Genomic DNA, 69,491 nt, shown 5'->3' with positions numbered 1-69,491 from the left:
AAAGAATGTACCATGAATCCACCAGATCTCAATTTTAAGTAAGAACTCTGAAGTTATAAGAATATGATCAAGAATATGATCTTGAGGGTTTCAAGTTTTGGCGGTTTTCTCTAAATAAATATTTTAAAAAATGTATATGGGCTGTTGGAGATTAATTGTTGGTTTGATACTAGCATTTGAGTTTTACATCGCTAAGCAAGCAGCAAAGTCGTATTCGAATTTTACACCACCAGGTGAGCAACAAAGTAGCAGACAAAAAATTTAAGTAAAAAGTAAGAACACTGAGATGACTTTTAACTAACATTTTTAGTAGAAAACAAAGAACACCAAGATTACTTCTGCTGCTATTTTCTAGGAGATTCAATATTTTCCTTTCACATTATTTCGTTAAAACAAATCTGAAAGGCTCTAGACCTATATCTGGATCTGAATCGGACAACTATATAAGCCAACAGTCCTGTCTGTCTAACCCTAGATGTAAGGATGTCCAACGAGCGACCTGAGCTCGAACTTGACTTGACTCACATATAGCTCGACTCGAGCTTTATGACGTGTGACGTGCTTAACTGAGATCGAGCTAGAGTTTGATTCGTTTAAACTTGTGTCCTTTAATATATATTTTATGCTTAAAAAAATTACTTTTTTTATTCAAGTCATTTTAAGTTTTTGAAATTACAAAAATAAGAATTAGTGTTAAACGAGTTTAACCGAGTTAATTCATCCAACTCAAACTCGATTGGTTTACAAAAATTAAGTTGTAACTAGACTCGTTTAACTTGGAAGTCAAGCTTGAATCAAGCTTAACCGATGTAGGTCGACTCGAGCCATGTCCAACATGCCCACCTGGACTGCTATTTCCAGCTTCGGGTATGAAATGGGGAGCTGAGCCATATCCAGTTGTCGACCAAATCTCGTGTTAAAAGTGCTCTACTCGAGGAGTACTACTTCCGGTGTCAATGGCCGAGAAAATTTAATTATTGCTCTCATTCTTGAAAGCCAAGCTTCTCTCTTTTGGCTGACATTTCCAATGGAACAGGCGTGCCTAACTGAATCTTTTCTGATCCTAAACCCTTTTCCATCTTTAAATAAGAAAGCAGGAAAAAGAAATCCCGTCTATCTAAGCCTGAAAGTCACGCTCTTTTAGATGAAAGCCAGACGACAAAGCCGCTTTTAAAGCAGTCGCAGTCCAACAAATCAAACACTACTGCACTGCTCACCTGGTCAAAAATGGAGAGAATGGTTCTAATCCTGGACTGGACCAGTTATGGCTAATTCGATTCAATTTCCAATTTCCACGACACTGCTACATTAACATTACATGACAGCAAGCGACTGCAGATTCAATACAGTTAGATACCGATTCGACTTCTCTGCAATCTTAGTGCAAAGAAACGGAGTTCTTTGGGTTGATGAAACCAGAGGAGCAGACATTTGTGAGGTTAAATGAAGGAAAATGCTTTCAGACAGAACGTGTTGGTCTGAAACCTGAATTATGTCCACTCAGACTGCATAGTACATGCCAACCGGCATTGTTCTCCTTTTTTCCCCCAAAAGTCGACCTTATGAATGCATTGTCATGATTCATTTGCTACAAGTAGATACTTGAAAAGATAAGTTTTTTCTTTCTCAAATGTTTTTGAAAATTCTGGTGTGACGAATATGGGGGTGTTTTCACTTTTATACATGGGAATAAGTATATAAAATAATGGAACTCATTCTCATGTTCAAAATTTAGAAAGAGAAACTGAAATAAGGTTTCAAAAGTTCCTTACAGAAGCATTCTTACAGGCACTACAGGATCACTAGTGTCACTGGTTTTTCCAGCTTCCATATTTTTAACCTGCAGAGTGGTGAAATGATCCAGTGGAGATCAAGCAAATTAACGGACCCAGCCAAGATGGGACTCATCGAATCAAGTCACCCCCAAGTTTCTTAAGAATCTAACGCAAGCCACATGACTCCGCTTGAAACCCCAGCACCAACCTCAGCACCACAGAGTCAGACACAGCATCCAAAGCTCGGAGAAAAGAGGACTAAAAGGGATCAATGGTCAAGATGGCTATCAAGTTTAGTTTAGGATCCTTCCTGTCTTTCACTAACAAACATCTTAGTTTGAATAAATTAATTGTGCACAGACGCCTTCTTTATATCACAGAGTTTCCCTTCTCTTCTTTCCTCAACTCTCTCTCTCTCTCTCTCTCTCTCTCGCTCGCTGCTTCGGCAAGCAAAGCTATGGCGTCTTCCTTCCTCCCATCTCTGCTATTGTTATTATTCTTCTTCTTTTTTATGCCTTCTTCTTTGTTCTCACAGCCACTGTCGCCAGACGTGCTGCTCCTTATAGAGAAGGTTAAGCCTGCTCTCGGGGGCAACTCTGAGAATTTCCTCCTGGCCTCATGGAACACTACCGTTCCCCTCTGTCAATGGAGGGGACTCCAATGGGGCTTCCAGAATGGCACCATCCTTGACTGCGAGAGCCGCAGTCCTAATTACTCGACATCTACCAATCAAACCTCCTCCCTCCTTGGAGACCCCTCCCTGCAACTCCTCTCCCTCCAGCTCCCAGCCGCCGGCCTCGCGGGCGAACTGCCCCGCGAGCTCGGCAAGTTCTCCGCTCTCCGTTCGATTTTCCTCGACATTAATTCCCTCTCTGGCGGCATCCCTCTTGAGCTCGGCAACAGCCCCGCCCTCTCCGACGTCGACCTGCACGGTAACGCCCTTTCCGGCCCGCTGCCACCGTCAATTTGGAACCTCTGTGACCGGCTCGGCTCGCTCCATCTCGACGACAACCGGCTATCTGGTGAGCTGCCGCGCCCCGCTCTCCCCAACGTCTCGTGTCCGAGTCTCGTGTCTTTGAAGCTCGGAAGCAACCGGTTCGACGGCGAGTTTCCCGATTTCATCGCCGGATTCACCTCTCTAAAGGAGCTCGATCTGGGAAACAACCTTTTCTCAGGTCCGGTGCCGGAGACTCTACTGGGGATGCAGAGCCTCACCTCGTTGAACCTCTCCCACAATAACTTCAGCGGCAGGATTCCAGGCGGCCTACGTTCACGGTTCGGCGAGGCGGCGTTCGCGGGGAATCCCATTAGTTCAAATGCAAAGCCAGGCCTGTCACCAGGGGCGATAGCCGGAGTGGTCATTGCTTCAATGGCCGGGTTGGTGATCCTGAGTTCGGTCTCAATTGGATTGTTGCAGAAGAGGAAGAAGAAGAAGGGGGATGGAAGCGAAGAAGAGGCAGACGAAGAGTGGGGCGGTGGGGAGGGCAAGTTGGTGCTTTTCCAGGGCGGCGAGCACCTCAACTCCGAGGAGATCCTGAACGCCACCGGCCAGGTTATCGCGAAGACGAGCTACGGGACGGTGTACAAGGCGAAGCTTGGCGATGGTGGTGTCATCTCTCTGAGGCTGCTGAGGGAAGGGAGTTGCAGAGAGAGAGAGTGGTGCCTGCCGCTGGTGAGAGAGATGGGCCGCGTTCGCCACGACAATTTGGTGCCCCTGAGGGCCTTCTATGAAGGTGAGAGGGGCGAGAAGCTGCTTGTCTATGATTACCTGCCCAACAAGACGCTACATGATCTCCTTCATGGTATGTGAAAGATTTCATCTTTGATGCTCGATGTTTGTTTTTTCGTATCCTAAAGCTGGGGTTTTCTTCATAGTTTGGATGACAACAGGCGCTAGTCTAGTTAGTCACTAGATACCCATTTGATTATCTGCTAGTTGGGTAGCGATCGATGCAACACCATGTTTATCCGACTTTTTTTGTCTATCTGTTTGTAAAGTTCTATTACGAAAAATTTGCCGAACAGAAGGTCAGTTTCTTGAACTTTTAGTGGCTTCACCATTCCTTTGCCTAGTCTAAGAATCTGAATTCAGTTTGGAGATTTATCCTTTTATAGTTTTATAAATACGTTCAACCATTGAATCAGATCGTGGACTATGTGTTGTTAGTTACCATGAAGATATGTACTCATCATAGTCATTTCTTGGGAGCAGCAGATTAAAGCCCGAAATTTGGTTAACTTCTCTCTGCACAATTGAATTGATAACCTTTTTTAATGGATATGTTAGTGGGGTGCTGGTCTTTGGATGCATTCTCTCTCTCGTTCTCTCGTGCTTTTAGTTTAGTATCTGCTGCTACGAAACAAAATGGTCTTTTTTTCCATTGCCCCTAGTCCCTTGCGAAATTTTCAGTAAATTTCTGTATATATTTTTATAATTTGAAAGAGTATTGGAGTCCAGCATAGGTTTTTTTTCGTCAGCAGGATCGTCTTCCATCACCTTAGTTTCCATAATGTATAATCCGGTACCAGTTTTCCTTTATCATATTAATTTTTACGATTATCATCTACTACCCTTATCTTTCCAGGAATCCATTGGGAGACCAGGCAAGGGAAAATCCAGACGAGAATTTATATATATATGTATGTATATATATATATGTACATAATATTTTCTATAACCTTTAGCTGCTATCTCCATAGAAGGATTAAGTAGCATTTATATAGCTTTTCAGTCTGCTGGTGTATTCTTCTACCTAACTTTGGCTGCCTCTGCGATGGATGCCTTAACTTCAGTATGTAGATGCCACGACAAGGGCGTAATATGAGGTTGCCACTATTTTAGCAAAGATATCCTTCCATGTATTGAAGCAGGAACTGTAGTTTGTAAAGTGAATATTATCTTGTCTTTTTGCAGTAAAGGTTCAGATATCTTCCTGTACGTTACATGTTCATGCCTGTAGTTTTGATGAACAAATATTGTATTCTCGATTCCTGTGTGTTCCTTCTACTTGGGAATATATGTAGCCCACGTTATGCCACTGAAAAGCATCCGCTATGGACAGCCTTTTGTTTCCATGAACAAGAAAAGGGTTACTTTCTTGTTTGTAATGATAATGCAACTGAGATTTTAAAGATAATCATGCACAGTTACTTGCCCTCCAATTTTTATTTATAGCAAAACTTGCAATTGCAGAAACTAGAGCGGGGAAGCCGATGTTAAATTGGGTACGTCGGCACAAGATTGCTTTAGGGATAGCCAGAGGACTTGCTTATCTCCACACTGGCCTGGAAACACCACTCATTCATGGAAATCTGAAATCGAAGAACATCTTGGTTGACGAATTTTATGTTGCTCGGCTGACAGAATTCGGGCTGGATAAGTTAATGGTGCCTGCTGTGACAGAGGAGATGCTAACTGCCATCAAATCCGAAGGTTATAAAGCACCAGAGTTGCAGAAGATGAGTAAGTGCAATACAAGAACAGACATTTATAGTTTCGGGATACTTCTATTGGAAATTCTTTTGGGGAAGAAACCTGGTAAGGATGCCAGAACAGGAGACTTCATAGACCTGCCAGCAATAGTGAAAATTGCGGTTCTAGAAGAGAACACGATGGAAGTATTTGACGTAGAGGTATTGAGAGGGATAAGGAGTCCAATGGAAGACGGTCTGGTTCAGGCACTGAAGCTTGCAATGGGCTGCTGTGCTCCTGTTCCTTCTGTAAGGCCTGATATTGGCGAAGTAGTGAAACAATTGGAAGAGAACAGACCACGGAACAGGTCTGCTTTGTACAGCCCGACTGAGACAAGAAGTGGAATGGACACACCCTACTGATCGTCTCTACATTTTGTTGTGCGACCACCTATGGTATTTTTGCTGGGCTCCCTGACATGGACTTGGCACGATCATGGAAATAGAAACAACTTTAATTGCATTTCAAAGTGAGGCAGAAAAAAGGTGGGATTCTTCATCCTTTGAGTGTGTGGTGTGTTCTGTCGTGATTAGGACAAGACTGTCTTTTTCCAATCAAGAAGACTGCAATTCATGTTCATAGTGCAATACAAGCTTCATGTATTTTTCCTCCCCATCTTTCTCTTTTCTAAAGCAATATTGTAACAAAGAAGAATTATAACCAGTGATCTTGCTATTACTTTATGATACACCTTTTGCTTTGCATTTTTGTTATACCTTTCACATGCTGCACCAAAAAATTCAGCGTGGAGAAGGTGTTCGAGTGGGACCAGCTTCCTGTTGGGCCGGTGTGTCGGGTTGGTGTATGTGCCATAAAACATCCTTTGCCTCCTTTCTCTTTGCTTTCCTTTTTTGTAAAATATTATACAAGCCGCCTGTGGGATATTCCTCCTGTTTTCCCTTTAGCCTTTAGTAAAGTATAAAGTATGATCCAGAAAGCTCTCCAACCCTTTTCTAAGAACACAAAAGAGAGAGCAATCCCGTCAACCTGATGAAGCGGCAGTTCACAGTAAACTGGGAAGCTGCAGAAGTAGACCAACAGACAGCCTTTCCACTTTCTTCTTCCAAAGCAAATTCTGATGAACAATTTTATTTAGGAACAGGTCATCGAAGAAGATAACCATGGAAGTGTGGACGGATCGTGGAAAAAGATAGCCAATGTGGGCACTCGATCGGCAGGCTCATGCTGTTGTGCTTGAATGGCGGATGCCTCCATCTCTCTGCATCACCATGGCTTCTGGGTCCCATGGATAAGGTTGGCGAGAGTCGAGGACGATGGCCCACACCTGGAATATTTTAGTGGGTCCTACGAGGTTCCGGACCATTTATTCCCATCGTACGTTATAGAGAGGTTGCGTAATAGACCGTTTCGGCTGCCAAGGGTCCAAGAGTTTGAAGTTTGAACCAAAGTCCTCCTTCCCTTCATTGCTTGAATAGAAAATGGGATGTGGCCATCAATCATTTCAATTCCAGAATGTTTGAGGACCAAAAAATGCCTACCAATGAACTTACTGTTTGAAGATTTCATTTGTCATCTGGAAGTTTAAATCTAGCACCAAGAAAAACACGGAACCTCTAAGAGGGGGAAAAAAAGCCTTCTGTTCACAGCAAATGGACAGGAAAACAGGGAGTCTCCAAGAGAAAAACAATCTTCTGTTCACACTAATCGGAGAATTATTTTGACTTCTATAATTGGTGGTACAGATCGGAGGTGAAACTACACTAAGCTTTGAAGACAGTGACTCCCCATCCACTGGCTGAGACTTCCTTCCCAAGTTGCGTTACCGACGAACAACGTCCTTCTTGCCGCCTCAGCATCTTGAATTATCTGGCTAAGCCAGAGAAGCAAACTGAAGCAAGAAACCTGCAGTTCTTATGTCTGGACTAATTAATCGAGAGGATTGAGTTCTGCCATTGTTTGTTCACCTTGAACAGTTCCACTGGAGGATACCAACTTTGTGATCTAGATCCGGGGACCCGTGTCATCCTTCAAAGAGCAGGTCCTATTATTTGGATTTGTTTCTGATCCAGATCCACCGTATCGAATTTTATTGCGGTTCAGCTGGATAAAGAGATTAAGTTCAGTCTCCACTTGCGTTTGTCCCAAGGGATGAATCCATCTGTGAAGACCATTCTACACGGAAAATATACGGAATTATTGGCGTATTCTCCTGGAAAGCTGGTTCATGGCGCACGACAGATGGGCCTACGGCAGGCGACAGAGGGACATCGGATGAGGATAATATCTGGATCCAGATTCCCCCAAAATACTGATAATTATTGGACTTACTAGTCCTGCTTTGGATTCTACACTTGCAAAGTATAAAACGAGAAAAAAGACGGCTAATCCAAATGCAAAATAATGCACGGTAGAACAAAATGGTCATCAGTTCTATTTTTTTGGACTGTAAAAGGCTGCAAGCGCTACTCGAGCACCTAAGTTCCGATGCAACTCTGGAAGAAAAAAAGGGAGGGAGGTTTCCGCCTCTCACTCAAGCAGTAGTGTTTACTCCCCTTCACCCCGGGTCATGAAATGGTGGAAGAGAGAGAACCAATCAGAGGAATTGGGAAGATCTAGGAAAAATTCTCTGCAACTTCAAATTGGGAAACAGTGCAATGGCTAAGAGATGTGAAAGAAAACTGCTAGAGCGCGTCAATAATCACATCAAATACGCTAACTCACAACTTAAAAGTTATCAGAATGGCACCTTTTCCTGTGGTGAAAACAAAATCCCGATACGTTCAGAAAGGAAGAAATCACGAATCTTGCAGTGTGCATGTGAGTGTGGCTCAGTGGGGGACAGGATGCACAGCACACAGGCTCATGACCAGATTGCTGTTGTAGTGCTGTAAGAGTGTCCTTTGTGGTTGGCAGTCACTGGTACAGTGACACATCGAATTACATGTTCAGAGCGACGATCAGCTTTTTAATTCTAGACTCTACCAGAGACTGCCGGTGGCCAGTCCCTCAGATTTCAGAGCTTCTGCACAACTGTTGTCTCTCGTATTCCCCCCACTTTGGACCGACTGATCCTGCATCTTAAAAACTATATCCTCAGGAGTTCAAGAGATGAAAGAAGTTTGGTGATGCTGTTGATCAATGTCATACATCTCAGTTTCTGTTTCGCATTCGAGACCTTGAAAGCCGATGTTAATTTAAACTAATTATTAGTTTGTTTCTTTTTTTAATTAATTTATCGACCAATATGAGTTGCATCGGTCCTTATCGTCTGATTCGGCCTCATATCGACCAATTTCCGAAAATGGCTGTATCAGTTCCATGTTGCATTGACAACCTGCCCACACAATGCGTATCAGTTGATATGAGCCGATACCTGCTGATATTAAGAATAATACTGTTGATCAATGAAAATGGTTGTGGTGTTCGAATTGATTAGAAATGGCTTCTAGAGTTCTAGTGAACTTGTTTATAGTGCATCATCTGATATGACATCAGGGGCAATGGCAATGGCTACTGATAAGGTGGCAAAAAGTCAATACCGCATGAGGGTTTAATAAACTTTTACAGGTAAAGAAAGAAACGTTGAAAGGAAGAGCTTCAATCCTTTGAAAGATATGAGTCTGTTTTCTATTACCATACATATGAAACCCACTATTGCCATCTAGTGAAAAGGTGAAAAGTATTGCCCAAAAGGGCTGCCAGAATACGAGTGCTAAACAAAATGAGCACTCACTCTTTCTTGTTTGATACGGCAGTCACCAATGTTCTTAAACTAAAAGGAAAGTTGGTTGTGCCACTTCTAGCATCACACAGTGATGCAACGATGATTCATATTTTTCACCATTTATGTTCTAGAAACCCAAGCTCAGAAAATGTTGATTGCTCTACTGAGTCTGGAAAAACAGGAATTTTTAGTGACCTTTTTATAATAAAACGAGAAAACCTACACAGGCCAGCCCAACTTGCACAACCTAACAGCATTCCCTGATGCTTGCAAGTATCCCAAGTAAGAAACAATCTTTCTGGCCTTCTGAACAGATTAGTTGGACATCTGCTGTTTTCTTTTAAAATGAATAAATGTTGTGAGGTACTAAAAAAATTGGTCAACTAGCTTCTAAAGGTACTCCCAATATCTTCATTAATGTGACAAATCAAGGCAAGATTTGGGGTTGAACTGGAGAGTAAGATAGGTAAAGTAGTACCATCACAAAGGTCTCCAGATTCAAAAGAGACAGAGCCGATCCTCAACTTGCTTTAGAAAAAACACAGAGGATGAGCAATTGACTAGCATGCATTTGACTGCTCGTACTAGTGTCTCTAAAGCAGAGGAAGTAGTCGATATTAATCGTCGGCCTCGAGTGCTTGGTTATCTGAGACGAGAACAATTGGAAACAACAAAGGTGGGCAGTTTCCATATTGCATCAAAAGAGGTGAAGAAAATATTGCCCTGATGATCAGTCACGTCCACTTGCATCTTAACAGCCATCAGATCAGAGGAACTGTTCTTTGTACGAACAACAAACTCTATATCAAGAGGCACACTTGTGCCAACAGGGCACACGGAGAAGATTGATTACTAGCCATCTCATTCTTACGTTCTAAGAAAATATTTCAAGCTAAAAGTGTTAAGCGTCTCAAAAGACAGTTCCAACGAGACGGTGGCACGTACGAAACATTTGAGAGATAGAGAGAGAATGAAGGGCGACACAGCAAAATGTGTTTTCAGTACACGACAGTAAATGTACTTGCACCATGGAAAACATTACCAGAATAAATACAAGCATTCACTGTTAGAATCTCGAGAGCAACGGCACACTCAACCAAGGTTGCAGCCCCAGAAAAAATATTCCGGGAGAGGGAGACAAGAGTTGCCAGTACTGGAAATGGTTTAGTTATTGCTGCAATGACACGATTAATAGGCTTCAGAAGACAACCTCAAGAGACTACAATTTAGAGATATTTACATTAACCGACTGCAATGGCAACCTGTCTGAGGCGCACACATAAAAGATGATTCTTTTACGAAGAAAATAAATAAATGAACTTGTCATAGCGAGAAGAAACGATGGATGCATTCCATGAGGAAGCACAGACGGTAGAGCCACATAAGTTGGTATAGGGTGGTTCACTGCACCCCATTCCAGAAGGCGGCATAGTCTTAAATTCCAGAGCAAATTAATGGGGGAATTACATTCCTAAATATCAAGATAAATATTTGCAGCAATGATATATGCGATATCCATATGGCGGTGATTTAGGTTTTCTAAAATACAAAGTAAAAGAGAGAGATTTCTCAGCAATACAAATGGCTTACATGAATTAGAAAGCTTTCCAAATTTATTGCAAGCTACGACTCATGGACTGGTAAGTGCTCGTCAAAAATGTATCACGTTACATGAAATCTGGATGGTAGTTCCCGAGTTCCATAGGGCTGTCAAACAGAGTTGCCTATAGACGACCAAAAAGGGAAAGGATTCTAAAGAGGTACACATTGTATTTGACCTAAATCACATTCGCTGCTTGCTAGCATGCCATATGCTGCTCTACTGAGTAGTTGCAGGCATAATCAAAAGAACTAAGAAAACCATGGTCTACCTGCGCATGCGATTTTCCATCAGCAATCGGGCAGCAAGAGGTCTCACAGACTTTCAATGCAGAGAAGCTCCTTCAGTGTAGGGATTCCAAACACATGTATACATAATTTTCCTCATTTTTGCCAGACATTTGCTGTGCAGCCTAACATACACTATACATGAAACATGTGAAAAAAGTGCAATCAGAATGAAATTCTGAACATCAATAGTAGGGAGATAGTGAAGAGGCATGGCAGATACACAGAGTATGAAACCGCTTCACATTATGAATGCAAGTTCATTCACAAGAATGAACAAAAAATGGTTACTTGGAACAGAAGAAATTAATACATACTCATCATGGGATGAATTTTCTGTAGACTCCAGCCTTATCATACTTCCCAAACTTAGCAACTGGAGCAAGCAACATGAAGCCGATCTCTTACATCTAAGATTTATCCTTGGAATCAAGTTGTCTTCCAAGTAAGATGAGTCCAATAGATGCAAATGCCGACAAGAAAGCAGATGCGAAGCAAAGAGCCAGAAGTGACCCCCTTAAAGACTGCATGTACTTGTATGTATCAATAAAAGGCACATTGGAAAAGATTGAGGATAATAATCACAAAAAAGAGTACCTTTGCTAGCAATAAAGCATTGTCATTTGCATACTCTAACGAACTCTCTTGTATGCTTAAGACACCTTGACCCAACTCCCAAGAGAGAATCCTGAAGTTGAAACCTTGAAGCATCAGCACCATATTTAAAAGACATGTCTCAAGTAAATTGGAGCTTACCCAAATACAAGACCAATAACAGCACCAACATATGCTTTCTTAGGCGTTAACTCAACTTGCAACTCCCCAAACTGCAAATGTTAGTACTCCAGTTGAAGGACGTTGGTGAGTTGCAATGTGCACATTGAAGTTCAATAGCTAGAGTCCAGTTACTTACCTTCAGTACTCTGCTTTGAGCTTTGGGCATTTCATTAGCAGCAGTGACTGGACTAGCAGACAACGCTTTCCCTGTTGCAGACAATGCCTTGGCAATCTGCAAAAGAGTTCACGAATATTTAATGTGATGCCACAGATAGTCTACGCTAATACATATCTAGTTGACAACCTAGAATCCCATCAATGTTAAGAATGATTCCCTCGCACTGTCGATATCTTTGATACATTCATGACCATGCAAGCTGCCAATGTGGCAAGTGGTACATACATACCCTTTGTAGTTCGCCTTGTCCATATTGTCCCATTGACTCGTATCTCCTGCCTGCAGATACTAAGCGCCTTCCAAACGCTGAAAACCAAGGAAAACATAAGAAATAACAATTAAAAACAATTATGATATTAAGAATGACAATAATAGTAAAAGGAGACTGCTTTCAGTTACACAATTACTAATGAGAAATCCTACCTGATTTGACACTGTCTGTCAAGAGACGCTCTAAGGCAGGGAGCTTGCTCACTATATCGCTGGATGTAGCTGTATCTGCAAGCTCCCATGCTCGTGAGAGATTCAACAGCATCTCTCCAAGCTCTTGACCACACTGGGACCAACAAATGAATAAAATTCCTTTTAGTATAATGTTCCACAGAACTATGCAATTTTAGGATTAATTTTTTGAGGTATATAAGTACTTGCAAACAACAGATCTATATACTACAGTTGGTGACACTATAATATGATTGGCAAAGACACTCGTTAGTTGACCCAAATGCAACTTTAAATATGTAAAAGTTAACTGACCAACAAATAAAATTCTAGTTCAAGAGTATCCCAATGGATGCAGGAAGGATGCAAAAGGATATACCTCTTCGATGACAGGACCTTGTGAAAGATCAAATGCAGCATCATTCAGCTGTTTTGACAAGCACAAAAAAGCACATAAATTTCATGGCCTAAAATGCACAAATGAAATAACTGATCAACATAGGACACACACACACATATGTCCCATTTGATATAGCTATTAAGAATGGACCGTGCCAGTACTCAGAATTTGAGCCCTTGTATACACTATACAGTATAGTTAAAGAACATATTTCTTAGGAAAATTATTAACTATTGCAGAAGTTGTGGTTATCTGAAGCTTGCTCAATAAGAATGAAGAAACCACATGAAAACTTTCCAGTTCTTATACAAGAACTCTAAGCACACATGTAGACTCATGGTTAAATGCAACACATTTCTAGAGGAAAATATGCATCCTGTCGAATGCTTTATATGACCAAGTTAAATAAAGACATATTAGCAACTCTAGAATTATGATATGTAGCTCAATAAAGGTGGAGGTTATGTATAGTGTATTATGTCTACTATCCAAAGGCCTGGTTATCACAGTTTAAGGACTGTTCCATCATACATGTGCAAATTTTAAGCAATTTTGTCGACAGTATTTATGTAAGGGTATAGTACAGTTAGAAAATAAATGTAGGTTCTGACTACGGTGTGTTGATCTGGATTGCGCATTTTTATGCTGCCACGCTTATTTGAACTTTATGCATATAACTTGTTCCTTTTGTTACGATGTACTATGAGACATTTCTGATTTGGTTGTCATATGATCCTTAAATTCTTCGTATGGATGAAGCAATACTTTCTTCTTGCTTCTTTCCGCTTCAGCAATCCTGAGTCGTGTTTGCCGTTCCACTTCCAGCTTGTACGTGAGACAGGAGGAAAAGAAAGACAGGCACCAACTGGTGCACAGGTGCAGCAAATAGGATTGCCATCCATTTAGCTAGCAAAAATTTTCTTCTAAAATTTCACGTTAGCAAATAAATGCAATAACTTATCTATCTTTACATTAGTTAAGATTAACGATGCGATGCTAGTCACTGAGGACGAGAAGTAAAGCTCATTGAAAGCAGTTTCTCATGAGTAATTAGGCTTAAGATGTTACTGAGCTGGCTTAAAGTATTAGAGTGAGTCAGAAAAAAGGCAATTTCCAGCCCAGGTGGAACATGAGAAATCAACAGTAAACAAATTGCAAAAGATCAACATTGGGTTGGACGTTTTGCCAAGTGAAAAATACGAAAAAGATAAAACCAAATGCATCCGAAAATTTGTCTATCCATCCAAAAAAAAGGAAGGAAAAACCCAAGGACAGATAAACCAACCTTGTTGGGAACAGTAGATCACGGTGTTAAAGACATAGTGGAATAAGTTTCTGGATATTTTCATATAACTCGCGCAAATAAGAGACATCAAGTTTATATAAGAGTCTATGACTGCAAGTGTTGAATCGACTATGAAGCCGAGATTAAATGGGTGACGATTCCCCAACTAAGTGCTTAGCTCTTACGTCGAGCCGAAGATCTCGTGGCAGCTGTTGGAAGTAATCGTTAGGAAGAGCAAAACTGTCCTGCGAAAAAAAGGAAAAACATAAATGTGAGAGAGAGATATACGTATCAACGCCACAAGGATGAGTTGCGCCCACTGGAATCGAACAGGAGACGCAACTCATTTTGCGCCTCCTGCCCGACCAGCTACGCTAAGAGAGAGAGAGAGAAAACGAACAGCGAGTTCTTGGAGAAGGGGACGGAGAGCCTCCTGCTGTCGCTGTTCGAGCGAATTGGGCTGCTCGGATCCTGCAAGCGCGAATCGAACTAACGATGGCCGTTTCTTGGTATTCGAGTTCCTCCACGTCGCTGAAAATGAAGAAGAAAAGGAAAGGCGATGGTGGTGGTGGTGGTCAGGATGGAGAAGCGCCGGAAAAAAAGGAAGAGAAGCAGAAGGAGGAGAGGGGGAGCAGGCGGGGGTGGCGGTTGCTTGGAGAAGATGAGGGCGAGGGAGGAGGAACGACGCCATTCAAACCAATGACAAAGCGGTGGCTTTCATCCACCAAGAAAGGCAAGCACGCATCGATGGAGAAGGCGGAGCAATCGAGCAATTTAGCGAAGCCCAGCGAAGCCAGTACGAGATGCTGCATATCTTCACGCTGCTTTCTGATCCACTTGTTTCTCTTCCCCCCGGTTTTGCTGGGCCAGCCTGAGAAAGAAGTCAAGAACAGAACCAATGAGAGAGAGAGAGAGAAAGAGAGCTCTTAAAAATTAAAATATCTTCCCCCGCTGCCGTGGGAATGCCGTCGCGAGAACCATTGTCCTTTTCCTCACTGAACTTGAGTTTTTCCCAGCGCAGGAGGAACAATGGCGACATAAACTCCCGTCTAGCACTTGATAGCATTGTAAAAACTGTGAGGTCGTGTTAGCTCATAGCCAATGGTGTACTTCTAAAAGAATATCTCCTTGACACCCAAGTTAACTTTCATGGTTAAGACATGCCATCTATTGTAAAATATTAGACATTAAATTACTAGTTTGCAAAAAAGAAAACAAAAAAAAGAAGAAAGAAAGAAATAAAAGTTTACGCATCCTAAACTCTTCAAAAGTTTAACGAATGCCTCAGCAGGTCCCTTGATTTCTAAACAATTGAATCAAAGATCTATTGAGAAACATGGAACCTCTAAAAGTAATATAAACCAAAAATTTTGCCGCAAAGAAGCGATATAGAGTCTAGTTCCAACTCCCAACACCCGGCCAATCTCACAAATTCATCACGACCACAGAACCGTGGTTGTTGAATCTCTCAGCTTTTGCTAACCGTGGTGATCATTCACCCATCCTCCATTTCTGCAGCAGTCTGCATTTGTCTGGGGGGAAGAAACGTTCGACATGGTCTCGTTGCTGCTTCAGAAATACTCCATGCAGCATAGCCGAACACCCTTTTTTCTTGCTCAAAATTGACGAACCAGTGTCATGGAACTACCTCCTTGAAACACTCTGTACCTGCAATTGTCAGATAAGCGCTTCACATTGATGCCAAATTATCTTCGAGTTAGAAGTATCTTTGATGGCCAAAAATCACGGCTGAACTGGCTGGTTTTTTTTATACGTCGACATCTTTTCTGCAAATTATTCGATATTAATGTCAAATTATCTTGGAAATGTCACTAAATCCCGAGCAACGACCTTACTTTGTGAGTTCTTCTATACAACGTTTTTTCTACAAATTGTTGGGGGAAACACCAGAGAATAACATGAAGTTATATTAGAAGATGTGGTTTTCTTCACAGATTTCAACTTGGTTTTTAGCAAAAAAGTTATTTACTTGCCCACCTAAGGCAAGACAAAGACCTTATCGGTAGCTGGTTCAACTTAAATGAGTTCTGATTCCTTTTCTGTTCCACAGAATGCTCAAGGACTGCTGATTTGCTTGTTATGCCCCCGCTTGAAGACATATACTGTTTTATGACTTTTACTGCACTGCACGAAGCTACAGTTGCTTGGGAGCCCAGCAAGCCCTCAGCCATTGACTGCATTCGAGTTGCTCCACAGCAAGCCAGTGAGGTTCTGATCAAGATAGCCTACAATCCCATCTGTCAGACTGATGCATTCACATGGATTAGAAAGGTTTGTGCAACATTTTCTTGAAACGTAGCTTTGATCTTTGAAATTAAATATTTAGTGTTACATTAGAGGGTCTGACAATATATAATGGATAACTTGTTCTGTATCTGAATAATGATGTCCTATTGATTTGGTGACAGAATTGCAGAGCAACTTATATTACTAGCTAAGACGAAAGTTAAAACAAGGTTCTTTTGTTTAGTCCTGACATTGTGCTTCAGGCTTATTGGGAGCAAGCTAGCGTAGTTCTTAACTTCTTATCAGTCTCTATATCCAGAACAGGCAGAATAAGATATCATCTTCTTGAGCAACAAGCATAACTCAAGCAATAATGCCATGCTTCTTTGAGTTGCTTCATCTGTCCATTCTCCAGCATTCTACCCCTATTATGGAGTGCTGGATAACATCGAAGTCAGAACGCCCGAACGGATGTCTCTACATGTAGCTTTTGGTTTCTGTTTACATAGAGATAATCAAAATCTAACCTCAAGCAACAACCATGTTTTTACATGAAAAGGATTCAGAGTAAATTAATCAGATTCCAGCAAATTCGAAAAGAAACAAAACCTGAAATGATAAAATCATATTCCTAATGAAGCAATGAGTGTTTTAAGAGCTGATAGAGGCTTCACTCAATCGGTTGGGGCGACTCATTAATGTTACCAAACTACAAGTTCTCGAAATTCATGGAAGGCGCCCCTTGCAACAAAGGCACAACCTCAACCAGCACCTACCTGTCATTGTTGAAGAAGAGGGACTACGTGATTTGTCGATGCAAATCTTATTAATGTGAGATTCATGATGCAGAAGTTTCGTTTAGCAATAGACAGAAAAACCAGAATATGAAGCTATGTTGATTGTTTCAGAGTGTGCAATTCTGGGTTGATTCAAAATGTCGTCTCAACAAAAATAATAATAATATTATTTTCCGGTACACCTTGTTTGATCTGAAGTAATATTCACTTTAGTGTTCTATGCTGTTAGAAATGGGCTGGGTAATCTTCATCTCACCTCCCTCCAGAGCATTGCCCCTGGCCATCTAAGCCCATGAAGTCATTGAAAATCTAATGATTCCTCCTTAAGATTTTCATAAAAGAAGATTGACCGTTATTGTTCTTTTGATTTTACATTGAGACAGGTTAAAGTCCAGCTTTGATGTCAGATATCATGCTCACAATTGTCTGGGTAGACTGAACTTTTCCCATCCCTTGCTCAATTTCAAGCAGCTTTTGGAAATTCTCACAAAATATATGCACATATCGAGAAATTTATAAATAGGAGACCCATTTTTTGGATAAACATAAAAAAATAAGCAACAGAAGAGAAATGTCTCCGGAAGTTCCCCCTCCGCCGTTCCCTCCGTCTTCTCGAGTCAGGACACCCCGTTAGTCCTCTGCTGGTTCTGTCCACCGCCGCAAGAGCTGTGAAGATGGCGCTATGGATGGATGATCATGCTCATCCCAAGACGGAGAGTGAGCAGGCGGACCTAGACGCCATCGCCGCTCTCAAGGAGTCTGCTGCAATCGAGCTCAAAGTATGACTTCTGAAACTTTTACCTTTCCCTTTTTGGCTTCTTCTTTATTTCTATGCCATGACTGATCTCTACCACCATTTACTTGCAGTATCTGAGTGATATATGTCTTCCTCTTCGTCATTTCTGCCTACCCACTCTCTGTTTCTCGAGTTTTTAGAGGCTGTGCTTTCATTCGGATTGAAAGAATTCTAATATGTCGAGTCCGGCGGAAACTACTCGTCGGTGTTTTTCGTGTAGACGTTAATAGTATCTTTCTGTCCACTAGGTATTAATGGTTATTCGATTGAACTTGAGGAGAGGTATACGGATGTAATATTCTGCTACTATGAAATTAATGTGGAAAATGGCAAACTAGATCGAGAGCTTAGTTTCTGCCGGATTTTCTGTCGGATAATTCACAGAAGTATTTGATTGAAAGCTCCCTATGTCTCACTTGTGGCCCGTATTTATTTCAAGTCTTTGTTCTGTACTCATTTCCCCTGAGATGATATTCGTTTTTGTGATAAATTTGGACGGAAGGTTCGTCACTTATCCAGTGCTGATTTCTTTATTGTTGCATATGCAAGTTCAGTCTTCGACATTTGTATTGATTGGTGTGTGCTGAATACGGATTTCGTTCTTGATACTCGACTATAACAGAACTGTACTTGCTTTTCCCCTGTTTTGAGAACACGTTTCCTTACTCTTTCACGACGTGCCCAGTGGCTTTACGGCACATATCTAGAGAGCAGAATATGGCACTTTGTATGTAAAATGTAAATAACGATTTGAACAATTTATGGCGCCAAGTGAATATTGTTATATGAGCTTTTCTAAAGGCCAGTCTTTTTGAATCTTCAAAACTAGTGTGAATACCTATGGTTCAAGCTTGTCTCTTCTTCTCGCAGGAGCAGGGTAACCAATATGTAAAGATGGGAAAAAAGTATTATTCTGATGCTATTGATTGCTACACAAGAGCAATAAATCAGAAGATCTTGAGTGACTCTGACAGTTCAATTCTCTTTTCCAATCGAGCACATGTGAATTTTCTTCTTGGTAACTATAGACGTGCACTTACGGATGCTGAAGATGCAATAAGGCTATGTTCAACGAATGTCAAGGTAGCAACACCCCATACTTCTTGAGTTACTTGTATGACCAGTTTCCTCCTTGAATTTGACAAATAGAAGCCAGCTTGCCTTAGTTTTTTCAGGGTCCTTTCTTTTGCAATTTATGCATATGTATGAACTATTTTTTTAAGTTAAGGTTGATAAATGTGTATGCAACATATCTGAACCTATAAGGTCTTGGAATTTACATCTCTAGGCTTATTATCGAGCTGCAAAAGCTGCTTTTTCATTAGGTTTGTTACTGGAAGCTACGTCATTCTGTCGGAAAGGGCTTGAAGTGCTTCCGACTAATGAAGATATGAAGAAGTTGCTGAAGCAGATTGAGCTGAAAATAGAAGAAGATGAAAATCGTAAGGCTCAAGTTTCCAAGGCTTTGGGCGCTGCTAAGGTTAGCCATTAGAAAGTTTATCAACATCTTGTCATCTTCCACGATCTTAACAAGTTTCATCTTCAATTGTGTAGGATATTGTTTGTGCTTTGGAGATTAGGCATTTGAAGATGGGAAAGGCAGTGTATCAAGAACTTACGGGAGTAAGAAAACCAAAGCTAGAAAACAACATTCTCCACTGGCCCGTTCTTCTTCTTTATGCCGAAGTCATGTCCAGCGATTTTATCGAGGACTTCTGTGAAGTAGATACATTTTCAGCACATCTTGACATGATATCCATTTAGTTCTCCATCTATTTTATTTTTCTCTTTCTGGTTCTCGCTTCTCTATATTACTTCAGTTTGTTTCCTCCTTAATTTTCAAACATGTATTCAGAAGGCCCCCCTCTGCCCTGGGATAAGGAATGTTTTTACATACGTGCAGCAATTGAACTCTATTATGAGGTACGTTTGTTATTTGCTGCATTTTGATTATGGCTTCTTGTGAAAATGACCTCATCTGCTAATGGTACAACAGATTCCGAGTGAAATTGATGTAACTTCACTTATGGGGATATTGATGATCTCTTTCCCTGTTTGTTTCTCTTTTGTTGACTTTATCTAGTTTGGTCTACTGCAATGGGTTTTACTTTGTTCCTTCGGTGTTGGTTGCACAGGCTGAATCAGGATTTCTTTTATCAAATAAAGAGGTTCTTAGGCATATGTTAGAGGGAACTCCTGGTGCCCTTACTGAACCTTTTGAAGAAGAGCAAGATGGTGATTCGTCCCACAACTCCAGTAGTCCTTCAGGTATTTCTTCAAATGTTCATCATTGGTCTCTAATTTCTCTTAGGTTCTTATTCTCTTCCCTCTCAACTGCTTGATGGTTGAATTTTTTTAATAGAAATCAGTCCATGCTCATTGTTCTAAGGCTTCATTGGTTTTGTCTGTCAAGTTGCTTCCATGGTAATAATGATTCAAGAGGTGGTCAATGCATGAACTGTGCTCTTGATTTACCAAAGCTTGAATACACACTGTAGCTTGATGCTGTAAATAATCCAAACAATGTTGTTGTTCTTCTTAGAGATACTAATGTTTGTACAGTGTTTAGTGAAAGCAAGAAAAAAAGGTGAAAAATGGGTCAATAACTATGTCACATGGGTGCGGGTGCGGACCAAATTGAAAATCACTAGTATGCAGGTGCGGCTGGTCGTGCCTATATATATATATATATATGAAAACAGTTTCATTCATAAAGATTTTAAACAAACTAAAAATGTATCATTCATGAAAAAGCTGCAGCGCCTGTCGCTGGAGGAGGTAACGGTTTGGGTGAATAGAACAATGGAACATAAGGAGTAGGACAGGGGTAGAAGGCATTAAGGAGTTTGGGGGTTTACCTGTCGCCAGAAGAAGCTGCAGCACCAGATATTGGGATGGAGTACGACACAGTCGGTTGAATGGAACAGTGGAGTGTAAGGGGTAGGTAGGGGCGGAAGGCAGGAAGGAGTTTTGGAACGGGAGGGTCACCTGATGTCGGCGAGGAAGATCATTTGTGTCTGGTGAAGGAAGCTTCAGTGCAGCGGCAAACAGGAGGAATTCATAAGGTGCCGCCAGCGATGAAGATGTTATGTGTCTGGTGAAGGAAGCTTCAGTGCAGCGGCAAACAGGAGGAATTCATAAGGTGCCGCCAGCGACGAAGATGTTATGTGTCTGGTGAAGGAAGCTTCAGTGCAGCGCAAACAACAGGAAAGGAAGCAAACAACGAAGGGTAAACGGGCAAAAAGAGGAGAAGGGGGAAAAGGCGGAGGGAAATGAGAAAATTTTGAGGAAATATACCCGGTCAGCATTGACCTTGTCCAGCCAACGGCCCGACGTGGCGGACTAATGTGTTTGTGCCGTGTCATTTCTGTGTCGGGCCGAGTTGACACCAACACCCTAATCCGCCGCCGCACCAATGTTTCATAGGTCAATAAGGATCAAAATTGAAGAAGAAGAGACATAAGAGAATCATATTTCATTCTCCTTTTGTAGTTTGTGTATATTTATGGATAAACCAATTTCTGTATATTGACAAAAAATTTATGGATAGCTTCACCCGACTGTGTGAAACAACATAAGTAACCTAACAAGACATCCTCTTTCTTCAATAGTTCTATGGCGTTAAAATTGGGAACTTCAATGTGGTCATCCTTAACGGATTAAAGTCTAGAACCTAAAGCATTGCAAGTGAGGAGATTTGGCCAAATTGCTATAAGAAGGCTCATGAATCAAGTAATCGCACTGGTCTGCTTTTTCAGCTTTGTCAAATTAGTTGTAGGCATAGCCCGTGTGTGTGTGTTTTTTTTACATTGCAAATGGAGTTGTAACAAGCTCTTTGTCGCAGCTTTCTTTGGAGCTTTAGTCCTCAAAATTTGGTGATTTGGTTGATAGTGTTCTAAATAATGGATGTGTTGTTGGACTAACATGTATTAGAGCTGAACTATTTGGCCTTTTTCCAGTTTCCAGATTTTTCCCCCCCACCTATTGTTCCTAGGCGTCATAATTTTTTCTGGTTTCTCTTTCTTCTCTGTCTTTTAGGGTATCCCAATATGTTCCACTTGCCTAAGTCCTACTCCTGTGGTTTTGCAAATCCTGCCTGCTTTGTGATGATTCTGAAATCCTCTAACTTTTCGATTTTCATATTGTTTTCATATACCTTATTCTCTAATGAACTCCTTTTCGTTCCTCCTTTCAGTGTTAGTCATGTTAGTCAAAGTTGTACCTCGTGCTCGGGTGCTGACCCTCTGGAAGCCCTCCTTAGCACCTTGACATCACTAGGCATCATATTTTCATGTAGCTTAAGCTTCTTTTGTTCTTCTACAAATGTTTAGCATCACTTTTTGTGCAAAAATGTAAAAAACGAAGATTTAACTTTTGAAAATGCCCCTCTGAGATGTGTATGAGCTTGTATTCCTGCTCACGAATTTCACCTCCAAGGCAACAAAGCTTGTCTACTAATGGAGGTTTTGAATCTTAGCATTAGCAGATACCATGGTGTATGCCACTCCCAAAATTTTCTGAAAGAAAAGTTGCAGTGCATGTGACTATGAAGGCAGCAGGGGTTAGTCTGTTAAGTAAAACACCCGAAGGAAACACTTCTGTTAGCCCCTGATAGATCTTGACGTGTTCAAATTTCCTTCTTTACTAGTAATACTAGGGATTATTGGCATATTTTCCATCAATAAATGACTTTACCAACAACATCACTGTTCAACACAATGCTAGTCCATTATGAAATAATTCATGTTTTATTTCTCTCTCGCAAAGGTCCTCGTAAATGGGTCAAGGTGGATGAAAGGAAAACACTGCACGATGTTCTGAAGAAGGATAACTATATTATTCCTGGAATCCCAGGTACAGTTATTCTACATCCCCCACCTTCTCTTTGATGGTTGAATTTTGACATTCTTTGCCCCGTGTTGCAGTGTTTTATATCGTCTCTACACGATCACAGTTTTACAAAGAATTCCAGTCAGGGAAGTGGACTCCACCATGACGCTACTTAATGGCAGAATACTTACAGAGAGCTTTAGATCTTTTTGTGATGATCACTTGAAGATCCAGTTCTTTCATCAATGAAATGCTTATCTATTTTATATGCTGTTGTCTGCTGGCACAATATAAACATTTTATAGATTAATGAAACCCGTCTTTTCATAGGCCACCTTAGTTTCAATTGCAAAGTCATCTTTCTGACCACGAGGGAGTTGCCGTCACATATTACCATGTCACTGAAAGCGACGGCTGCGGAGGCAGACGTCTCTATGCTCGAGTTCAGATGAAGCAACGCCATTGTGTTCCTTATATGCATCATTGTATCATTGTGTTCTCTCTCTCTTTCTCTCCCTCTCTCCGTGTGTATTATATGTATATGTTTTGATGGTTGACTTTTAAATGGTGAGAAAAGAATACTGAGATTAGGTGTCATGACATGGTGGGGGAAACTTTGTTTGAAAATCTGAAATTTAATATGATGATGACCGTATGTTCCATTGATATATTAAGTTTGAATATTCGTTTGTCAACGATTCCATCTTGTCCCCGTTGGGGTATCTTTCGTGATTCACGTAAATATATAATATAAATTCTCCACCCGTGGTATTTGAATGAAACAGGATCAGGTTGAGATCTGATCGACGTAAGTTTTTGTTCCTGAGTAATACAAAATCGGCTTAGGTGTGGAATCTATGGCCGTCACCTGCAAATCCGCGTGCATGGCGCATATGGATATCCATTTCCAAGCCATTGATGGATGGGAACAAAGACTCTGTAGCATTCTAAACATTTCGGATTGAGGGACTAATCGTTGTTGAATTCAAATAACCAGATTTGGATGAAGTCTCAGTTCTGACTTTATTTTTAAGATTGTATTCACATGCATTTAGTATAAGTTCCAATGTTTCCATAATAATGAGTGTACTTTTCATCAGATCGTAGTTGGACAGTCTACTTGGATCCAAATTTATGAAACTGCATTTTGGATATGAATCTGATGAATAATTGGAACGAAATTTCTTTACCAAATTCAGCTGCACGGATTAAAATCACATTGGTAGTCAAACGCAAAGCTGTTGTAATGAAATAAAGCACTAAATGACACATACATGCGTACCTAAGGATGTTCTTGCAATGGTTGGGGCAATAGTTGGTAGGTGGTCAGTTTCTGTTTTGAATGTCAGTGCGTCAATTCCTTAAGAAGGCTACTGACAAGTAAGTAGAAACATGGCCGGCACATAAAGAAATCCCTCTACCGCCGTTGAAGATGTGGTTTGTTATGTCAAGCAATGAATGGTCATATGCAAAATATATGGATCCAATTGGTAACTGGATTTGGTACAGAGTTTCTATTGAATCTGATCTCATGAATAACGGGGTTGCCTGTAAAAGCTTCCATTCTACTTTCAAGTTAAAATGAAGTCCAATTATGCATCAATATAACCAGTTTTTTTTATTGAATATGCTAACTGTGGCATTTTATAGAGAGAGCTTAGGATTAGGATGGTATAGAGTGGGAGGCACGCAAGGTGAGGCTATCGGCAGTGGGGGCTGTTCAAACTTGTGTAAGGTCCAACTAATTTATTCTTGGACTTTTGACATGACCTTACTTACAAGGAAACCTCGAAACCTCTCTTTTTTGTACAAAAACATATGATCAAAGATCCTTTTCAGCTGAAATCATCCAGCCATTGGTGATTAAACACCCTTAACCGGGGGATTTTGTTCTCCCAAACACAGGTCACATATATATATATATATATATATATATATATATATATATATATATATATATATATATAGAGAGAGAGAGAGAGAGAGAGAGAGAGAGAGAGATCCCTCCGGCCAAGATGAATCATCAAGGTCACCTAATGTATTTCCTATGGCTAAACTTGGTGGAGCCACAAGCGCACACACACACACACATATATATATATATATATATATAGTGAAGACTATCTAAACTCACTCAACTTATTCATAAGAGTCTTTTGATATATCGGGATGAACTTGACAGACGAATAAGGAGAAATAAGTATAAACTAAAACTAAATGGTGAAATAGTCATCACCTTTTTAACTTTTTTTTTTTTTCTTAACCGTCACTAACCGTCATCAAGATGAATCAAACGACCCTGATGAGTAAGTTAGGTGACTCTGCACAGTTAAACTCATAATTCAGTTCATATATATATATATATATATATATATATATATATATATATATAAAAGAGTTGCTGGTTTTTTAAAGTAGAATATGAATATGCCGTGGTTTAAAGGGGTGGCTAATGAATCTTCTTAAACAATTGCAGCTAGTTCTTTTCATTGACATCAACCGGAAGTTTTTCTTTTACATAAATAAAATAACACGCACGCAACTACCTGACGTCAACCGCTGTAAGGGGAAGAGTACAAAAAAAATCTACGTCGACGGATGCCTTCAATTTGGTCCGACACCCAACATGGACGGACAATAATCAGATAAACCACACGTGAGAGCCAGATGCAGAATCTGTGCATTCTACTCCACCTATATATATATATATATATATATATATATATATATATATATATATATATATATATATATTTATGAGGTCAGATTCGGCAATTCCTGAATCTGGCCCAGACTCCCTAAACAACAACCGACCTGAGCCCACTTCTGATCTTGCGAGCATTTGCCTCGGTAAGAATACCAATTGGGCTCGATCGCAGCTCAATATGGTCTGAAGCAGGGAATATACTTGTCAACTTTCTCAAAAGCTTATTATTGATCCTCAAACAAAGTCTTCCACTGTATCATTGTTGCCATATTCTATTATTCTTATAAACTAATTGAGGAGATAGGATAGGATACCAATATTATCTTTAAATGGGTGCGACTAAGAAGATACGTCACCATGCTCTTTAAGTCATTGGCTAAATTTGTTGGTACACGCATTTGATCATTAATTTAAATACAATGGTGCTTTCCAAAGATCAGGTAAAGTTTCAGCAGTTTTCCTAATTCGCATCACTAATGATGCAAAAACATTAGGAAATGCCATGATGAAGGTGACAAGTTAATTTACTATTAAGTAATTGGCTTTATTCACATAGATGTAATTGTGCTAAATCTGCTTCAGTTGCTGCCATCAAAAGGCTAAGAACCAAGATATTCAATCACTTAACAACTCTTTTTATAAGTCTCTTAAGATTCATCACAATTGAACTAGTGAAAGACTAATGGATGGTTTGATTCTTATTGGCTTCAAATTTTTTGCACAAGCCTAAACAGGCATAGGCCCTAAGGGCGATGATCATGGATATCAATGTTGGAGTTTTTAGATTATTAACTCCGGAAACTTATATATATATATATATATATATATGCATGCACGTATTGACGACTCGAAGTGCTGGCAGTGGGCCAAAAAAGGGGACCTATAAGTGAGAACGACAGAATATATTCAAAACGTTTACTTTGTGCATCTTGTGGGTTCATCACCATGACAATAAGCCAACTCAAGATTCCCTAATTTTCTATTATATTTCTTTGGGTCAACATCTTAATCTTGCAATTTACCTTCTCTAGTAAATTGTTGTGTATGTACCAACTCAACAAAAAGGGACTCAATTTAACGAAGCTTAACCAAAAGGCCTACAAATCAAGGTTATAAAAATAAATAAAGGCGTAGTTTTCACCCAAGAATATGACTTTTATCTTAGAAAGATACAACTATTTACTTTCCCATGTTTTTGAGAAATCACAAATGCAGTCAAAGATTGAAGAGGGATTCTAACTTAAATGCTGTGTGAGGTTTTCTCTTAATTGATAATGAAAAAAAAAAATTCCAAAAATTGAGAGAGTCAGCAATCTGAGAAGAATATCCCCCATAGGTTGGAAAGGTCAAGATACAAAACTTTTTTGAATATTTGACTCCCATTACTAAAATCAAATTAACAAAACAACGATACGCGGCACATCTCTCATTCTCTTTCTAGAGAATCGTTGCTGGTCTCCGCCTTTTCCGTCCGGACTCCGTATCTTTGTTTATATATAGCCCCCAAGGATCGCCAAGATCAGATTATTAGTCCTACCTCCTCCTTCCTCTTCTTCTTCTTCTTCCTCCTTCTATCTCCGGCCGAATTCCGTCACTACCACCACCGGCAGCAGGGAGCGGCGGGGGACGATGGCGAACCTCACCTGTACCGTGGACTTCTTGGGACCGCTCTTAGGCGGAACAGCCAACGCGAACGCATCTGCGGAGTTCATCTGCAGCCGCTTCCAGAACACCGCCGACCAGTTCACGGCCACAACCTACGCCGTCAATAACACTTACCTCTTGTTCTCGGCCTACTTGGTGTTCGCCATGCAGCTTGGCTTCGCGATGCTCTGTGCCGGATCCGTCCGAGCCAAGAACTCCATGAACATCATGCTCACTAACGTCTTAGATGCGGCCACCGGTGGATTGTTTTATTATTTGTTCGGTTACGCCTTCGCCTTCGGTTCCCCCAGCAACGGCTTCATTGGGCGCCATTTCTTTGGACTCAAGGGCTTCCCGAACTCGACGTACGATTACAGCAACTTCCTTTATCAGTGGGCCTTCGCCATCGCCGCCGCCGGCATCACCAGCGGCTCCATCGCTGAGCGCACCCAATTCGTCGCCTACCTCATCTACTCTGCCTTCCTGACGGGCTTCGTTTACCCCGTGGGCGCTCACTGGATCTGGTCCACCGACGGGTGGGCTAGCGCCTTCAAGCCCACCAACCGCCTCTTCGGCTCCGGGGCCATCGACTTCGCCGGCTCCGGGGTTGTGCACGTCGTCGGCGGTGTCGCCGGCCTCTGGGGTGCGGTGATCGAGGGTCCCCGCATAGGCCGCTTCGACCACGAGGGCCGCTCCGTCGCGCTTCGCGGCCACAGCGCCTCCCTCGTCGTCCTGGGCACCTTCATCCTCTGGTTCGGTTGGTACGGCTTCAATCCCGGTTCCTACAACACCATCCTCGTCCCCTACACGGCGGGCGGCTACTTAGGCCAGTGGACGGCCGTCGGACGCGCGGCTCTCACCACAACCATCGCCGGCTGCACGGCCGCGCTGACCACCCTCTTCGGCAAGCGCCTGCTCTCCGGCCACTGGAACGTGATAGACGTCTGCAACGGCCTGCTCGGCGGGTTCGCCGCCATCACCGCCGGCTGCTCGGTCGTCGAGCCTTGGGCAGCCATCATCTGCGGCTTCGGCGCGTCGTGGGTGCTCATCGGCTGCAACTACCTGGCGGCACGACTGCACTACGACGACCCGCTTGAGGCGGCGCAGCTGCATGGCGGCTGCGGCGCGTGGGGACTCATTTTCACGGCCCTCTTCGCCACCAAGGACTACGTCACCAAGGTCTACGGCAGCGACCGGCCATACGGGCTGTTCATGGGAGGGGGAGGCAAGCTCCTGGCAGCGAACGTGATCGAGATAATTGTTCTCTTTGGGTGGGTCAGTGCCACCATGGGCACGCTCTTCATCGTTCTGAAGAAGCTGAACCTTCTCAGGATCTCCGCCGAGGATGAGCTCGAGGGGATGGACAAGACCCGCCATGGCGGGCTCGCCTACGCCTGGCACGACGATGACGACGTCAAGGTCAAGGGACCGATGCAGATGGAGCTACCCACCAAGGCCGACGCTGCCCCGGCAGCCTACGTCGACCTCCCCAGCATGGGTCCTACTCGTGCCGCCTGAGTCAACCATGGCAACTTCTTTTCACTTTTTTTTTTTTTTTTTTCTTTTCTTTCTTAGTTGCCGTCTTCCTTTCTAAAGACAACGATTAGGTGAAGGAGCTTCCTGTGTGATCTTTCCTTCTGCACCATTTGTCTTTGTCGTCTCTGTCTCTTCCTCTCTGCTTCTCTGCGAGGGAGCTGGGATAAGAGGTGGAGAGAGTCTGATTTGAATCCTGTCCACAGGTACGTGATCCTTTTTGTGTGAATAGATGAGGGTTGTGGGGTGTGGCTGTAAGTGGGTGTTGATTTCTGGCTCTGTTTTCTCTTCATTTGTGACAGTCATCAATCTCTTCTTTTCTTTTCTTTAGAACTGTAGAAAAAAAAAATAAAGGATTTTGTTGCTTGACTTTACTGTTGTATAGTACAAGATCTTCATCAAATGATAAATTTCCGTCCCCTCTTCTCGTTCTTCCGTGGGCGGTCAGTGGTTCATTGAATTCCACCGCCATTAATTAACCTGTTCCTTTTCTTTTCCTGTACGATGTGAAGCGGGGGAGGACCTACAGAACGTAGTAATTGAGCCCAAAGCACCATTATCAAAGAAATGTTAAACAAGCCATTTTAACTAGCTAAGATCTATGAGCAAAGACATGAATTAATCTAATTTGAACGGGTTTGATGCCTTTTCTACAGGATTGATAAACAGAAGCTTTCTCTTCAGACTTTCTCCTCTGCACTTAATTACCAGCCAGACTTCGTCGTTTTTACTCTCAGAATCTCGGCAGTATCTCCATGTTCTGTTGATGGTAGTTCAAGGAGCATGCAATCAGCTATTGACACGAGTTGATTCCGGATCTTCTAGAGATAATATAAGCGATCATTCGATTAACTGCAGAGACTTGACTGAGTCATTGCAATAAGAACATTCTTATAAAGGAAAGCAGATAAAAACAGAAAGGAAATCTCCTTGTTCACCGAGTCTTCAATGTCTCTTGGAGCGATCTGTCTGGACAAAAGATGCGTCCAGGGAGTAACGGCGACGTCGGTTACTTCCACGAACTAAGCCATGTGATTCATGTCGCCCGAGTGCGATTCCAGTCCCGTGTTTGACAATGCGGAAACAAGCCTTGAAAAAAATAGTCCTCTTACTTTTGGAATTCCATTTTTGTCTTTTTCAACAGTTTTTTTTTTCGGTGTGAACAGGATACTAACGCACGAAAATTTTGTTTGCTATTAACATATTTGACGGGTGTTAGAATGGCACATTCTAAAAAGTTTAAGTGGTGTGGTGGGGTGAAAATATTTTATTATTATTATTATTTTTTAATTTAATTATATATATAACAGAATAAATATATTATTACAATTTAGTTATCAATATATATAACATACTTGAATAATTGTATTGTATAAGAAAATATCAAAACAACATATATTATATAAGTAATTTAGTAATATAACATTCTAATTAGGCTCGAGTGTTAATCGGAGCCGCACCTATGTCCGGTGCGTACCCGACTCGATGAGAACATTGGTGCGGCAGTAAAATAAAAGAGTCTGGTAACTTAACATATATCTCCATGTTCACTTGCTCTGAAATCATATCTCAGTCTTGGTATTGTTCGTTTCAATTATCAGAACTTCCAATCACGACAAATTAGTCGAAACTTAACCACGGCATGATATTTGTGTGGTTGGCAATTTCGTGGTGGATGTTTGAGAGAATTCAAACAAGTTGACTGCTATCCTAGATTCGAAGTCTCTACATGTTGACCACGGCTCAATACGGACTTTGACCAAATTCTTGATATTAATTTGTTCACTTATGGTTTCATACAATTATGTCATAAATATGGTTCTTGGGTGATGTTTTCTTTGAAAAAAAAATCATAAAAGGCCTTTAAAAAACGACACACTAAAAGGCATTAAAATCTCTTGAAAAAGTCACAAAAAATCGTGAAATTTTTCAAAATCTCGTGACTTTTTTGCGGTTTTTTTCGTTGACATCTTTGACACTGGTTCCAAATTCTGTAGCATTTCTCTTTCGTATTCACATGTGAGATCAAAATCATGAAGAAAAAGCGGAGTTGGAAAGAAAGCCTTTATACTTTTCCATCAAACGAGAAAAGAAAATTAAAGAAGCTGGTCAAAAATGTCTGCACGAACAACTGGCCCACACGACAATTATTGAAGCAAATTTTGGGGTTGAAATCACACGCTGCCAAGTCGCCAGACCCAACAAACACAAAACCGGGTTGATCCCTTCCCACAAAAGGGGCCAAAAGTTTCCTTTCATTTGGTTTCACACAATTTCCCGTCAAAGCCGCCGGCATCTCTACCCCCAAAAAATAACAAATTTTCGGAGTAGAATGCAACAAAACGACACGAATAAGAAAATAGCTGAAGCCCAACATGAGTGAATCATGTTTTTCTTAGCAATTCTTATTTTCATAGCAATGTTCAGTCTTAACCTCTTTCGAGCAATGGAAAAGCTCTACAAACTAGAAAGAATTTCCTCACCCAAAATCCGTTGTTCTACAAATCTCCGTTTGGCTGACCGAGGGTTCGAGTGCAAGACCAAAAACTCTCATCCTTCACCCTCGGGTCCTGAACTGCATCGAAACCTCGGTAAACTTAGTGGTTAGTGCTAGTACCACCGAAGCGGGAAGCAACCCCATTGCTCGAATGCAACACCAAAAACTCCTCATCCTTCACCTTGCCGTGGGTCCAAAGCTTCATAGAAACCTTGGCAAACTTAGTGGCTAGTGCTAGTACCACTGAAGCGGGAGGCAAACCCACCGCTCCAATGCAACACCAAAAACTCCTCATCCTTCACCTTGCCCATGGGTCCAGAGCTTCATGGGAACCTCGGCAAACTTAGTGGCTAGTACTATTCTATAACAAGGGGAAGGGTCCTCAAGAATGTGAAAAAAAAAAATCCATTAGATTTCCTGTTTTAGTGAATTTTGCATGGCACATCGTTCTATAACAAGGGGAAGGGTCCTCAAGAATGTGAAAAAACAAATTCGATTAGATTTCCGGTTTTAGTGAATTTTGCATGGTGAAAAAAATAATCGATTAGATTTCCGGTTTTAGTGAATTTTGCATGGCACATCGTTCTATAACAAGGGGAAGGGTCCTCAAGAATGTGAAAAAAAAGTCGATTAGATTTCCGGTTTTAGTGAATTTTGCAGCCATGTGAAAGTTGCATCATGCACTGTGCATCTACATTACGTCAAGTTAACTTGTCAAAGAAACCATTGTAGGCATATCTATGTGGTGATAATGAATTCACAACTAGTATTACACATATAAATATCACGGAATGTAATTTGTGCTATAGAAGAAGGAAGAGGTAGTAGTTAATGAGTCACAAATGACTGCGGTTCATAAATGTATACTTCGACCGACATACTTTAGCTATATAAACATTTTTTAAAGATGCCCACCCAAGTTTTTGATGAATTAAAACCATGGAACTTATCGATCTGATTATATTAGTTCCATTAGGCATAACGGGGCTAAAGTTTCAATGTCAGATCAAGATCAGGCAGCTGTTCTTTAAACTATATCCCAATTTAACTAAATGCCAAGTTGAAAACCTTGGAAGGTTAGGTATGTTATTGCAGTGATCTCAATTGCTAGGTGATTATTTGTATGTTCTTCTGATTTTCCTCTCAACAATTAAAAGATAACTAGTGCTATCAATTAGCTGGATTCAGCCTAAGCAAATCTATGCCCTATTAAACCAATGGATTTCATATCCTTAAAATTTAAATGCAACTAATGGATTTCCGATGCAATCGGGTTGGGTTACCCCTTCCATTAAAACAAGCACAGCAGCTTCAGGAACATAGAGTTTAAGTTATACATGAGCTTTCTCAAGTGAATTTTTGGTTCAAATGGAACCGACCCTTATTCAGCACAGCAGCTTCAGGGTGCAGCCAAGTTTGAACTTGGGAGTTGGGACTAATTGAGCTTTTGAGGTCCCCTCGAAAGCGCATCCTGGACCTGTTCTTTCATAGTAGTCCAGTCCAGTGTATAAGAACATATCATCGACAGACCGTCCATGTACAAGAACATTTCATAAGAATGAATTCGATAGACCCTCCAGCATGGGTGGGGACAAGTGTCGGCAAGGACTGGGCAACTGCTCACATGAGGTCATAAAAAAAAAAAACTTATTCTATATTAACATCTTAATGCAATTTTTTTCACTTACGTGGTTGATGCCCTCAAATTTTAAATTTCTACCTTTGCTCCTACCATCAGTAAAAATTTTAAATTTCTACCTTCCATCAGTAAAGGCAGTCAGTTACTTGAATATAAACAACATAAAAAAACTTACTTGAATAAAAACAACATAAAAAAAGATATGTGTGCCCACACCAAGTACCCTTGTGATAAAATCGTTCAAGAAAAGCATTAAGGCCCCGTTTGACGGCACAGACTTTGTTTGAGGGGAAAAAAATACACTGTAAGTGTACGGTCCAAAACATTTTACTTTTTCCTAATCGAGGCCATGTTTGATGGCCTGTAAATTTTTTTCAAGGTAAAAAATTCAATGTTTGGTGGACACGAAAACTTGCTGAGCAGACAAATGAACAAATTTATATAACACCATCTGCGTCTTCCCTTTAACAGCTTCAGAAAGACAAAGAACGAGGAACCAAGAAATGAATAAATTCTTTGACACACGAAAAATGATGGCAAAGGAAACGAGACAAGAGCTGCACAACTTCAGAAACTAGGAGATCATATCGCACACTAGAAAAGATAAGAGCAAGTAAAAAACTCAACATAGAAAAAATCACCAGAAATTCATCGCCATTTTTTCAAATTACAAACGTTGAACATGAACGAGCTACGGGCATCTCAAAAAATGTAAAAACTCTAGCTAAAAGGTGAAAGGGAATTCAAGTACCCTTTAAAATAATAAGTTTGCATGCACACCTCAATAGTGAAAAAGACCGAGGGAGGCCGCAGGCAGCCCTTACAGAGAGACATAGAGGCTGAAAAGAGGGGGCGAGGGCTGCACAACGGTGACCCTCAAGATATATATATATATATATATATATATATATATATATATATATATATATATATATATATATATATATATATATATATATATATATATATATATATATATATATATATATATATATATATATATATATAGAGAGAGAGAGAGAGAGAGAGAGAGAGATACCTCCAGGTAGCAAAATAGAAAGCTGAGACTGAGAGCAGGTCACGCAGGGCTTTGGTGAGCAAAGGCGGAGCCAAGATTTCTTTCAGGAGTGAGCCAAATTGTTCATCAAACTTATCCAGGTAGGTCAAACTAAATCTGAATATAAAAAATATATTACCCAACCAAAATTTTTCAATTTTTATAATGTAATCTTTTTTTCAAGTAGTTGAAGCAGGCCACGACCTCCCCCACCCCCCACCCCAATAGTACAAAATGGTTAACTTTCCCTTCATGCACAGTTTTTTTTCCTATGCATCAAACGGGGCCCAAGTGATCACTATCCTTTCAAAATCAAGTTATAATTTAAAGAACAGTTTTTTTAGCCCGGCAAAGAAATGATAGTTCAGCTCTTGTGGTAGAGCTAGGAATTTTAGGCTAATGGGCATTAGTTAAAAAACTCTTTAACTGACACCACTATATATAAATGAGCAAATCTTTTAAACCATCAACACAGAAACAAAAAGTTTTTGTGGGTCTGATGTAGGCAGGCAACTTATACTTATATACGCCACCTTCATGTATATAACAAACGAACGTTAGATGTGGACCTTACTATCAATATGTACATTTATTTTCATGCTCAAACATTACATATGCATGTGGGCAAGATAACAAATAAGTATTAAATATGAGATAATATTTACGAGATAATAAAAGATTTATGACATATTAGACCACAGACGGGTGTATGAGATAATACTAAAAAAGTATGAGATAATGTTAATGAAACAACAAAAAATTTATAACATAATAAGATAACTGACGGATGTATGAGATAACGGTAAACATAAGTATGAGATCATGTTTATCAGATAATAAAATATTTATAATGTTAAACATAAGTATGAGATAATGTTTATAAGATAATAAAATATTTATAACATAATGATATAGCGTTATGAGTGAGACAAATAAAAAATAAAAATATTTTTTTATTGTTTAAAGGGATATATTGGTCATAACGATATGTAGATACGAACAGACAAATTTTACTTTTATTGAATTCTCAAATCTTCTTTTTGTGGTTTTTTATTTTGTCACTACAAAAAATTTTTTGTATTGATCATGAACATTTTTTGTCATTATTAAAATGACTTATGAAATTTCATAGCATCGCTCCTTTATAGAAAGGATTGAGACTCAAGAAAAGCTAAAAGAAAATGGCAATATATGTCTTTTAGCTAGGTCCACACGTTAAAAACAATAACAAAACTCGACTTATATATCTTGTGCATGGAAAATGAGAATTTGATGAAGTCAATAACAATGGTGGAAGGAGCTAGGATATTAAGGTTGTCAACGGATCATATTCAAATTGGGTACGGTATATCTTTAAATTTGCTTTTTTAGATATTCATATACTCAGATTTAAATACAAATGAAGCAAAAATCATATCTAAATCTAAAGCTAAAACCTAATTTCACAGTTTGAGTGTGATTCGAATCAAATCCAATTTTTACATTCATATATGAATCCAATCTGCATTTTGAACCAAATCCGGTCAATTTTTAATATAAGGGCATTGGATATATGATATTTATTTAAAATTAAATGTGATCCGAATTCGATCATATATTTATGAATATTCGAATTCAACTGGATGTCATTTTTCAAATCCGAATTTATCTGATGTGCTAACCCAGATATTAATTTTTTTTTCCTTATTTGATTTTTTGGAAACACTTCACTCAAATATTTGATTCATATCAAATGGATTGATTAGAAAGTTGCCAGTGCCAACATATTCTCATTCATACTCTCTTTTTATGTATTAAAAAAAGTGCATGTGACTTTCATTCGGATGGGCTATTAGTGGGGTTCTTGCAACATTTCCATTTTATATCACGCATCGGATGGTGTCGACCTATATCATTAATTAAGGTAGCGTTTAGATTATGACACCCTAAAATTATGATGTTTTCTAAAGCTGAGACTTTGTCAAAACTTGATCGTTTTTTAATTTTTTTTTTTTATAGACTGTTTTCTAGGGAAAAAAAAATACTGGAGAAGTGTCAAGTTATTCACAAAATACCATTTGTTAAAACTGAGTTTTCACAAACTCAATTTTGACAGTCATAAACATCTACAAATTAAAATTTCAAATCGGCTTTTAATAATATACGGACCGATACGCCGTTGTCTCGGCTGCCTGAGCCGGTCAATAAGCCTCCGTATCGACGACGGCGACGTCGGTTTATTTCCCCCATACGTTATTGATGTGACGCCACGTGGGGGCTTTGAACACAACTTCGAGTTGCGATCCTGCGGCCGTTAACGTGGCGTTATGAAGGATCCAACGAAGTTCGTAATGTCTCCTCTGTTCTGAGAATCGAAATATAATTAAAAAAATGGCAATATGCAATTGGTCGTGCTGAATCTGAAACTGTTGTTGGTTGCCAAGCCCTCTGTCTTCATGAATATTGTTCTCTCTTTAACTTCATCACGTTTTCCTCCATTGACATCATCAGGCTGATGATCATGCTTTTCCAATAAACATTCATCAACGCGAACCCTTTGGCGGGTGTTTGATCAGAGAGTGAGGGAGAGACTGTGTTGAGATTATACCAGTAACTTTTCCGTATTCCAAATGGTTACAGCGACTCCTTCAATCAAAAGACTCTGTAAACTGTAAATCACTTTTATATAGCGGAAACTTCATGTGTTTAGTTGAACGAGGTGGAAGAACGTATCGTGGATGCAGGTCCTCCTTGGCTCACCTACTGCATGAATTTTTATTTTCTGTTTCCTGTGTGTCACCCTGAGAAAGAGAGAAGGATCAGAGCAAGAGACTGCAGAGGCAGAGAATTTTCCAGAGGTTAAATTTATGTAAACTGATTTGGCAAGCCTATCTTGATTATAGAATTGTTTGAATCATGGCAGAGGAAGCATGGTATCGATTCGTTGAAGATAAATGCTAAAGAGTGCAACCGAGAGAGAGAGAGAGAGAGAGAGAGAGGATCTCATGCATTCAACTGCTGGGAATGAATCTCTTGATTAAGGGCGAAAGTGAGCCCACAGAATATTCAAAATTTTTACTAACTGAGAACAAATTAGTTTATGTTTTCATGGTGAAGGAAAAGATCAAAGACGAAGTCGATAATGGCGGAGATGGTGATGATGATAAAAGGAATGCTGCTCCTAACGCGAGAGCTCAAACATAAATCCCCTTTTAAAATCACAGGCTCACAGCCCACTCATATATTTCCTGTTGGATCTTTCGGCTAATCATTTTGATACTGCATTCTCCACCTTCGACTCATCTGCTGCCAAATGATCGTGACATGTTAAGGACATAAAATATCGATGAGAAGCCACCTGGAATCTGTCAATGTAACTGAGAGATTCAGATTATGTGGCTGGCAACTGGGCATTACGATGGTAGTATCCGAACTCAACTCAGAGTTTCTGTCAGCTGATCTATACATTACAGTTCCAAGAAGCGACAAATAGTTAAAAAAAAATGGCGTTTACATATTGATCCTATAGTACGCTGGTTGGTTTCTGCTGAATCTCAACCTCGATAGATCTTTCTCTCATCAACTTCATCACGTTTCCCTTATTGACATCATCGGGCTGATGAGTTTTCGATAAACAATGGACTCAGACAACGCCATTGGCCGGAAACCGAGCTGCTGCTGGGTCCTCTCTGCTCAATTGCTTCCGTCATATCCTCTCTCTCGCACGTATTGAAATGGTGGAATTAGTCCTGCTACGACTAATGTGAGGCCACAGAATATTCAATTGTTGAACAGCAATCTGCAACAGAGAAAGAATCATTGTTGTTCATCGTACCAAGCTACAAATATATTTATTATTCCGTTTGCTGACCCTTGCCCTTCCATGGAAACCACCTCAAGTATTTGAAATTCGAACAAGATCATGTAGAATTCTCAACGAAATACATGACAGGGATGCCATTAATCTCTCCCTCTCGAGATTATATATACCTGATAGATTCTAGAGTCAGCACAGGAACAATTTGGAATCTTCATTTCTCTCTCTCTGTTTCTCGGGAGGATCGTATCAACGCCATAGATCATGGCCAACCTTACATGCTCTGCGGCAGACCTGATCCCGCTCCTGCATGGCCTCCCCAACGCCACCGCCGCCGCGGATTTTATTTGTGGCCACATGGAGGACCAGCGCTCAGCCACCAGCTTCGCCGTGAACAGCACCTACCTCCTGTTCTCCGCGTACTTAGTGTTCGTCATGCAGCTTGGCTTCTCCATGCTCTGCGCCGGCTCCGTCCAAGCCAAGAACTCCATGAACATCATGCTTACCAACGTTCTGGATGCTGCCACCGGCGGAATCTTTTACTACCTGTTTGGCTATGCATTTGCCTATGGATATCCGGGCAACGGCTTCATCGGCAAGCATTACTTCGGCCTGAAGTCCTTCCCTAACATGACTTACGACTACAGCAACTTCCTCTACCAATGGGCCTTCGCCATTGCTGCCGCCGGTATTACCACCGGCTCCGTTGCTGAGCGCACCCAGTTCGTCTCTTACCTCATCTACTCCGCTTTCTTGACGGGCTTCGTCTACCCCGTCGCCTCTCACTGGTTCTGGTCCAACGATGGCTGGGCAAGCCCCTTTAAGACCACCGGCCACCTCTTCAGCACCGGCGCCATCGACTTCGCCGGCTCCGGCGTCGTGCACGTGGTTGGCGGTGTCGCTGGCCTCTGGGGAGCGATCATCGAGGGACCCCGCCTTGGCCGCTTCGACGGAGGGGAACGCAACCCACTCCGTCCCCACAACGCCTCCCTCGTCGTCCTCGGCACCTTCATCCTCTGGTTCGGCTGGTACGGCTTCAACCCCGGCTCATTCAACATCATCCTCCTCCCCTACTCGGAGGGCGGCTTCCACGGCCAGTGGAGCGCCGTTGGCCGGACCGCTCTCACCACCACCCTCGCCGGCTGCGCCGCGGCGCTCACCACCCTCTTCGGCAAGCGCTGGCTCGACGGCTACTGGAGCGTCTTCGACGTCTGCAACGGATTGCTGGGCGGGTTCGCCGCCATCACGTCCGGCTGCTCCGTCGTGGAGCCATGGGCGGCCATCATCTGCGGCTTCGTCTCCGCGTGGTTGCTGATCGGGTTGAACAAGCTGGCCGCACGGCTGAAGTACGACGACCCGCTGGAGGCGGCGCAGCTGCATGGCGGGTGTGGGGCGTGGGGGCTGATATTCACTGGCCTCTTCGCCGTCAACAAGTACGTCAGTGAGGTGTACCCCAACAAGGCCGACCGGCCATACGGGTTGTTCATGGGAGGGGACGGCAAGCTTCTCGCTGCAAACTTGATCGAGATATTGGTGCTCTTTGGGTGGGTTACTGCCACCATGGCCCCTCTCTTCCTGTTACTGAATCAACAGCACCTGCTCAGGGTCTCGGATGAAGATGAGGAGAGAGGCATGGACAGGGCCTACCACGAGGAACCTGAACCTGTGAACCAATTGCCAGCTCCTGCAGAACCTGTGAACGAATCGCTTTGTGGAAGGTTGAGGGTCTGTGGTTTCTAACTCGTTCCTGTCTTGGGTCTTCAAGTTTGATTTTTGATCTTGATCCGAAGTGGCTTTTCTGTCCTGTTACGTTTTCAAAATTATTTTTGATGCTTGTCTGTACCGGTTTCTGTTCGCTCTAGTTTTCTTTCATGGATGGGAAATGAAAGAAGAAAGAGTCCAGTGGAAGCAATTAAATTTTGCAGTTCGTGTGATGATCTCTATTATTCAATCTCGGATATCTATTTTACAGACTTTGTGCAACTAAAACTTTTGTAAGAAGCTAAATTTTAACGTTAAATTTCTAAAACATTTATAACAGGCCCAATGAAATTGATCCAGTAATGCATAGTTCACATTCTGCACTATGTTTATCACATTCGCATGGTCAACTTTTTGGAAGAACGCGTAAATGAGACTACAGGATTCCTCTTCGTCCCTTTGCCACTTGCAAGTTAGTGAAGAATGGACACACGTTGACCAAGTTATGTGAACCGAGAAGGGTCGAAATTGGCTTGGATTATGATACGGCTTTTCTCCTCTCACGTGACAATGCATGGGATGAGTTCCTAACCATCTTTCATTTTTGCGCTGCCATGAACCGGGAAATTTGCATGCTGCGGCTTACCTTCTTTCCATAATCAAAAGAATCTAAATTTTGTGTTTTTTTTTTTTAAATAAAGACGATACGTTTTATAAAAAAAAAAACTCTTAAATAAAGACTTCAGTAAAATATCGATTAACTTGAGCATACAAAAGCATTTAGCTGCAATTTTGTCTTTAAATATTTGACGCTCTGTTACTATATGACCTTTCGATCATTTTAGGTAACACTTTTCTCTTTTTAAGTTGACAAAACATCCTCTCAAGGTCCTATTTGACAGTTGTTGACGAAGATTGTTAATTTACAACCCTTATTAATAAAATCAGAGAAAGTGTAATCAGCAAAAAGTAGGCCTGAAAAGGAAAATGATCTAATTCTTGCCAAGAAATGTATTCCAAAAATCAAATTCTTGACCACCTTCAACTTGAATACTTTTAAGTTCGCTCAGCATTGTAGCCAGGGTGATGGAGCTCCCTAGGCTGGATTTAGACGGCCACTGTGATACATTACAAACTGATGGTCATCTGATAGATCAGCTGATCTACTTCAGAACCAAAGAGAAACAGCGAGCGCTGGCTCCATGACGATTGACGTTGGGCAACGTTTTCCGGTGCAAGCTTCAACTAATGGACCCATTCGGACATGCTTCTGATACTAAAAGCGGATAGTGGATCAATCGATTGTAATAGACTCCACCAAAAATGCGAGGATGCCAAACGATGTCCCCATAAAAGAAGCGTATAACACATCCACAATTCTGTGCAAATCCGCTGGAATTCCCCATTTCTTCTAGAGGGTCATGGGGATGAAGAAAGGAGCTTCATCCTGTTAAAGGGTATAAAACATATGGTTGGCATGCATCAAGTTGAATCACAATTCAATGAATTCATGTCGATGTAATTGCCGAGATCCTTTGAGAACAGAAGCAAACTTTCCAATGCCTCGCAGATTTCGCCAGCCTGTGGATGCTGCTTATCTGCAGAGTAGAACTCATGAACTATGTTTTCAATTTCAATCCAACTGCAACCTGGAGTTTTCAGCACACCTCTCTCCCGAATCATTTTCCTGGTCTTCCCAACATCTTCCCACCTCCCAGATTCACTATACATGTTAGCGAGCAGCAAAAGATACGCTGCATTTTGGGGATCAAGGTCAAGCAACTGGGTTGCAGAGTAATCAGCCAAGCTCCGGTTTCCATGAACTCTGCAGCCACTCAACAATGCACCCCACACCACTTCATCTGGTTCCACCTCCATATTCTTTATTACCTCCACTGCTTCTTCGAGTTTACCAGCACGGCCAAGTAGATCCACTATGCAGCCATAGTGTTGAATCTGGAGCTTAATCCCATAATCCCTGTTTATACTCAAAAAGAATTCCCACCCTTCATTAACCATTCCTCCATGAACACAAGCATTCAGCACCCCAACAAATGTTATCTCGTCTGGCTTGGCCCCTGTCTGCAGCATCTCTCTAAACACAGCAATGGCGTCACTGCTGTACCCATGAAGTGCAAGTCCATTAACAAGCGAGTTCCAAGATGCTATGCTTCTTAGGCTCAAGAAATCAAAGACGCTGCGAGCCTCTTTCAAACTCCCACACTTGCCATACATGTCTATAAGCGCATTGCCCACAAAACAACTGCTGCCGATGCCGCTCTTGTGAACAAAACCATGAACCCATTCCCCAATCTGCAGAGTCCCCAGATGACCACATGCTGACAGTGTACACACCACGGTGGTCTCATTCGGTCTATAGCCCTCGACCACCATCCTCCTAAACATCGACACGGCGTCCCCGAACATACCATTCTGCGCAAAACCCGCGATCATGGCATTCCAAGACGGCGGATCCCTCACCGGCATATTATCAAACAATAGAACAGCTTCACCCATTCTCCCAAATTTTGTGTATCCAAAAACCATCGCAGTCCATGAGATCACATTCCTTTCAGACATTTCATCAAACAGTTGGCGCGCCATCTCAACCTCCCCGCACTTCGCATAAGCGTCAACCAAGGCGGTCTGCACCACAGTATAGCCATGAAACCCAGATTTCAGAACGTGGGTATGCGTCTGTTTCGCGCGGAAAACCGCAGATATCTCAGCACACGATTTCAGAACGTAAGGGAACGTGAAGTGGTTCGGATGAATACCTTTCCGATGCATACGAGTGTAAAGAATAAAAGCAACGCGGCAATCCGGCGCGTGGCTCTCCTGAGCGTAGGCGGTGATCATGGCGGTCCATATATAGACGTTGGGGTTCTCCAACCCGTCGAAGATCCGGCGGGCGTAGCTCAAATTGGACAGAGCAAGTGTGCAGAGCCGGATGAGTTTGAAGACGAGGAACTGGGTCCGGCCGAGACCGCTGGTGATGAGAAAGGCGTGGATCTGCTGAAGGTGGGAGAGGCTGGCGCACTTCTCAAGCAGTGAGAAGGCGTGAGATTCGACAGCGGACGCACCTGAGCAAAACTGGCGTCCGAATCCCTGGTGGGCAGCGATACTGAGCTGCCGGTGCGGGATTCTCATCGCTCGGCAGAGGAGATCGACATCGCAGAAAACATAATGCGGTGGTCGATTACCTTTGATTTACTCTGATAGAAGAGCAAAAGTGGTGCGAAATTCTCGGTAAGCATATTGCGCGGGCGGGGTGGGATTCTGACCTCGGCAGAAAACACTACGGGGTGTTTGGAGACTTTCTCCGATGTTAGATCAGACCCTTGGCAACGAGGACTTCTTAAATTGGATATATCAGTTCATTGGTTGAGAGATGAAGAATCAGTTGACCTTGGCAAATTGAGAATTAATTTGTCCAGGATGACTCTTCTCCAACCAAGTGAGGTTGATGCGAAGCAGAATCTAAACAAATCCAGATCTCTCAAATATTGGATTTGAATGGGACTCATCAATTGATTGACTCCAAACAGAAGTTTTGGTTATGTTTTGTTGTTTCTTTTGTTTGGACCCGTTTTTGTAGCCGTAATATTAGGGTCCATATCCATGTAACTGGATATTAGTTTGATCCAGATCCGATCAGATTCACAGATCCGCTTTATCTTTATAGAGAGGATCCTATGTTTCATTTCGTAATAGAGTTGAGAGTTTGAGACAAGAAATCATTTACTTAGTTGTTTACTTTATTGTTTTGCTTTCTCTTCAGTTTATTTCTGGTTACTTATTCTCAGCCTTTATTTTGCTGCATTTACCACTGCTTAATACTAGTTTTAGCTTATTGCATGGCTTGGGACTTCAAATTCCTATTCATCACGTTTGATCGTGTTTCAAATCTTGCTTTTTCCATCAACTTGATGTCAGAGTGCATCTACTTACATCAGATACATGTAACAATTTTATTTGGATTGATTCTTCATATGAATTTGTACTAGGTTATTCAACTTAAAAATATTGTTCCACATCCAAATTGGTATACCTCCATGCATCTGATCCAAATTCCCAATTGAACCGAGCGTTCTCATGAGAAGACATTCGGTACAGTTAGCAACCAACCACCAACTCTATTTGCACACTAATTGTCAGTTCTTTCTTTTCGCTTTTGATGCTCGTTTCATTCGGTCCGAAGAAGGATCGACAATCTAAATCTAACTAGCTTCGGAGATTCATCTCGAATACTTTCCTGGAAAGCAACAAAGACTCAATTGCCCAAAAAATGGATGAAGCTATAGAAGATCAAGAAAAAAGGAAGCCATTACCTCTAAGGGCGTCAAAGCGTGACCAATCCAATCAAGAGCTCCTGCTCTGCCAAACGCAAGAGACGAGATCAATCGTTATTAACACATATTGATACACGAGTGCTCGTATTTGAATATATATTTACACTCCTGCTGCGGTCTGCTGTTCAAGGCAATGGCCTTGAAAAGTATTTCATAACGCGGGAACTCTTGTCGCCGAGAAAAATGGGGGGTTCGTTCTCCCAAGGGCCAACCGAGGCGACACCATCAGTCATAAATTCAGGCAGAAGTGCTGTCACTTGCACCCTTCGATATCCACTTCGTAACCACTTGGGTATCTCATCATCACGATCGAAAAGAACTGCACAGATTCCATCTCCTTCGTACTGAGCCTTCTCCAAGGTACGGCACACGATCTCTTGGTCGTCTCCTATCACTTCGAAAATGAATATGCCCAATTCCTTGGGATTTTCTTCCTTCACAATCCATGTTTTCCAGGTGCTCCATTGTAGGACCTTTCGGGAACAAGAAGGACAATCGCTTCCTGTAAGACCTCCGGCGATCACATTGGCGGAAATCTCAAAATGATTCAATTGAACAAATGTTTCATCCTGTAACAGAGTTATCAACAGAGCTAATGAGGAAATTAAGCATAATCAGCCCAAGTTTTAACTACAGAATGTCTACTGCAGCCTGCCAATGTTGGATGGTTCAGCGCATACCTCAAATACTGCTCTTTCTAAAGCACTATCGGTGTTGCGACATGGAGGCATGTTTAGTGTCTGCAGGGTTTTCAGACTCTCAAGGCGGTGAACTTCGACAAGCTGTTCGCATCCTGTTAAGCTCAAACTCTTTAGACCTGTCAAGTTCGAAACGTCGAAGATTGTTTCCAAGCCAGTGCAGTCTATGACGTCAAGTTGAACTAAGGATGAGGGAAGTGATGGGAGAGAGTGAAGATTTTTGCATTCCTCCAAAGCGAGTTCTTCGATGTTAGGGAAGCTGCTACTTATGCACGATGGTAGGGTGTTGAAATCGCTGTAGCACAAATCCAAAGTTTTCACTGATGGGAGCACCCCAAAACTACTAGGATTTGCATCCTCAGACCACTTGCATTGCCTGGCTCTTAACCTCTTCAAGTACCTGAGGTGAGAGAAACTAGGGGGAATCATAGTGATTTGAGGATTGTAATCTAAAATTAAGTAGGTCAGCTTTGAGTACTCTCTGAAACTCTGAGGGATTTTGGTGATGGAAGTTCCTGAGATGTTCAGCACAGTCAAATCTCGCATTTGTCCTTGGAAGGTAGGCACAACTTCGAGGGCCTCAGACTCTTTCACTGGAAATTTATCTCCATCTAACAACACTTCAGAACTGTCTTTTGCAAGGAAACTTCCTGGAAATCTTGCGCCCCCAGGCTGTTCAGGAAAGGCAGAAAAGTTGGGGCATCCCTCAACAATGAGGTTCTTAAGAGAACCCAGCTGATAAATGTTGCTTGGAAGCCCCTTCAGTGCATGACATCCTATCATACTCCAGAAAACCAAACTCTTAAGGCAGCCAATGGATTCATGAACTTCAGCCAAACTTGTGCAACCATCAAGTATCAATTCGACCAGACAAGGTAAATATTGAAAATTTGGCGTGCAAAAAAGTTTCTCACAACATCTGAGGTTGAGAACTTTCAGCTTCCCAAGCATCTGCAATTCATTGCCACTGTAGTGAGGCAAAAAGGAACGCTTACATGGAGAAAATGAGGCAGAGTAACTTCAGTCAAGAAAGGATCAGAATATCCGATGCCAGGTAATTGTACAAAAGTTGTGGGATTACATTTTCAAAATTTGGGTACTAAAATCCTTTTTCAAAATATGGACTATACCGATGTGATCTAGTTGCACCGAAGCCTAAAAATTTGATTCTTAAACCAGTTCAGTGAAGTTTGTATAGGACTCTATAAGAATCAAAGACACATTTCTGCAGAATCTTCTGCATAGATGCTATTTATGCCTTCAAAAAAACTTGATTAGGCATGAGGCTTATAAGTTTTCAATCACCTAGAGCACAATGCCACAGTTAGAATTCTGAAGATAATCTACAGAAACTGATATCTGAAGTATGATTGCCAAAACTCTGTGCAATTACATTGAAATTGAACCCTGTTCAGGTGCAGGCAGCCACATATAATGGTTAGATCACTAACGGAATTCATCTTTTAGACAGTTAAGTATTTTGCCGGTCTCCGGGATCAAACAACCTCTCCACTAGGATGTGTGGAACATGATGAGCCTTCTGCAACAGAATCACATTCTCTGTGAAATGTGATTTCACCTATGCCACCATCATCCACATCAAGCCTATGGTTATCTTAAGAAATGTTGAATCACCGTCTGTCTCCTCATAGAGGCCTAGATTCTCCCGTGACTTACTGTTCTATTACAGCTGTGTGAAACATTTTTATTGATAAGCAATAAACAAATGAAATAGATCAACTACAAAAAAAAAATGCATACAAAGAACAATAACATTAGACTCATTTGAGGACTTGCTTGCCAAGTTTTTAACTACCGCAGCAATAGATATATATACGAAAGGCATGATGGAACAGAATTATGTAAAACCGATTATTTTCTGTATACACTTTATTGGATCGTCTGCCATTTCTACCTCCCAAAAAGAAACTATATTTCACTTTTAGAAAAATATGGAGTTTGCTTGTAACGATTAGTTAACTACAATTTAGTAAATAAATTTACTGGTTTGTCCTTGACATCTAGTTTACTAGCAGAAAAAAGTATTTACTTTGTCCAACTTTCATCAACAAGTAAAAGACATGCCTGGGGTGGTCAGATTAACAACCTTCAAGTTGGGGGAGCTTAAGCGTTGGATGACCAGATTGTTTCTCTTGGCACAACCCCATAGCAGCCTACCTAACCCCAACTTATTGATTTTAAAAGAAATAAAACAAATGATGACATATTCTTGTCCTTAAACATGCATTTTAAGTATATAAAGCAGATAAATATTGCAAACCCATAAGCAGTTATATGTTGAGACACTCAAGGGATATGGGTCTGTCAATTGAAACCACTCTCACCTTTGTGTGCAGTCTGACATGAGTCCAAACTTGTGAAATCATGCTATAAGAAAGGTCCAGAATGACTGCTTTCTCAAGAGAAAGTTCATCAGGTAATGATTCTTTCATACACCCTTTCCATTCTAACCATTTTACTTTCTTTGGGAAATGTCGAAAGTCACCTTCAATTTCTGTGTGGTTGATGTGAAGCAGCGTAAGTTTGGTCATTGTTTCAAATGCCTCTGCACCAACGCATGTCTGCTTGCCTTTTTCTGATTGGAGTGCAATACCTTTTATGTTCTCTCTTCCCTATAAAATGAAAAGACGATAGAATTTCAACTTGAGGCATTACCTGAGAATGAAATATTATAGACAATGAGAAGTGTATGGTGGTTTCTTTGATGTATTCGATGTCTGACATGAACAATAAGTTTCCTTGTGGTCTTCGACATCTCACTGTACCATTGTTGCCTAGAAGTTTACTTACAGAAAGAGTTGATAATGTAACTCCATCCTCAACAACATTCTAATTAGGTAATTATTGGCAACACAGCTTTAGTGTACGAACGGTGATTGAGAATACGAACGGTGATTGAGCTTCTTTGTCCTGCATAGCCTAAACTAGAGGAGGTTTCTAATAACTCGTCGTCTTGGTCATAAATGGAAACCATACTTTGTTCTGAATAAGTTTTGCCAAGACGAAAACATGAAAATTGATTTTGACAATGATATTTAACTCTCATACCAATAGTTGTCAAGATAAATCCAAAATAATGAAGTCGTTGTCTAGTAGCACTGAGGAAAACATGATATTCATTACGATTAAGATGATAACCACAAGGACTCAGCTAATGAAACCTTCAGCATGAAGTTAGGCAAGTATGTCCCTTTTGATCGAATCTGCCAGGTGATCTCCAATACCGCATCACAGATTGACTGGTTGAGAACAAACGTTGCAACAAGAAGAATTTTTATGATTTGAGCGTGTATAATTTAGAAAAAAAATGGAAAAAGATATAAAGTAGCGCAAATAAGATCCATTTGATCTTACCTTCTTGTGTTTTAGCAAGTGCAGTATTTCATCATTGTTCCACAACCTGCTGCGTAGCTCTGGAGGTTCCTTTTGTGAGACAATGTGCCTACCCATGTCCTGTATTTGTTCATGCACTCTGAATTCTTGGAATTCATTGTCGATCTTAATCAAAGATTTATGTAAGAGTACCCTTATTGCAATGTTTGGGAAAAGATCACAATCCTTCCACATGTAAATGGCATTTCTTTTGGACTTCTTATCAAGGAAACAAGCAATATCCAGAAATATCTGTTTCTCATTTTCATCTAGTTCATCATAACTGACTTTCAATTTGATGTGAACATCCTCATGCTGATGTCTCTCCAACCTTTTGATTGCATCTTCCCATTCTTCCTTGTCATCTTTACCAAAAAAGAATGATCCCAATACCTCAAGAGTTAAGGGCAGTCCTTCTGCAGTTGAGACAACCTTCTCGGACAGGGCAGCAAATTCCTTACTTGGGTCTGGTTTGCCAAATGCATAGAAGCTGAAGAGCTCAAGTGACTGTTTGTGATTCAATCTTTGAAGGGAGTAGGCCTTAAGTGATTGTTCAGGTGTTGAGCCTCCAAGATCATATGTATCAAAGCCCCTCAGCCTGTGTACATTTAGTATGTGCTCGTTTCTTGTTGTTATTATTATTCTACTCCCCTGGCAAAACCAGCTTTGGCTGCCGACTAAAGCATTCAGCTGCTCATTGTCATCAACGTCGTCAAGAACTATGAGGACTCGTTTGCTGTATATTCTTCTTTTTATCTGACTGATTCCTTCACTAACATCATTTATGGAAGAGTGCCGGTCCTTCAAAACTTCAGTTATGAGCCGCTTTTGCAATGAAACAAGCCCATTGAACTGTTTGGCTGTGTTTTTAACGTTGGAGATGAAACACCTTGCCTCAAATCTGCTGCCGATTTTATTGAAAGTGGCTTTTGCAACAGTAGTCTTTCCGATCCCCCCAGGTCCATGAATGCCAATCATTCTGACATCACAAGCTTCTAAATCCAATAATTTCATCGTGTAATTTACCCGAGAATCAAGTCCAACAGGATATTTAGCCACATCTACTGGAGTCATCTTATTCATACAATCTAAAACTCTCCTGATGATCAATGGGATCAGCTTGTGCTCTTGCCTGTGAGAAGAAACCAATGTAGACAACTTAAATATGATGCTAAGTTGAAACCAGAACAACATCAGTGTAAAACCCACGACGTAATCCTTCCGTTTTCTTTTGAAACTGCCCATTTTCAATATAACAGGAATAATATGGAGAGAAAACGAAGCGGTGAAATGAAGAAAAACGAGTGCATTTCGTTTTTATATCAAAACTCATAAATTACAAAACGGGTCCACCTCTTTTGCAAAATTGGTGGAAAGACTGTTATAATTTTGAAACTTCCATGCCGCCACACTTTGGTGAAAATCTTCTGCAAAAAGAGGCTCGTGAAAATTGTTTTCAATATGAGTCTAACATCTTACATGAAATAGCGAAATAGCACCCTCCGGATTCTTAAAATTTCCAAAAGAGGGTTGTTACAAATGAAAAACGAAATGATATGTTTTATTACTTTTTGATGCTCTTTGTGGTGTTTAAAATTTCAGAAATATGGTTCTGAAATTAACTTTGGAACCATTAGAGGAGGAAAGTCACGTTTTGAGAATGTAAATATAAATTTTATTGTTTCAAATAAGGATTATAATATTGCTAATCGAGGTTTCTCGATGTGATGAGTTTTGCTCTATTGTTATTAAATTAAGATTTAAAACAGCTGAATTATTCTGTTTGGGAAACCGAGCCTGAGGGCGGTTTCTGTGAGAGGTACTAGACGATGTCTAGCATTGGCAACCCCTCACTTTTGAAATTCGAAGGCGAAACGTGGACTTTGTGCGATGGTTTATGCGAGTGCGAGCTTTCTGTTTTGCCCAGTGTTTGGTTTCGTCCCGGGAGGTAGTGGTCACACTCCTCTGGCTGTACTGGAGGGCCCACAGGGTATTGGGCGGCACAAGGGCCCGGGATTCTGTTCTGTTTCTGTTTGGGAGCGAGACTCCTGGTCTCTCCACCCGGGTTCCTAGAGAGACCATGCTGCTGCAGCGGCGATCTGGGATATCTCAGGAGGCTTCACTGCAGGTGCCATCGATCCGTTGGATCGCCTGGTGAAGAGATGTTCTGTTCTGCCCGTGAGTGCCCACGGGGATTTCTGTTGCTCGGCACGATGACCATGACATTGTCAAAGAACCACGGTTGGAAGCCTACGAAATTTTGGAGGTTGTGCACACCTCGTTCTGTCTTTGATGATGTGATATGTGTTAAGTTTTGAAAAACTTATGGTTGTAGTTCATAAGGACTTTTTGGAAGCGTTTTACGAAACTAAATATTATTTTGAGCCATGTTTCCATTCATGGCTGGATTTTCTCATACTCAAAGGAATTCTGACCCTTCTTTCTATCTCTACAGGTAGTCCTTGATAGCTTTTGGCTTTGGAGCGACGACCTCAGACTTGTGATGGACGGGCATTGGCATTATGGGCACTGCGTCAGTTTTGGGGACTTGTGTTTATTTTTATTTGGGTCTAAGTATTTTATTATTGAAATAAAACAATGTCTGATTTCTTTATGTTCTGGTCATGACTCAATATTGCTTCCGCTATTATAGAAATGAAAAGAAAATTTTTGGTGTCAAAAATTGGGTCGTGACAATCAGGCTATTAGCTATAATCTGCTTTCTCTTTTTAGAGATTAGCAAACTGGGGTCAGGTAGACCTTCAGGCTCAGCAATTTTTTAATGTAAAAATAAGAAAACTGAAACTAATTTCAATTCAGTAAATCAATCTTGAATGCCTCTTAAGTTTTCATATAAATAAGCAATTTTTGGAAATCAAATTGTAGTTTCCAGGCTAAATTGTGATCAATCTTCTTAATGCGTCAAATTTGAATTTAAGTTGTTTGCTCTAAATCTCACCTGCTACGCAAATCATGATGCATAAGAATCTCTAGTTCATGAGAACAGTTAGAAATGTGTGTGCCACACACACACAGAGAGAGAGAGAGAGTTTTTTTCTAGACCTAGTCTGCAGATTGCCCAAGGCTTCACTTTTGCACTTTGCACAAAACCAAGAGAAGGTTTGTTGTGTTTAATGAGATTTTCTGAAACCAAACCACACCTCCACCTTGCTTTAAAACGTCGTCAAAACTCATGTAAGACAAAAAGTGGGTCATAATTTTCCTCAATGATACAACCTTTAAGGAGTTGGGCAATAAGAAATTTAACCTCATGAGGAAATTCCGGGGAAACCATTTCTATTTTGAAAAATAAGGAACAACACAAAAATTTCATCGTCACACTAGACCACCTTGGAAAACCTAAGGTTGTATTTGTTTCAGTGTGGGTATGAGTTATAAAGTCAGATCCGTCTATTTAAGGTCGGATTATCCTCATCTGACCTTAAATCCAAGGTTTTTAATATATAGCAAGGATTTAAATCCATGCTATTAAGATTTAACCCAAAATACACTTTTTTATGCAGCATTGGATCTTTCAAACACAACCTAAAAGAAGTGTCGTCCAACAATCAGAAGAGAAAGTAACAAAGACATGATGTAATGGGTTCGTGTCCCTCTACGCACCACTCATCCTTAATTCGAACGTTTTTTTGTGAATTATGTCGAGGGTGAGTTTAGAGGGGTATAGCGTAGCTGGTCAAACTGACAGGTAGATGATCAAATTTATATGTTTGCAAAACAAATTATGTGAATTTGTGTGAATCACATTCACCAAATTTAATTATAGAATTATTGAATGGTTTTAAGATAATCACTTGATATCTATACATCAAAGCCTAGAAAACACCGTTGTGCGTGTGTGTCATCTTGGAAGGAATTGCCGTCTGGCCCGGCTCCTTCCATCGATCCAATCTCTACGTCAAGTGGAATTCCATTAATGGGATTTCGTGAGAAAGAAAGAGAAAGAGAGCGATACCCTGTTTCAGCTTCGCTCATAACAACGAACCCTTTGATCTTCCCTGCTTCTTTTAGTGCAGTCCTCCAACGGACGACTCGATCTTGGTTTAACTCTGTATCGTTTTCATGCTTCTCGAAAGCAATTTCATAGGGCCCCCTTTGGTTCCCGACTTGGCTAGGTTGGACGTCGTAGAAGATGGGGAGGATGAGCCCTTTGAATTCCAGCATCTTGGCCACTTCTGAAAGACAGAATTTACAGTCAGCATAGCTTTTGGAGAAGATGGGCAGGAAGATCCTTGAGCCTTCCATGGCAACACCAATCACCTCATCCATGAATTCTCCTCTCTGCACCATTCTCTGGCCATCCACGAAAGATATGCGTAAGTGGTGCCGCTTGAGGGCCGCGCACAAGCCGTTGACGAAGGCATTCCTTCCTTTTCTCCCTTTCTGTAACTGAGGAACACGTCCATCTCGACGCGATTTAACACCTGCCCTTCTGATCTGAATGAGTGAAGAATACCACTGAGTTTAGCTGCCCAAAGATCGCTTGAAATCTGAATGAATGAAGAATAGCACTGAGTTTATCTGCACAAAGATCACTTGAAACGAAGAGACTAATTCTAAAACCTTCCGATCTTCTTCCTTCACAGTATCTGCTATTTATTAGTCTCCCCAGATGAAGTCACATTCTAATCTAAGATGAGAGGCGCGCATGCATAGTTAGATTAAGCTGGCGGTTGCAAAGTCAAATTAAACTGGTGGTCCGGCACTTATTTATTTTCATAATGACGACGAAGAGAAAAAAAAAAGTAAGATTGTCGAGTCATCAGCAAAAACGAAGCCGAAAATTTTACGAATAGCAGCTCAACCTTTGAACCATCTACAGTTACCGGCTTTGAAATGACTGCTTGGGTTAAACAAAAGAAATCTCTCAGACAACCGCTTCAGCCTTCATGGACAACTGATAATGGCGGAAGACAGCAGTTTAGTGTATTAAACTGCTAGATTACCCATATTGAGATGATGTTGTTATCCTCCATTAGGTTGTTACTTTTATCTTTCTTTTTTCTTCATGTGAAACAACCATTTATTGCTAGGAACGTGTCTGATAATTTGGGGTGCACTTTCTTATGATTTTCATGATGCCAAATTCCACTGGGTGAAAATAAAACATAACGTACGTGCATTACATATATTCGCAACTCAGTGACATCTTTGGAAAAAAATATATTAAAATTTCCACTTGTGATCGACAGTGACGCACAAGAAGAGATTTTTTCCTATCTCTAACCGCCTCATGCATGCAAGAGAAGAGTCAAACACTTATTTTTTAATAAGATGTGCACCCTCATCACTTCCGACTAAATAAATAAAAGAAAAATTAAGTATTATCGACAGTTAGAAAATGTCAATCAAACATAGACAAGTGTGATATTTTATGATATCGTTAGTAAAGAATGTGCCCGTAAAAATCATCATCGACACATTGAACTTCATCAACTCAATGTTGACTTAGATAAATATTGACTATTACCATTATCAATTATTGGACCACATATGATTTAGTGGAACAAGACGACCGAGCAAAACCATAAAACTGTGAAACTTAGTTTGCCAGGGAAAAAGAGACTGAAATGACAGATGATTTCGAGTTCACGGACAGAAAGGGAGACCAAGAAAGGAGTCGGTATGATGGGCAGCATGCATATGGCAGAGCGCCATCTTCATCAACAAAGGTTGCCAATGTTGCTGCTTTCGAGTTCGACGTCTTCCTCAGCTTCACCTGCGAAGAAGAAGAAGAAGAGGAATCGAGACTCTCGCTCGATAGCTTCATCTGCAGTCTGTGCGATGCGCTTGAGCACCATCGCCTTCGCGCCTTTATCCCGATCAGGCAAACCACAGGAAAGATGGAGGAGGTGATGGGCGCCCTGAAGAGCTCGAAGGTCTTCCTGCCCATCTTTTCCAAACGCTATGCGGATTCAAAGCCGTGTCTCGCGCAGGTGGCCAAGATGGTGGAATTCAAACGGCTCTTGCTGCCCGTCTTCTACAACGTCGAACCTCGACAAGTCAGGAACCAGCGGGGGTCATTCGAAACGGCCTTCAGAAAGCATCAAGAGGATGAGGAGTTGGATCAAGGTCGAGTCGAGAGGTGGAAGGCTGCACTTAGCGAAGCAGGAGAGATCAAAGGTTTCGATGTGATGACCGATGCTGAAACAGGGTACCCATCTCTCTTTCTCTCTCTTTCGTTTATGGAGACACAGACACCGCTTCCTTCCTCATGGAGCCGATCAATTCTTGTTCTTCCTTTTAACTGTTTCATTTTTTTTCTTCTACCAATCGACTTATACAGCATCTCCTTCGTCTTTAGCCTTGGCCTAATTGTGGAACAGAAGATGATTCTCGTCTGACTGAAGCACCTCAACATTTACTGCAACCACCTCAACATTTATTGCTTCTCTTCCTTTACGCATCCCTGATTCCATTTGGCAAAGCCATCTCCTTTAGAAAAGTCCACGCTTGCCTTCACGCCATGCCTCATCATGCACGTCCTGTGATGTGTTAGGGGCACGACATGAAACACTAACCATATAGTCAACAAATTTTTGTGATATATTATGAGCATCGACATGAAACACTAACCATATAGTCAACAAATTTTGATATATTATGAGCATCGACATGAATCACTAACCATTTAGTCAACAAATTTTTGTGATATATTATGGGCATTGATGGTTGATGGCATGAGCTAGGATTTTTTTTTTTTATGGAGCACTAATCATGCATTTAACAATTTTTTAATTGACAACAAAGCATTGATCGCAGAGCAGTCCTATATAACTAGACTCAAATCTATCTAAAATCAAGCACTGATTCAAAGTTGAGCCTCAACCTATCTAGTGGTGGTGAGGTTAGAGTCAGTACCAAGTGGTCCCTTAGCATTTCGGTTTGCTTGGCATGGAAAACTCGGGGTTAGCCAGGGTCATGACCGTCGCTGAAAGCCACCAATGGCTTTCCCAACGGAATCCTTGATTGCGTTTAATATTCCGTTGGAAGGTTTTGTTATTGGGAGCGGTTTATATGCGTAACCAAGTCAGTGTGAATGTCCTCGTTGTTAAGAATTGAAAATAACCAAAATGTCCCTGTTGTTGAGGTGGAAGACTATCCCCGCTCTACCTTCTTCAAGGGCAAAAGTGTAATCGAAAAAAATGTCCTACAACGGGTCGGCCGGTCGGGTTTCGGGCCGGACTGCTTGGGTTTTGGCCCGTTTAGTAATAAAAAAAATATTTTTTAATTATAAAATAAATTTTTAATAATATAAAATATATTTTTACTAATAAAATATGTATTATTAAATTTTAAAAAAAAATAAAAATTATTTTTTTAATTATAAACGGGTCGACGTAGGCCAATTCAAAGTTAAAAAGAATGGGACGGGAAAGACGCTTCTCCAACATTTACTGATAAGCAATAATACATTTACTGATGCAAGCAATAATATTGTTGATAGACATCGAAGTAGTTATCAAGTAAGTATAGCTCGGCATCGGGCCGGGTTGGCCCACGGCCGTGGCCCGGGCCCAGATCAGCCCGACTTGATTTTAATAAAAAAAATAAATCAAATATTCATATTTAATATATGAATATCATATTTTATAATAAAATTTATACAAAAAATATATTAAACATAATTTTATAATACATATTGAGTCTGTGCGGCCCAACCTGTTATCACTTGAGAGGTAATGGGCACCATATTATTAGTTTAGGAAAAGTTACAATTAAGTATTAACCATTTAGCTTGGACGATTTACAAATCACTGCCCAACTTTTCGACTTTCAGCAATTTACACCCAACTTTTAGACAGAACCCTCGAAGATCCACCTCACAGTAACAAGAAAATTTGAACACCTATTTGAATGGATATGCATGTATACGTCATTAGGAACGCCAAAGAATGATAAAAGAGCAACTGTTTCCGTTGGTCATCTCACTCTACTGTTTGTGTTGGTTCCATCCTGCAGGAAAGAGCAGAAGCTTATACCATTTATCATCAAGAGGATATTAGCTTATGTAAGCAAGGTGGCTCCACTGGAGTTAGCTAAATATCCAGTTGGACTTCACTCCCGTGTCCAACAAATGATAAATTTGCTGGATTTAGAAGCCTCTAATGATGTCATAATGGTTGGCATCCATGGCATAGGGGGAGTTGGAAAGACGACGATTGCGAAGGCCACCCGCAATGCAATCGCCAGCAGATTTGAAGCTACCTGTTTCATATCAGATGTTAAAAATAAAGTTAAACAGGTCAATGGGCTCGCCTCATTGCAATTGCAGATCATTACTGAACTTCTGAATGACAAGCATTCAACCATAACTGATCTAAGTCAGGGAACCAACTTGATTGAGCGAAGAATCCACAGTCGGCGGGTCCTCATTATTATTGATGATGTTGATGACCATGAACAGCTCAAAGAATTGGTTGGTAGCAGAAGTTGGTTCTGCCATGGAAGCAGGATAATTATCACAACAAGGTACAAGCACGTACTGAATGTGCATGGCCTGAAAGAAGAGGAAATTTATGAGCTTCAGAGCTTGACTCCTAGAGAATCACTTGAACTCTTTAGCTTGCATGCTTTTGGAACGGCAACACCATTCAAGGAATATGCTCGTTTATCGGAGGAGATTGCTTCAACTGCTGAAGGATTGCCCTTAACTCTTGAGGTACTGGGATCATTATTCTTTGATAAACGTGGAGAGGAAGGATGGGAGGAGTCATTGGGAAGGTTGAGGAAAGATGAGCATAATGGAGTTCACGGAAAATTAAGGTTAAGTTATGAGGAGCTTGATGAAACAGAAAAGCACATATTTTTGGATATTGCTTGTTTCCTTCAAGGAAAAGGTACAGAAAATGCTATTTACATGTGGAGGGAAAGTGGCCTTTTCCCTGTCATAGGACTAAAGGTGCTCATACATAAGTCACTAGTTAAAATCGATAGCATCTTCAATGAGTTCAGAATGCATGACCAAATACAAGAGATGGGCAGGCGCATTGTCTCACAGGAACACCATCCAGAGCTGCGTAGCAGGTTGTGGAGAAGTGATGAAATATTGGACGTGCTACAATATAAGAAGGTATTATTAGTCTCATTATGATATTCACTGATCAATTACTATGATTGTTTTGCATAATAATGTTAGCTAGCTTAAACTTGAAAAACCCAAACTTGTTGATGTGATACAAATCTACAAGCATCTTACTGTTACTCTAAGATTCAACTCTCGCAGACATGTGCACAAGGGCAACAAGGTTTTCATAGCTTCCTTGTTTCCAGTTTCACCAAACTTTGGTGACGAGCAGAAATTGAACCCATTTTGTCTATTCTTTTAACTAAATTTTGTCAACCCTCAGCTCATAATCAAGTTCTGGTTCCTTAACTTGTTCTCTTACCTTCTGTTTAGGGAACAGATAACGTCAAAGGCATTGTTCTAAATTCAAGAGAGGGCAAGCAGACATGGGTTGCTGCAGAGGATTTTGCAACCATGTCCAACCTTGCATTACTTCATATCAACGATGCCGAAGTTTGTGGTGATTTCAGGTGCTTGCCTAAGCAAATAAAATGATTCGAGTGGGAAAATTGCCCCCTAAGATCTTTACCGGCTGAATTTAGCCCTGACGAAGCAGTTGTCATAGACTTATCTGAAAGCATGATTTCTAGACTTTGGAACCAAGAAAGGCTGGAAACAAAGGTGAGTAAGTGCTTTCAATTAACAGCTTGATGGTCACTAAGATTCCATTTTGGATGATATTAAAACCATGCTGGTAACCTCGTTGCAGCATCAAAACTAGTTCAGAAAACTAGCTTCGATGCTCAAAAGAGGAATCTGACATGACTCTAGCATCGGCTAAGCAATCTACCTATAAGGATGTTGTACATCTTCGTGTGCACGTACATCTTCATGTGCACGTACGTCACTCTGTGCTTGCATTTCTTGTTGGTCAGTTATTATCTTTGCTGATAAAAGTTCAGGTCATAAATGCTGAAAATAGAATACATGACACTAAATTAGAATTGGCTGATTGATTGTAAGATCAATCTACTTTTTGCCATATGGGGGGAAAGGCTGTTGCTTACCAAGAACTAGTTTGCTTCTCTGGTTCTAGCTAGGACTAATTTGAGTTACTTTCTTCTAAGAAAAAATGTTGCTTACTGAGAAATGGCTTCAGTATGGCTATAAAGGGAAAACGTATATATTTGAGAAAAACTATTGCTCCCTGGAGCTGACCCTGGTATATATCTATGTCAAAGCGACAAAGTGAATGTGGGAACCAGTAAGGCCAGTTTGAGTTTTTTGTTTAAGAATTTTTTGGATAAACATACCAAAGGGATGTGGGTTGTTCTATTTCCTTAATCAGCAAAAATATCCATTGAGCTTATGTACTTGTGCCCAAAATAGATGTCTGCAAGGTTGAGGTGCTTCAGTAGATTTTTTTTTTGGATGTTTTCTCAAACTAAAGCAACTCTAAGATTACTTTATGAGATATTATACAGTAAGAACTTAAACCAGTACAGGAAATACAAGCTTTCATCCTTGGATGAGCAATCAACAATGGTATCAAGATTGAAATCCATAAATGATCTCTAAAGTGATAATAGATGGGCATATTTTCTTAGGCGCAGGCCATGTTCTGCATCCATTTTCTATTTTCAGCTGAAACAACAATGAAACTTCTCCTCTCACCACAATATCAATTAATTGCAGACACTAGGAAGATTGAAAGTTCTCAACCTTGGATTCTGTAAGAAACTTATTGCCACCCCAGATTTCTTCTCTCTACCATGCCTGGTTAAGTTGCTGCTTGATGGTTGCGCAAGTTTGGTTGAAGTTCATCAATCCATTGGGTGCCTGAAGAGCTTGGTTACTTTGAGCATGAGCGGATGCACATCACTAAAGGAGCTTCCCAGCAGCATTTATCAGCTTAGTTCTCTTAAGAGCCTCATTCTTCAAGGATGCACCAGATTTTCTACCTTCCCTGAACTACCTGATGGTACAAAATTATCAGATTATTTCTCTGCAAAAGAAGTGTCCAACCGTAAGAGCAACATGCTAAATCCAACGTTTTTGAACATTTCAAGCACTTGCATCAGAGAAATTCCTCGAAGCTTTAGCTCCTTCTCAAAGCTGAAGACCTTAAATCTAAATTATACTTCCCAGATCACCATGATTCCGCCTAGTTTCTGTCACCTCAAAAATTTGGAAAATTTAGGAGCCAGGCAATGTAAATGGTCAGAGCATGGAAATCCCAGTGATTATGTGGTGCTTCCATCTGTGAAGAAGTTGGATTTATGGCGCTGTAACTTCAGAAGCATGCCTTCATGGATAAGTAGCAGCTTTCCTAATCTCAGAGAATTGGCATTGGAGGAATGCGAAAATCTTGTGTCTCTTCCATCGTTTCCCTCATCCCTAACAAAACTTAACCTCATTGGTTGCACTAATTTGGAGATAATCTCCGACGTGTCGAACCTGGTGAATCTGAAGGAGTTATTTCTAAATGGATGTGAAAAGCTTGTTGAAGTCCATGGAATTCAAAAACTGAAGTCCCTAAGGACCTTAACCACGCCTCCATGTTGCGGCAGCGGCAGTCCACTTGAAAAAGCAGCCTTCGAGGTAAGCTATTCCACCATGAATACGCTTTAATATGTGCTCATTGAAACTTTGTCTTTAGCTGCCAAACTGGTGATTTATCAATCCGTATTGGCTGGTCAAAGGATCACACTGCCTACCAACAATCACAGGTGTAAACCTTATACTGTAACATTGCCATGTGGGTAACTCAAAATATCACATGTTATGCTTCTTTCGTCCGGTTTGTGGCCTCTGTGATGAGAAATCAAAGAAGGTTTAGGAACCGCAAGAGAGCAAACTTTCATAGTTGCCCCTAAAATTCATTGTAGGTTAGGGTGTGAAAATTTCCCTGCGTAATTTTGCTTGTATATGTACTTTGACATTTATATTACTTACAGGAAGAAGCATTTGTTTGCTTGAAACACTTCGAGGGTTCTGGCAGTCTGGTTCTTGAAGGACCTGCAGAGGAAAAATTATGCTTTCTGCTCCCAAAAGGACCTATAATACAAGACGCAGAAAACGTGGACTTCGGTTTTATCATGATTGATGGCCACACAGAGGGATCACTCATCATTTTTGAGGTAATAGGAAAGAACCAGGAGGTTCTGTTTCGCACCTCATTGAAAGCGGACTATGAGGATGCGGTGGATGGCATCTGCGTTGTTCTGTTTGATCGTGATGATGAGATACTCCATTACCTGCAAGCTGTGTCTAACAGAATCCATGTGACCTTCCATAATCCTGAAGAAGTCATTGGTGGTACGGTCTCCATAGGCCCATTCGATGATGATGAGCCCTTGATCTTCTGGGCCAGTAAGAGCTCCCGAGTACTAAATCACTACTACCACAGCCGCTTTGATGGTTGCTGACGTGCTGTCGGGGGCATGGCGCTACCACCTTCATTTTGGTGCTTCTTTCTCTTCATTTTCTTGACGAATGTGCTTCTTTTCGTCTTTGATTTGCAGGCTGCAGAGATGGTGAAACTTTTCTTTGTCATGGATCGTTATTGCTTGGTTTTTTTCCTGTTCCGGATGATCGAAACTCTTAGTCACTTGATCTATTTATATTCATTCTTGCAGACTCCCAACCATTCCTAAAATCAAGTAGGATCATTTTCGACGATCTGTCATGCGCTCGTATATCAATGGAAGCTGAACTGAAGTATTGCATGACAACTTCAAACATAATCGAGCTAGCTTTTCATATTTATTACAAAGAAAAAGAAGCATCGAACTGCGGCAGGTCGATGCACCCCAGAAAAAAATGGCATGAACAAACTGCCAATCAATCTACATAACAGAATATTGTTCCCGAAGGAAAACAAGAGAAATGAACAGGCGAAACGTGAGCTACACGTATAGAGAACAGCTAAATAGTGCCTATTAGGAGCAAAACGGGTACCCACTTCAATACGAGGGCCAATATATACAAATATTGCCAAAAGACAAGTTCAACAAAGGGAATACTGACGAAACATGATTCCTGAACAGGCTTCTGCAATAAAGAGGACTACAGATTACAGGTGACTCTGAACAGGCTTCTGCAATAGAGGGGACTACAGAAGAAAAATGACTCCTGAACAAGCTTCTGCAATTGAAGAGAAATTTTCGTATATGTATTGCCCTCCTTGAACTTAGGCTGAGTTCAAACAGTCCGACTCCCAAGTCCAGCTCTGAGTCTTCATGTTGGCAGAAAAGTAACACCTGACTGCTATGACTAAGTAATCTCAAATCCCATGAATGCTTGAAAATGGAATACCCCATCTAGAATCCAAACTAAATAAGCAATAGCTAATTCTTTGAATTCCAAGCCCGGTGGCTGTTCCCATATCTAAGGCTCGAACATCTCTGTTTTCTACTACAATCTATAGTTATTAGGATAAAGAATAGATACTGGAAGTGATACGATATAGGAAGGTGGGAAAACGACCCTTAAAAATCGACAAGAAGCGGGGAAGCAGGACAAGTTTTCAAGATGATTGATCATGATTCTATAAGTATAGTGTAACAGAAAAATTAACAAATTAATAAAACAAGAACACCAAAAAAAAAAGTAAAAATAAAGTTATATTATTCGAAAGAAAAAACAAAATTCTACTCAAGAAAAAGCGAAAGAATATCGTCCGTGAAAGTGAAACGGAAACAAAATATAGTATTTACATCAAAGATTATGCATAATGGTACATCTGGAGATTTAACATTCGTCCACGCAATAAAAAATGGCTTCCAAACTTATGAAACTAAGTGGAAATTTCAGTGGATGCAATTATGTTCTTCGGGTATTTACTATTGACCTTTCTCAATTTGAACGTCCTAATTAACCTAACATCCGAATCCACATAAGGGACCTCTGTCTCGATTTGGTGCTTGTTTTGATCATAGTTGCCAAAAGTGAGTTTAAAGTTTTAAACCCAATTTCGAAAAGCTGGGAGAGTCAGAGTTTTCATCTCTTAATTGCTTTTTTTTTTTCTAATTTTTACAATCAAAACTAAGTTAAAAGCAAGGTCAGTCATTGGCTAGACTCTCATGGGGTCTCAATCTCCCGCTTGAGTCAAAGCACTCAAGCAGGCATAAGCTTTAAAGATGGGAGCACTAGTCACAGAGTTTATATATATATATATAGACAAATGGAAATTTTAGCTGTAATTATTTTCTCAATATGCTTGTATCTCTAAATTGCATTCATTGTTTTGGCCAAACTTTTTCTTTTCAATATTTAATTTCGGCCCGTATTTGACATTTTTGTTAAAAAAGTGCGTCCTTTTTGAGGAAATTTGAAAAAGTGTCTTCTTCTTATGAAATTATAAGATAAGCCTGAAAAAGAAGCCTCCTAAAAACATGATTAAAAGGTGCCAACCACGTGGTCACACGTACATATTTAAAAAAATATACGATTAAACAGTTCATTCATATTGTACGTTTGCCGTTGATCACCAGACTGATCCTTATCCTTTCTATTGTCAAAATATGGTTTTCTCTTCTACTATTAAGTAAGGTAATTACGTTTAATAAGATGAAAGTCTTTGATTTTCTTTAAGGACGTGAAAGCGAGCCGTATGAATCGCATGCATGTGCAATCTTTAAATTACAAACCTGAAACATAAGGTTGAGATCTGCCAGATTTTGTTTGTTAAAAATTAAAAGTTTGGTCATTACAGAAACATTAATATGATTCATGGCATAGAAGTAGTTTGTAGCACCTTTAGCAATGGTTGATGGTGCTTTGAAGAAAAAAAAATTAATTTTTAATCATCCAGCATAAACATATATACATATATAAACTGGCATGCACAAGGAATGGTTCATGAAAGAGATAGGTCCCTTTGCATGGGCCAAGTGCATATAATGAAAAATAAAAACAAAAATCCGAACAAGTTTCAACCAGCAATTGACGCGCCTCGGTTTTACCTCACTAACTAGGTTATTTCGAATATAAGAAAAATCTGAAGAACAATTAATTGACAAAAGATTGTGATCAGGCTGAAGCTTCCTGGTGAAGCGTTGCTTTCAATATGATATGAGTTGCCTTGAAAAAGTCTCATCAAGTTGCAGTTTTTGGAACCCACTGTGGTGACAATGGATCTGGTACACAAGCTAAAGTCTCTTTCTGCAACTGTTGATTTGCTTTTTAGCTTTTGTCCTTTAAGCCACTGTTCCTCTCATGTCATATGGCATTTAACACATGTTTTTTGAATTGTAAACTTCTTGTGCCAAAAAAAAAAAAAATATGGACTGCCCACAAATTTGTTCCTTTCTTAGCATAGAATATTGTTTGTGTTTTAATTGGCCACGCATCAATCATGCACTTAAATATCTCACAACTCTTTGTCTAGTAGCTAGCTAAACTTTTCTCTATGGGGAAAAAAGTGTTGAAGAACATGGCATGATAATGAGTACTTCCGTAAGTGAATTGCAATGTCTAGGTCCAGTACAAATCTGAAAATTCCTGGCTTTTTGGCAATTTTTTTTAGAAAACAGTAAGAAAAAACTGTAGGAATGGTGTGCTCGAGGGGCGTAGCATAGCTGGTCATTTTGAGTGGCGCGTTGACGACGTGTCATCAATTCAATTCTCATGGGTGTGCGACTCTTCTGAACTCCAAACGGTGGGATGCATGATATTCGAGTAAAAGGTGTATTGTATAAGGTCTTGATCCAACTCTAGACCCTAAAGCTGTTCTATAGTTTATTACAGTACCCTTGTTCTTGTTCTAGTTGTTAGCAAACTAAAGCTAGAGGTGTAGTTCCATTCCCTTTTCAGTGAAATGAGTTTGAAGCTTGGGTTTCTGTGTACAAAGGAATCAAATTTAGATCAGCTCAATGGAAAATCGGATTCAAATGTGGGAACAAAGGAACAAAATATCCTGTAGTGAAGGAATCAAATGTCATTTTCTACTGTTTTATTTTGTTTTTTAAATTCTAGCTGCAAGATGAACCGGCTGATTCTATGGCATCCATATCTCTAGCCAATAACTTAAGCTAGCTAGGTTTAGGGGTGAACACTAGTCGAGTCTGAGTTCAATCAGTTGAGCTTGAGCTCGACTCGGCTCAAGCTCGACGGGAGCAGCTCGAGCTCGACTCAGCACTTACGTGTTGAGCTCGAGTTCGATTTGATTAAGGTTCAAAAAACTCGTTTGAATAAAATTGATATTCATTCTTATGTGTTGAGCTCAAACTCAATTTGACAAACTTGTATGTAAACTTGTTTGAATATATTGACTTGATTAGGGCTCGACAACCTCAATTAAGGCTCGAGCTCGACTTGGCAGTTACATGTTGAGCTCGAACTCAACTCGATTATTTGAATGAGTCGATTCATAAACTCGAGCTCGACTCATTAAGCAAATGACTCAACTCGAACTCATTCACGAAGCGAGCTCTAACAAGTCGAGACTCGTTGTTCACCCCTAGTAGACTCGAATTCAGTAGAACCCACACTCCCCTCAAGCATCAGGATTCCAGGTACCAAAGTTCCATCTAATTATTAACACTTTCCTTTTGTCGACTCTTGGAAGGAAGAATACGCCACTTTGGTTGAGTCATATACTTATATATGTGTTCCCTTAATATATATAGTATAGTACTTCGAGATAAATATTTGTTAAAGAACTTTTGACAACAACACAACTCCATCATGTTCTTTTAAAATTTACATTTCTTAAATCAATTTTTTGCAATCAATCGTAATCTGGGCCCTGCCCCATTTATCTTTTGAATTTTATATAATAAAATAATAATGATAATAACAAATGTTCATGATTAAGAGGCCAAGGATAAAATTAATTAACCCCATCCGAGGAGGAGGGGATGGAGCCCATACGACGACATCACCGGCACCATAGGAGGAATTGATTTCGGTCGGTCAAAGGGTCAAACTGAGAACGACCCAATCAGGGGCAGCCATAGGCGGCCCACGTTGGATTCTTCTGGTCAACGCTGACCGCATGCGACAAACTATAGACTCCCTTAACGCCATGACTCCCCTGCTCTCTCTTCTCTCTCCAGGAAAATCAAGAGACCAAGAGCAAGGAGAAACCCTAGCACGACAAGAAGAGGAGATAACGATAATTCCTTTCCTCCTCTCCTCTCTTTTTCCCTTGTGGTCTTTCTCACTGTGTATTTCTTCTTCTTCTTCTTGCTATCGTCGCTGTTCTTGTTTATATTGTTATCGTTGCTCCTCTCTCTCCCATCTTCCTGCTTTCATGGCGAGTTCTTGTCATGAGGAGCCTTCATCCTCGGAGCCGAGCCCGGAGACCACGATCTCCGACATAAAAATTGAGCACGAACCGCCGGACTCGCGGTTGTCGGAACTTGGCATCCGCTCATGGCCAAAGTAAGTCTCTTCTTCTTCGCCTAGGATTCTGTTAAACCTCTCTCTCTCTCTCTCTCTCTCGCTGGTAGTTCTTGTTGAATTGTAGAAAACGTACAGGTGAAGAACAAGGACGGTAAGTTGAAATACAGCTTACAGGAAGCCTCAAGTTGAAGCAAAATTGTGAATAAATGATATGAAAGCCTTCAAGAACTCGTAGAGGTGAAACCGTGAGGGACAAACCGTGTGATAATGGCGGCAGTGATGATGTAGCTATCATTTTTGTTAATGAGTTTCACACTTTCATCTACGTGCTTTGCCTTTTTCATGAATTACAGTGTTAATTCATTGATTATGTGAGCGCACCAACTAGGTTAAATTACTGCCTTCGTTGCTGAAGATTCAAGCCTTTTAGAACAGGTAATTATATTTGGTTGGTTTCGTGTTGCAGATGGGGATGTCCTCCTGGGAAATTTCCGCTGAAATTTGATGCTGAGGAGACGTGCTACTTCCTCAAGGGCAAGGTCCGGGCGTACATGAGCGGGTCTTCCGAGTATGTAGAGTTCGGAGCAGGTGATTTGGTGGTTATTCCAAAGGGTCTCAGGTGCACTTGGGAGGTCTCCATTGCAGTAGATAAGCATTACAAATTTGACTGCTCTTGAGACACAGTCTCTCTCTCTCTCTCTCTCTCTCTCTGTTCTTTCTTGTTGGTATTACCAGCACCGATCGAGAAGGAGCCAAGGTTTCTTTTTGGTTTTATTTGGGATTTCCTTTGTTGGTCAAGATGCTTCTTGACAGTCAAAGAATCATATTTATTCTTCGCCCATATGCTTTAAATGCTGCTCTGACCAGTTTGGACTGTACGCGTTCGAGCGTGCGTGCCTGTAAGAGATGAAACCGCCATTAATAATGGCAGTCCTCGTGAGCGTCTGTCAGGCATTTTGGGCCGTCGATGGTAACGTTGGACGGTCTAGATTGATCTAAAGTGTGACTTACAGTTGGTGGGACTATCTGTAAAGTATGGATGAGAAGAAATTTAATGGCCGCCCCTGTGTTTTTTAATGTGAATGGATACAGTAATGTTTCTTGACGCCCTTAGTCATGGTTTAGTTCCAGAGATAAAACTATGTACTCACAAAGTAAATGCTCGGTTAGGTCGAGCTTTCTGCCTCGTAATAAAAGGGACAAAGACGAAGGCGCAGAGTTGCAGACTCCATAGTCATGGTCGGCAAGCATCTAATGCTTGCATCATTCTTCATGTTTTCTCTGCTGGAATGGATAGAGCAGTTTTTTCTTTTCTTTTTTTTTTCTTTGTTGCATGTGCAGTTGCGTCTGCAGACAATGCAGAATCTCCTTTTATTCTTTTTATAGTGCGTCTGTGCTTATCCGCTTGCACACACACACAGAGAGAGAGGAAAAGAGAGAGAGAGAGAGGGAATCACACAAGAATGTGTGGAGCTAGTGCACTTGTTTAGTGTGTTAAATTCAAGGTAAAAGGCAGAAATTTTGTGGTGAAAATTGTTTCCCCACACACACATATATCCATAATAGAGAGAGAGAGAGAGAGAGAGCTCTTTTTCTTTGGCGGTAGGTGAGGGAGGTCGTTTAGTGGAGAAAAAGCTGCTGTTGCAGTCAGGACATAAATTATCCATGGATGCGAATCAAAGAGCTTAGATGCTGAAAAACCTGCCTTCACTGTGGTATTTAGAGGACTCATCCGTCCAAGAAGGGTAGATTGCACCTACTGCTCATCTTTAAGTGCGTTAGAATGTGCAGAGAGCTTGACAAAGGTTTACGTCTGAGAGACATCATATGTGTGTGTGTGTGTGTGTGCGAGCGCGCGCCCCTGTGAAGCTTCATAAATAATATCAGCCTTCCTATATATGGCAGCTTCTATATAGTGCGCAGGAAATAGATTAGTTTGTTTCTTCTATTGGCTTGACCAGAACTCATTACGAATTTTCTGTTAATTCAAAGAAGGCATTGATCCAGTCAATTGCAACGTTATGACAAGGATTTCAAGATCGATAGAAGCTGAAATATGCAGATACAGTGAGTAGAAGCAATTCAGAAGCGCGCAGTTATTTGCCATATTAGAAAAAATTGACTGATCTTATGTTCACATGGTTCTCTGATCTTCACCACTAGAGAAACATTTATCTCTTGCATGAGCATAGTTTGTCTTCATGGTTTTAGCATGGCAGGACTCATTAACAATGAGCAGGTTGATTATCCTTTAGGTGTGTTTGACAAGTCTGGAATTACAAAATTCTAGAATTAAAATTCTCATGAATTGTGTTATCAAAAAAATAGTTTTGATTTCGCAATTATAGGCTCATTCTCAAATAAAAATCCCGGAATTGTGATTTTATCATAGGAGGTGGAATTATGAATATTCCAAAATTAAAAAAAAAAAAAAAAAAAACATGTCTCTTTTGGGCCGATGTCATAAAGCTTTAATTCATGAACTCTATAATTTTAATTCCCATTTTATCAAACATATCACTCTCAATTCTGAAATCAAAATTCCACACTATCAAATACAAAGGAAAAACAAAACTAGATTTTTCGTATTACATACTACCAATATTTTACTTATCTCATCACTACTGAATATTTTACTTCGACCGGCGAACTCGAATGAATATTACATACTACCAATGAACACCCACTTTCAGGCTGTCGACCTCCTATTAATAAGAAAAAATTTAAACATGGTTTGATGCCTCTCTTGGTATGCGCTGCCGAATGAGGTAAGGCTCGCATCAATATAATGTTCACAACACCTGCACATATTGTTATTTTACTGTAATTACTTAGTTTCTCTGCAAGGTGCATTAAATTCAACAACTTCTCGAGCGGTGAATTCTTTGTTGAAACTAATTTTGGTACTCATCTACCTATTGCAATATATATATATATAATTTAACCGTCCATAGTGTGTGAATATATACGTGAAAAATGAACAGCTGCTAAGTCAAGAAGTAAGAAATCAAAAGGACTAATCAATAAAGGGTGAAGCAACCAGATCAGCTCACCTGGCTCGGCGGGTTAGATTTAAAAACATTTTCAAGTTTAAAAAAGTTCAAAAAAGTTTAAGGGTGTCTGAATGACATCCTCATAAGAGTTGGTTTTTGTGAAACCTGGTTAAATACCCGATTTTTAAAACTCGGTTAATTTATATGTTAGGATCTTGGTTTGGGGGGCAAAAATCAATTTTGTTTTGAAAAGAAAAAAACACTAGCGGAGTCATGAATCCTGTGTTCTGCCAAAACCGTTTTTTGATATCATTCAAAACGCACCCGGAATGATTTGTTTGAACTAGGGGTGGACATGAGCCGAGTCGATCCCGAATTCAGTCAGTAGCTCGACGGAAGCAGCGCGACCTCGACTTCGCAGTTATGTGTTGAGTTCAAGCTCGACTCGATTAAGGCTCAACAAACTCAATTAAAGCTTGAGCTCAACTCGGCGGTTATGCGTTGAGCTCAAATTCAACTCCATTATTTGAATGAGTCAACTCATGAACTTGAGATCGATTCGTTAAGCAAATGACTCGGCTTGAAATAGTTCATGAGCCGAGCTTCAATGAGTCATAGCTCGACTTGTTGTTCACCCCTAGTTTGAACGCAAGAACCTAGTTCTGGGCTGTCATCCAATCACCCTCTAAGATTTCCTTTGAATATTGGTAATATTAAGTATGCCACCAATTCACTTTGTGTATGCAAACAAACATGCTTAAACAACTTTAGAATAATACTTGTGATAGTAGTAATAATAAATGCAAGAGGGTGACAGCTTCTATGTAAACCGATTTTACTGTCATACATGTCTTAATTGGTTCAGATATTTCTCTCTCTCTCTTTTTTTTTTTCCTTCTCAACCTGCTCATTTTGTGCTGTCCCATTGCCGTCCATGGCATTGGCACATGCACGCGAGCTTGGTCCCCTCTTAGGACTACACGTCATGCATCTTAGGGCAGGACCATATGGAACTATTATATCTTTGGAATACAAAAATGTGTTCATTCTATACTGATGAGAAAAGAAGAGCGACAAGCTGCTTCATCAAATAAGATTCTTATAAAATACCACAAGTACATGTAATTCATGTACTCACGTCTGATTGAGTTGCTCCTTAGGTTTGTGTATCCGATGAAGATAAACTGGACCTAGGACAATAAAATAAAATGCATTAGAGGTCGAATCATTTAAAAACTTTGTATATTAAAAGTTGGCAAAATCGTCAAAGTAGATCTAACTAACTTGCAATTACTTTGGTTAGATGCTTCGAGTTATTAGGAAGAGTTAGGAGGTTAACAACCCACTCTCTAAAAAGAGGTCCAAAAGGCACCGCCCCTGTCTCTCTTTCTTTTTGTCTCGGAGGTCCTAAACTATGATGAGTGCACCTTTTATGTATCCTTTGGCTAGAGAGCACCCTCACCTTTTGCGGCCCAAGGGAGTATCACCTATGGAACCAAAGCACGAATGCACCTTCTACCTATCCCTGCCCCAA

General features: G+C 40.7%; 9 protein-coding genes, 1 long non-coding RNA gene and 1 pseudogene across 13 annotated transcripts; 7 read left to right on the top strand and 4 right to left on the bottom strand.

Moving 5' to 3' along the window:
* The first annotated feature begins 2,031 nt into the window (after positions 1-2,031).
* On the top strand, positions 2,032-5,951 carry LOC116266003 (putative kinase-like protein TMKL1). The gene is made up of 2 exons (XM_031647040.2): positions 2,032-3,577; positions 4,969-5,951. Exons 1-2 carry the CDS (start codon positions 2,047-2,049, stop codon positions 5,607-5,609), a joined length of 2,172 nt encoding a protein of 723 aa, XP_031502900.1. The 5' UTR covers positions 2,032-2,046; the 3' UTR covers positions 5,610-5,951.
* Positions 5,952-9,970: 4,019 nt separating this feature from the next.
* On the bottom strand, positions 9,971-14,947 carry LOC116266296 (uncharacterized). Of its 3 annotated transcripts, XR_004175325.2 has the most exons (11): positions 14,301-14,947; positions 14,086-14,145; positions 12,595-12,642; positions 12,198-12,330; positions 12,004-12,080; positions 11,733-11,828; positions 11,576-11,646; positions 11,417-11,507; positions 11,137-11,343; positions 10,804-10,954; positions 9,971-10,106 (listed from the first exon to the last, which is right to left on the bottom strand). XR_004175325.2 is itself a non-coding variant. In XM_031647448.2 (9 exons), the coding sequence occupies exons 1-9, from the start codon at positions 14,589-14,591 to the stop codon at positions 11,230-11,232; spliced, it is 981 nt and encodes a 326-aa protein (XP_031503308.1). In that variant the 5' UTR covers positions 14,592-14,947; the 3' UTR covers positions 11,040-11,229. The 3 variants fall into 3 exon arrangements, 1 of the variants encoding a protein (XP_031503308.1); XR_004175324.2 differs by lacking the exon at positions 9,971-10,106 and having other exon boundaries at positions 10,545-10,954; XM_031647448.2 differs by lacking the exons at positions 9,971-10,106; positions 10,804-10,954 and having other exon boundaries at positions 11,040-11,343.
* Positions 14,948-17,512: 2,565 nt separating this feature from the next.
* LOC116265199 (uncharacterized) lies at positions 17,513-23,236 on the top strand. Its single transcript, XM_050080699.1, has 8 exons — positions 17,513-17,723; positions 18,611-18,823; positions 19,029-19,220; positions 19,295-19,494; positions 19,588-19,663; positions 19,876-20,008; positions 22,508-22,594; positions 22,666-23,236. Exons 1-8 carry the CDS (start codon positions 17,619-17,621, stop codon positions 22,734-22,736), a joined length of 1,077 nt encoding a protein of 358 aa, XP_049936656.1. The 5' UTR covers positions 17,513-17,618; the 3' UTR covers positions 22,737-23,236.
* A 3,457-nt stretch (positions 23,237-26,693) lies between these two features.
* Positions 26,694-28,827, top strand: LOC116266477 (ammonium transporter 1 member 1-like). Its single transcript, XM_031647733.2, has one exon. The coding sequence runs from the start codon at positions 26,907-26,909 to the stop codon at positions 28,437-28,439; it is 1,533 nt and encodes a 510-aa protein (XP_031503593.1). The 5' UTR covers positions 26,694-26,906; the 3' UTR covers positions 28,440-28,827.
* An 8,880-nt stretch (positions 28,828-37,707) lies between these two features.
* On the top strand, positions 37,708-39,282 carry LOC116266452 (ammonium transporter 1 member 1-like). Its single transcript, XM_031647685.1, has one exon. The coding sequence runs from the start codon at positions 37,708-37,710 to the stop codon at positions 39,181-39,183; it is 1,476 nt and encodes a 491-aa protein (XP_031503545.1). The 3' UTR covers positions 39,184-39,282.
* Positions 39,283-40,120: 838 nt separating this feature from the next.
* Positions 40,121-42,654, bottom strand: LOC126409211 (pentatricopeptide repeat-containing protein At1g33350-like). 2 transcript variants are annotated; one of them, XM_050081050.1, is made up of 2 exons: positions 41,922-42,654; positions 40,121-41,841 (listed from the first exon to the last, which is right to left on the bottom strand). In XM_050081050.1, exons 1-2 carry the CDS (start codon positions 42,292-42,294, stop codon positions 41,777-41,779), a joined length of 438 nt encoding a protein of 145 aa, XP_049937007.1. In that variant the 5' UTR covers positions 42,295-42,654; the 3' UTR covers positions 40,121-41,776. The 2 variants fall into 2 exon arrangements, with proteins under 2 accessions (XP_049937007.1, XP_049937008.1); XM_050081051.1 differs by having other exon boundaries at positions 40,121-41,790; positions 41,922-42,640.
* On the bottom strand, positions 40,627-41,748 carry LOC116266451 (pentatricopeptide repeat-containing protein At1g33350). The gene has a single exon (XM_031647684.2). The coding sequence runs from the start codon at positions 41,746-41,748 to the stop codon at positions 40,627-40,629; it is 1,122 nt and encodes a 373-aa protein (XP_031503544.2).
* A 1,469-nt stretch (positions 42,655-44,123) lies between the features above and the next one.
* LOC116265291 (disease resistance protein RUN1-like) lies at positions 44,124-51,967 on the bottom strand. Its single transcript, XM_031645843.2, has 4 exons — positions 51,564-51,967; positions 47,570-48,719; positions 46,540-46,827; positions 44,124-45,145 (listed from the first exon to the last, which is right to left on the bottom strand). Exons 1-4 carry the CDS (start codon positions 51,896-51,898, stop codon positions 44,138-44,140), a joined length of 2,781 nt encoding a protein of 926 aa, XP_031501703.2. The 5' UTR covers positions 51,899-51,967; the 3' UTR covers positions 44,124-44,137.
* Positions 45,018-47,686, top strand: LOC126410594 (uncharacterized). The gene is made up of 3 exons (XR_007574848.1): positions 45,018-45,248; positions 46,552-46,631; positions 46,732-47,686. It is a non-coding gene; the product is annotated as an uncharacterized LOC126410594 (long non-coding RNA).
* Positions 51,968-53,035: 1,068 nt separating the features above from the next.
* Positions 53,036-60,989, top strand: LOC116265289 (disease resistance protein Roq1-like; annotated as a pseudogene).
* A 3,681-nt stretch (positions 60,990-64,670) lies between these two features.
* Positions 64,671-66,041, top strand: LOC116266034 (uncharacterized). Its single transcript, XM_031647100.2, has 2 exons — positions 64,671-65,003; positions 65,431-66,041. Exons 1-2 carry the CDS (start codon positions 64,873-64,875, stop codon positions 65,639-65,641), a joined length of 342 nt encoding a protein of 113 aa, XP_031502960.1. The 5' UTR covers positions 64,671-64,872; the 3' UTR covers positions 65,642-66,041.
* Positions 66,042-69,491: the final 3,450 nt, after the last annotated feature.

The sequence above is a fragment of the Nymphaea colorata genome, chromosome 12 (assembly GCF_008831285.2).
Source record: "Nymphaea colorata isolate Beijing-Zhang1983 chromosome 12, ASM883128v2, whole genome shotgun sequence".
Lineage (NCBI taxonomy): Eukaryota > Viridiplantae > Streptophyta > Magnoliopsida > Nymphaeales > Nymphaeaceae > Nymphaea > Nymphaea colorata.
This window is presented reverse-complemented; position numbering and strand designations above follow the sequence as displayed.

Coding starts and splice junctions, on each gene's coding strand:
- LOC116266003 (XM_031647040.2), top strand. CDS start 2,047: ATGGTCAAGATGGCTATCAAGTTTAGTTTAGGATCCTTCCTGTCTTTC. Junction 3,578..4,968: donor GCTACATGATCTCCTTCATG/GTATGTGAAAGA, acceptor TTGCAATTGCAG/AAACTAGAGCGGGGAAGCCG.
- LOC116266296 (XM_031647448.2), bottom strand. CDS start 14,591: ATGGCGTCGTTCCTCCTCCCTCGCCCTCATCTTCTCCAAGCAACCGCC. Junction 12,331..12,594: donor AAGGTCCTGTCATCGAAGAG/GTATATCCTTTT, acceptor TGTTGGTCCCAG/TGTGGTCAAGAGCTTGGAGA. Junction 11,344..11,416: donor ATGCTTTATTGCTAGCAAAG/GTACTCTTTTTT, acceptor AAGTACATGCAG/TCTTTAAGGGGGTCACTTCT.
- LOC116265199 (XM_050080699.1), top strand. CDS start 17,619: ATGGCGCTATGGATGGATGATCATGCTCATCCCAAGACGGAGAGTGAG. Junction 18,824..19,028: donor TATGTTCAACGAATGTCAAG/GTAGCAACACCC, acceptor TTACATCTCTAG/GCTTATTATCGAGCTGCAAA. Junction 20,009..22,507: donor CAACTCCAGTAGTCCTTCAG/GTATTTCTTCAA, acceptor TCTCTCGCAAAG/GTCCTCGTAAATGGGTCAAG.
- LOC116266477 (XM_031647733.2), top strand. CDS start 26,907: ATGGCGAACCTCACCTGTACCGTGGACTTCTTGGGACCGCTCTTAGGC.
- LOC116266452 (XM_031647685.1), top strand. CDS start 37,708: ATGGCCAACCTTACATGCTCTGCGGCAGACCTGATCCCGCTCCTGCAT.
- LOC116266451 (XM_031647684.2), bottom strand. CDS start 41,748: ATGGCGCGCCAACTGTTTGATGAAATGTCTGAAAGGAATGTGATCTCA.
- LOC126409211 (XM_050081050.1), bottom strand. CDS start 42,294: ATGAGAATCCCGCACCGGCAGCTCAGTATCGCTGCCCACCAGGGATTC. Junction 41,842..41,921: donor CACTCGTATGCATCGGAAAG/GTATTCATCCGA, acceptor CGCGCGAAACAG/ACGCATACCCACGTTCTGAA.
- LOC116265291 (XM_031645843.2), bottom strand. CDS start 51,898: ATGGTGCAGAGAGGAGAATTCATGGATGAGGTGATTGGTGTTGCCATG. Junction 46,828..47,569: donor ACTTGCTAAAACACAAGAAG/GTAAGATCAAAT, acceptor TTCATTTTATAG/GGAAGAGAGAACATAAAAGG. Junction 45,146..46,539: donor ATGTCAGACTGCACACAAAG/GTGAGAGTGGTT, acceptor AATGAATTGCAG/ATGCTTGGGAAGCTGAAAGT.
- LOC116266034 (XM_031647100.2), top strand. CDS start 64,873: ATGGCGAGTTCTTGTCATGAGGAGCCTTCATCCTCGGAGCCGAGCCCG. Junction 65,004..65,430: donor GGCATCCGCTCATGGCCAAA/GTAAGTCTCTTC, acceptor TTCGTGTTGCAG/ATGGGGATGTCCTCCTGGGA.